Source organism: Polypterus senegalus, chromosome 2 (genome assembly GCF_016835505.1).
Source record: "Polypterus senegalus isolate Bchr_013 chromosome 2, ASM1683550v1, whole genome shotgun sequence".
In the NCBI taxonomy this organism is placed as follows: Eukaryota; Metazoa; Chordata; class Cladistia; order Polypteriformes; family Polypteridae; genus Polypterus; species Polypterus senegalus.
Genome location: NC_053155.1, coordinates 298689387 through 298757203, shown reverse-complemented (window position 1 = coordinate 298757203; position 67817 = coordinate 298689387). Strand labels below are relative to the sequence as shown.

At 37.1% G+C, this 67817-nt stretch overlaps 1 protein-coding gene across 4 annotated transcripts; it reads left to right on the top strand.

The window, feature by feature from the left end:
* The first annotated feature begins 7833 nt into the window (after positions 1 to 7833).
* proser1 (proline and serine rich 1) lies at positions 7834 to 66383 on the top strand. 4 transcript variants are annotated; one of them, XM_039745826.1, is made up of 13 exons: positions 7834 to 8337; positions 17841 to 17906; positions 19935 to 20003; positions 24008 to 24102; positions 28155 to 28248; positions 28511 to 28621; positions 29945 to 30028; positions 40935 to 41013; positions 41438 to 41530; positions 49426 to 49467; positions 51110 to 52709; positions 62146 to 62290; positions 62422 to 66383. In XM_039745826.1, the coding sequence occupies exons 1-13, from the start codon at positions 8293 to 8295 to the stop codon at positions 62536 to 62538; spliced, it is 2640 nt and encodes an 879-aa protein (XP_039601760.1). In that variant the 5' UTR covers positions 7834 to 8292; the 3' UTR covers positions 62539 to 66383. The 4 variants fall into 4 exon arrangements, with proteins under 4 accessions (XP_039601760.1, XP_039601762.1, XP_039601761.1 ...); XM_039745828.1 differs by lacking the exon at positions 41438 to 41530; XM_039745827.1 differs by lacking the exon at positions 49426 to 49467.
* The last annotated feature ends 1434 nt before the right edge of the window (positions 66384 to 67817 follow it).

Genomic DNA, 67817 nt, shown 5'->3' with positions numbered 1-67817 from the left:
CCATCATATCGTGTCATACATCAAACTAAACAATACAGATCGTTTCTGTGAAATACACTTAACATTTACGTTGTGTTCGGGTCTATGGGAACCATTTAACGTCGACAAAATTAAAATCATCAAGATCTGTGTTAATTGAAAATAGTTTTTTCTTTTTCATTCATAAAAAAATATACAAAATAATTACAATGTTTTCACCATGTTAGAGTTTAGTAAAACGTTAATAATAAAAGTGATCACGTTTTTTTAAATGTACTATGCATGTGTGCAATATTGTTCTAACCCAATTTAGAATTAAAATTTAAGCCAATCTAATATTTTTAAACATATATGTATAAAACGGCAATACATATTCTACACTGTCTTATGCTATACATTAATTGCCTTATATAGAACTGTTCTAGTTTGTATCACTCATTATTATAAACGATGGGGCATCCAAAGAACAAAAAATACTAATAAGAACACAATTTATTTATGTAGTATCCTTCCTATGCCCAAAATTCAGAAAGAACAACAGGACCTATATAACATTGGCTACAAATAATGTCTTCACTAAATATAGATAAATACAGGATATACAAAACATTCCAATAGAATAAAATACAATAATGCAGACTAAAATACAATAATACTACAAAACAAAATATTGAACAAATAACAAATTGTGATAAAAATGTAAACACTGAGTACCTGGACAAATATAGGGTATAAACTGAAAGAAGGGGCAGAATGTCAGGTCTGTTTAATGTCTTCCTAAAGAAATAAGATAAAAAAAATGAATGGAGTCAGCTGATGTCACTCCACAGTTTAGGTGCTTTATACAGCTGAAGGCCCTGCTGTCACCCACAGAGTGCAGGTTAGTGTGGGGCACAGAATCAGATATTCAATCCTGTAAGACACAAGGAGCAGTGAAGGTGCAGCAGGATGGCTGTAATGTGCTCGCTGTTGTTGGTTCAACAACAACATTTATTTCTATAGCAAATTTTCATACAAACAATGTACCTCAAAATGCTTTACATGATAAAGAAAGAGAAAAAAAGACAAAATTAATAAGAATTAAAATTAGGGAACCTTAATTAACATAGAATAAAAGTAAGGTCCAATGGCCAAGAAAGACAGAAAAAACAAAAAAAAATTCCAGATGGCTGAAAAAAAAAAAAATCTGCAGGGGTTCCAGGCCACGTGACCACCCTGCCCCCTCTAGGCATTCTACCTAACATAAATGACCTCAATCAGTCCTCATTGTATTCAGGGTTCTCATGGAAGAATTTGATGATGACGGTCATGTGGACTTCTGGCCTTTAATCCATCATGTTCGTGTCAGGACTCTTGCAGTTGAATTTTGAATAAGCTGGAGCTGTGATATAAGATTATATTATTATAAAATTAAGATAACTTAATATTATATTATAAATAAAGGCATGAGGTTTGCCCTGTACATGACATAAGCTACATAGTGTCTGACAATGGGTCCAAGGATTTCATCTCGATACCTAATGGCAGTCAAGGTGCTGTTGTCTAGCCTGTAGAGGTCTGCACGTCCCTCCATGGATATGCCTCCCCAGACTATCACTTACCCACCACCAAACCTGTCATGCTGAATGATGTTACAGGCAGTATAACGTTCTCCACAGTTTCTCCAGACCCTTTCACATCTGTCACATATGCTCAGGATAAACCTGCTCTAATCTGTAAAAAGCACAGGGTGCCAGTGGTGGATCTGATAATTCTGGTATTCCATTGGCAAATGCCAATCAAGCTTCACGAGGCCCACTAGAGAAGTCGGGCCCTCAGGCCATCCTCATGAAGTCTGTTTCTTTTTGTCAGAGGTCAGAGACATTCACACCAGTGACCTGCCTGCTGAAGGTCATGTTGTAGGGCTCTGGAAGTGCTCATCCTGTTCGTTTGGTCCTGCTGATGGGTTAAGGACATTCTCTGGTCCTGTCCATCTCTCTTAGAGTAGCTGCCTGTCTCTTGGAATCTCCTCCATGCCCTTGAGACTGTGCTGGGAGACACAGCAAACCTTCTGGCAATGGCGCGGATTGATGCGGCATCCTGGAGAAGTTGGACTACCTGTGCTAGTTCTGTAGGGTCCAGGTATCACCTCATGCTACCAGTAATGACACTGACTGTAGCCAAATGCAAAACAAGTGACAAAACAGATGAGGAGGGACAAATGTCAGTGGCCTCCACCTGTTAAACCATTCATTCCTGTTTTGGGGGTCATCTCATTGTTGCCCCTCTAGTGCACCTGTTGTTAATTTCATGAACACCAAAGCAGCTGAAACTGATTAACAACCCCCCTCTGCTACTTAACTGACCAGATCAATAGCCCACAAGTTTCATTGACTGGATTCTATACTCGGATTAAAAAGTGTTCCTTTAATTTTTTTGAGCAGTATGTTTTAATGTAATATTGTGGTTTTATAAGTCACTACACACATTTCTGAAATACACTCAATGATAGCTTTGGATAGCCCCACACTTCAGTCCTTCACAAATGCAGTAGTTTACAAACATCACATTTTAATTTCTCTTTGAGAAGCATGAAAAATAATTGTGTTGAATATCAAGTTACGATTACATTTTTGCTATGCATGTACTATTGAGGGACTTATTTTTAAAATCAGATTGTCACTTTATTTTAACAAGCAATGTAAATAACCTGTTTATCCTTTACCTTCAGATCACATTCTATTTGTTTATCAAGCAGAACTGAATATTTTCATTTTCTGCACAATACTGTAATAACTGTAAAGTTCAGTAGGCTAAAATAACAAAGTGAGACACACAAACACATTCACTATGCACACATACTACAGGTGTCGTCATTGGTTCCCCTGTGGATTGGACTGTTGAATCGACACAATGGCTGTACATGACGGGGTCTTTGGCACATGTTGTCTCAGAAGAATGCGAGGGGTCACCAATGGTTTACCCTGCTCCTCAAGAAGGATCTGTCTCCTTCTCCCTGTTCCAGTCTTGGTTCAAGGTTGTCGAGATGACAAAAGTATTTTTTTTTTAGATGTTCAATATGTTGAAAAAATTGCCTGTGGCCAGCATAATGTTTTGTCTAAATTCTCCACTCCTCTTTTTTTAGCATTATAGTCCATTATCATTTCTAGCCATGGAATCTCCTATCCCTGTGCAGATTACATTACGCACCAAGGATGTGCCATTTGTTTAGACAAACTTTAATGTTTTCACTGGCCTATTCTGTGTGGCCAGCAGTTGAGATGGGAGCTCTGGCTTATTTTTCCTTAGTGTGCTAAGCATTGCTACCTTCCTGTTGAGGAGCTACTGTCCCAGTTTGTGTAAAAGTAAAAATTATTGCATATGGCATTGTGGCCATGCAGCTAATGCCATGTCCAGGGCAACTCTCATGTCTTAATTTCTCATAGGAGTTCCTCTATCTGATTTCCCCTTGTTAATGACAGGACATCCTCTGCTCTTTGGTATCTCTATGCTTCCCCTTGAGCATGTTATTAATAGTTTTAGACTGGGTTATCATTTTTATGCAGATGATGCTTAGATTTATTTCAGTGTTAAAAGTGACATTTCATCACAGCTTTCTCAGCTCACAACTTGCCTCGGTGAAGTTAAATTAAAATTGAAACCTGAACAGAGCAAAACTCTTTGAAATTAAATTGCAACAAAACTGAACTCCTGCAAAGTGGCAGTTTCAGCGACAGACTGCTGTCACTGTCCTGCTCCACTGACAGACTGAGGAGATCGTTCCTCCCCCACACTATGCGACTCTTCAATTCCACCCGGGGGAGTAAATGCTAACATTATTCAAAGTCATTGTCTGCTTTTGCATGCATTTTTATTACTCTTTAATTTAATATTGTTTTTTGTATCAGTATACTGCTGCTGGATTATGTGAATTTCCCCTTGGGATTAATAAAGTATCTATCTATCTAAAGTGCAACTTAACTCTTTCAGGGCTGATGTTGATTTTTGTCAAAAGGAGGAGTTGATGATGGTAATCAACTGTACACTGTGAAAAACCAACCGTTATGTTTTAGTTGGACTTGTTGCTAGATGGAAAGTTAGCTTCATTGGGTTGACCAAGATTTCCTACGCTCGTGTGAGTAGCAAGGTGCAAACAACAGCAAAAATGGCACTGACATCTGGCAAGTGATCAAAATGATTGCATAATGCAAACTAGTGCATAGACGACATTTTGCCTATTATCTCTGAACTGGACTATGACTATGACTTTCGATACAAGTGATCAAAAATGAATGTGAGGTTCCAGCTTCAGTTGACTGGCCCCCAGCTAATCATGGTGCTGAACGGGTTCATGTAGCTGATGTACCTATGGCAATGTTCGCCATGGAGAAGTGCCACTTAACAATGATAAGAGGTAGAAACTACATTGCAATGCACTGTGACCATGATCATTGCTGCTGCTGCCCCAGCCACGTGAAGACAGCCTGCTGCACATTCTTGTCAAACTGGCTGCCACAGCATGCGGCAACAGATGTTTTATCTTGATTTCGGTGTGGAACCATTGCTTTTCAGAAACTGTTTTTTGAAAAAATATTCAGCCCTCAAAGAGTTAAGAAAACATGCTCCTCTTCAACCATTCTGGGTGATGATCTCATCAGACTTTCTTTTACTGCAAAGAATCTCAGTGTCACTGATTCCTCTTTTTCTTATTTCACCCATTTAAGGCATATTAAGAAACTTCCACCTGTGTCACATTTCTTATGTTTGCTCATTCATCTCCTTTTCTAATGCTGAGAATCTTGTCCCTGCTTTTATCACATCCTGCATTGATTATTGTAATTCACTACTCAGGTGATTCAAAACTCAACTGCAAGAGTCCTGACATAAACCAATAACAGCAAGCACATCACAGCCATCCCTGCTGCACCTTTACTGCTCCCTGTGTCTTACAGGATTGAATATCAAATTCTGTTATTAACCTATTATACCTGACATTCTGCCCCTTCTTTCAGCTTACCCCCACTATCTGTCCAGGTACTCGGAGTTTGCATTTTTAATCATAATTTATGTTATTTGTTCAAGATTTTGTATTTATCTTTATTTAGTGAAGGTATTATTTGTAGCCAATGTTATATAGGTCCTGTTGTTCTTTCTGAATTTTGGGCATAGGAAGGGTGCTACATAAGTAAATTGTTTTCTTATTAGTATTTTTCTTTTTTTTTCTTTTGATGGCCCATCGTTTATTATAATAAGTGACAAAAATTAGAGCAGTTCTATATAAGGCAATTAACATATAGCATAATTCAATGTAGAATATGTATTGCCATTTTCTTCACATATGTTTAAAAATTTTAGATTGACTTAATTGTTAATTCTAAATTGGTTTAGAACTATATTGCACACATGCATAGCACATTTTAAAAAACGTAATAACTTTTATTACTAAATTCTAACATGGTGGAAACATTGTAATTATATTGTATATTTTGTTCCAATAAATGTAAACGAAAAACAATTTTCAATTAACACAGATCTTGATGATTTCAATTTTGTCGACATGTTAAATGGTTCCCACAGACTCGAACACAACGTAAATGTTAATAGTGTATTTCACAGAAACGATCCGTATTGTTTAGATTGATGTATGACATGATGTGATGGCACAAACCCTCTGAATTTTACAATGATACGTATTATTTGGTTTGATGTACTGTTTTACTTCTCATTTTTATGTCTTAATTTCTGAACGGGTTCTTGACCTGATGTTACTTTCTGGTCTTTGCCAAGACCTGCCGAAACCTTCCAAAAGTAATTTTACGAAGTCAGTCCTGAAACGACGATGATGTCACTTCCAGCTCTGTAACTGCGGGTTTACAACTGCGGTGACGTATGGTGCTGTGCATAGCATAAACATATATACAGTAGGTAGACGCCACATTTACTGTGTTGCCCAGTCGATACGATACGATACTTCAGTGCATCCGCCATATTGCGAGTGGCAAAAGTGCCATTTAAACTAATACAGGGAGACGTGGAAACGTTTAAAACAGTATCGTTTACATACAACATATTTTGGGAAATCGTTTAAATGCAATTATTTTATATCAATCAAAATATTATTATTATTATTATTATTATTATTAAATAATTCCTCCCATCTAAGTAACATCTGTCAGACTGCCTTCTTCCATCTCAGAAAAATTTCTAGACTTCGCCCTGTTCTTACGCAACACAGTACTGAAGTATTGGTTAATACCCGAGTCACCTCATGTATAGATTACTGTAATGCTATTGTAACTGGCATCCCACAAATATGTATTCATCGCTTACAACTTCTTCAAAATTCTGCTGCCAGAATAATAACCTGCTGTTCTAAATCCACTGAACAGATTACATCTATTCTCTCTCAACTTCACTGGCTCCCTGTTCACTACTGAATACAATACAAAATACTGCTCTTAACATTTAAAGCTCTCCACAGTCTTGCTCCCCCCTAACTCATTGATCTCCTACAGACTTACACTCCCTCTCGCTCACTCAGATCCTGTAATTTGAGTGTATTCAGTCTGGCAATATGGTGCAGCCTTAGTTTGTGGAAGACAGACACAACTAAAGACATGAGCATGAAATGATGGTTGTCAATTTCAAACTGTGTTTCCTCAATGTTCTCCTTGAGAAAAAACACATCATCTGAACCAATCTCAGCCCGAACAAACTGATTTATCAAAGATACACTGACAGCTTGCCCTAATGTCGACTGTCTGATAACACGCTCAGCTACTTTGACCACCTTGACTGTACCCTCAGAAGGAATCATCAAACCTCCTTTGATTTTAAATGTAAGTAAGTGGTAGCTTTGATCATATGATGCCGGTACAGCATCCGTTACCAAACTAGCATGGCACACATCACAGGACAGCTTTCTCAGGGCTACTTCCCACTGCTTCTTGAGGTGGATTTCTTTGGGAAACCCTCAAAGTTCTTTGGGAAATCTTCAAAGTTTGAGAAATGTTAACAGCTAACAACAATCTACATAGTGACTAAATACGTTTAGCCAAAACATTGTTTGGAGACTCACTTGAGCACATAAATGCATAGCTTTGCTATCTTAGCCTGGCGTAGCTAAAATTAAGATTATAAAATGGGATTTTCTAACGGCCAAATATAACCAAAAAATTGTTCAGCCTTACCTATAAAATGTAATCCCCCGGGATCTGGTTCGGAGCGTACAGCGGTTTGTACAATCCGAAGCAGCAAAGGCTTCAGGCATTTATCCATTACTTCACGCCACAGCAGTGCCACTCGCAATATGGCGGCGACGTTGACGTACGATGCTGCTTTTTATGCGGCGTCTAGTAATATGTCTCTGGTGCTGTGGCTCGGCAAGTGGATATTACTTGCAGCACTTTGGTTATTGTGGCGCGGGTGGCCGAGATAGCGCCTGTACATAATTAAGTAGAGTCAATGTATTATCTTCCAGAATAAGAATTATAAATTAACATAACATTTTTCAAATGATTCAATGAATTAGTCTGCGTAAAACCATTTCAGAAACTGCATTTTACAGGTGTGACTGTTGTGTCCTGACAGGCAATACAGAAGAGCCCTCAAGAGCGTCACTTCGGAACTACAGGACTGGAACAGCGTGCGGGGGTTGTCAAGTATTGTGTGAAAGGACAACTCAAAGTAAACGTTCTCTTTTATTGTCTTATCATAAGCCTAAACTCCACAACGAATTTTTTTAATCACATTAAACCACTTTCGACGAAATGCCGAATGTTGTATTTTATTTTGTTGTAATATTTAATCTTACACTTTCTCCCCCGATACCCCCCCTACGCCTTGGATGTTGCGTCGGGTCCTAATAACAAAGGAAGTCGTGGTTCAATAATATGATCTGATCTCTTCATAATGAAATCATGCTAAAATAACCATTTATAATATTTTTTTATATTTCGTTGAAAGATAGTTTAGCAATGTTAATACAACTGGCGGTTGAAATCCCTTTAGCGCACGTTTATCGATTGTATAATAATGCATGTGGGCTTTGCTTTTGACAGTAACCGCAATCCAGACTCTGCATAGAACGAATGGCTAGTGACTCGGGGCTTCCCATCTGTTGATTAATATTTTAAATTTTTTTGAATTGGTTTAAATAGAACAACTATTTTACAGTTTCATGAACTATAGTTTCACAGACCACGACGTTGCAGTGTTTTTGCTAAATTTAAAAATACATGTTTAAAAGTAAGACGCATATTGTGTACAAAAAGTAAGATCAAAGGGGTATTATTTGGTATGGTGAAATAACAAAGGGAGCAGCTAACGACAAAGATGGATAAAAAAGCTTTTGAAATTGTGCTTGATGAAATCAGAAAGGTAAGGTTTGTCATACTTTAATATTTTGTTTAGCTTCTATGCTTGATATAAACGCAAGCAATGTAACCATTTCAGAAGTTGCCATTGAGCAATTATTATATTTTACATAAGCTACACTGAGGCTGTTCTTTCTTTATTCTGCTGCTGTTTAAAGTACAGTATATTGAAGCTGTGAACTAACTTGGCATACTTTTGTAATGTGAACCTGTTTTTAAGTATTGTGCTCCTAACTGGAATTAGCCTTTTGTTTACTGGGAAAGTTTAAAAAAAAAATCCTGAAAATTTTCAGATTGTGCACCATCCTATGGTGGTTTATGTAGCAAACAGGATTATTGTGTATCATAAAATTGAAAAACCTCTGTGCAGAAAAAAAAGAACTAAAGCTAGTGCAGAAGAAAATGTGCAGAATCAAGAAGGAGCAACGGTGCATTATGGAATAGTTTTGTTGGAGAGCTAGCTGTTTTTCTTTTTTGATAGCAAATGATCAGTCTTCTAGTAACATTTTGTGGTTTGGTGACATTCTGGTCAAGAGTTTTGTCACACCACAATCTGTTACCGCATTCTTGTCTTTCATTTAATCTAATTATAATACCAATTTACTCTAGTGTCGTTACATAATTTAAGATTTCATTTTTGTGCGTCTTATAAAATGCCTGTTTTTAAAATTACCATTTGGATCTTTACTGTAACATCTACAGTGCATCCGGAAAGAATTCACAGCTCATCACTTTTTCCACATTTTGTTATGTTACAGCCTTATTCCAAAATGGATTAAATTCATTTTTTCCTCAGAATTCTACACACATCATCCTATAATGACAACGTGAAAAAAGTTTACTTGAGGTTTTTGCAAATTTATTAAAAATAAAAAAAACTGAGAAATCACATGTACATAAGTATTCACAGCCTTTGCTCAATACTTTGTCGATGCACCTTTGGGAGCAACAGCCTCAAGTCTTTTTTGAATATGATGCCACAAGCTTGGCACACCTATCCTTGGCCAGTTTCGCCCATTCCTCTTTGCAGCACCTCTCAAGTTCCATCAGGTTGGATGGTAAGCGTCGGTGCACAGCCATTTTAAGATCTCTCCAGAGATGTTCAATCGGATTCAAGTCTGGGCTCTGGCTGGAGAGATGAACCGTCGCCCCAGTCTGAGGTCAAGAGCGCTCTGGAGCAGGTTTTCATCCAGGGTGTCTCTGTACATTGCCTCTGTCATCTCTCTGTCATCTTTCCCTTTATCCTGACTAGTCTCCCAGTTCCTGCCGCTGAAAAACATCCCCATAGCATGATGCTGCCACCACCATGCTTCACCGTAGAGATGGTATTGCCTGGTGATGAGTGGTGCCTGGTTTCCTCCAAATGTGACGCCTGGCATTCACACCAAAGAGTTCAATCTTTGTCTCATCAGACCAGAGAATTTTGTTTCTCATGGTCTGAGAGTCCTTCAGGTGCCTTTTGGCAAACTCCAGGCGGGCTGCCATGGGCCTTTTACTAAGGAGTGGCTTCCGTCTGGCCACTCTACCATACAGGCCTGATTGGTGGATTGCTGCAGAGATGGTTGTCCTACTGGAAGGTTCTCCTCTCTCCACAGAGGACCTCTGGAGCTCTGACAGAGTGGCCATCGGGTTCTTGGTCACCTCCCTGACTAAGGCCCTTCTCCCCCGATCGCTCAGTTTAGATGGCCGGCCAGCTCTAGGAAGAGTCCTGGTGGTTTTGAACTTCTTCCACTTACAAATGATGGAGGCCACTGTGCTCATTGGGACCTTCAAAGCAGCAGAAATTTTTCTGTAAGCTTCCTTAGATTTGTGCCTCGAGACAATTCCTTTGACTTCATGCTTGGTTTGTGCTCTGACATGAACTGTCAACTGTGGGACCTTATATAGACAGGTGTGTGCCTTTCCAAATCATGTCCAATCAACTGAATTTACCACAGGTGGACTCCAATTAAGCTGCAGAAACATCTCAAGGATGATCAGGGGAAACAGGATGCACTTGAGGTCAATTTTGAGCTTCATGGCAAAGGATGTGAATACTTATGTACATGTGCTTTCTCATTTTTTTTATTTTTAATAAATTTGCAAAAATCTCAAGTAAACTTTTTTCAGGTTGTCATTATGGGGTGTTGTGTGTAGAATTCTATCCATTTTGGAATAAGGCTGTAACATAACAAAATGTGGAAAAAGTGATGCGCTGTGAATACTTTCTGGATGCACTTTATGTATTGCATGCTTAATTGGCAAAAATACATGTTATCTCTGTTTGCCCGATTTAGCTACACTATATTGGAGGTGATGTGTAAAATACAATGCAAGCTCAAGGCAGCTCATCTTCTTTTTAGTGCTTGAATATTTTTTTATTGCTTAGAAGCCTAATGTTGAGTTGTCTTCCCAAATATGTTGTTTGTTTATGGAGTGCCAGGGTGGTGACATGGCTAGGCGTGCTGTCTTACAGCTCTTGATTACTGTTTACAAATCCCACACCCAGTCATTTGTAGGGAGTCTACACATTCTTTCTGTGTCTGTGTGGGTTTTCACCAGGCAATTCAGCTTTCCTCCTACATCTGAAAAAAATGTCCAGTTTAGGATAGCTAATGATGTTAAATTGGCACAATATTTCAGTGTCACTATATCTTCTTTATGATTACCTAAAATAAGGTAATAAATAAGTAACACTACAGCAGAACCCCAATTACCCAAAGTAATGTGGGGTGTGTGTATGGGACAAATTATCAATGCATTTGGTAGTCTGCTGGGTGGCCACACCACCTGCACTTCAAGTCATCCACCTGAAGCTAAGCATATTCAGGTCCAGCCAGTACTTGGATGGAAGACCATCAAGGAAAACCTTGGTTTGCTGCTGGGAGAGGTATTGGTGAGATCAGCAACGGGTGTTTTACCTGAGTCTGTGTGTGGATCCCAATGCCCCAGTGCAGCGATGGGGACACCGTGCTGTAAATATGGTCCCATTCTTTGGATGAGACGTAAAACCAAGGTCCCGACTCTCAATGGTCATTAAAGATCCCCGGACATCTTTTGAAAAAGAGTACGGCATATTCAAATGTCCTTGCTAAATTGCTCATCACAACTTCATCCTTTCTGGCTCCCTAATCATCCCCTGTTTCTAATTTGCTATCTCTCTCAGACCATTCACCACCTAATAGGTAATGTGTGGTGAGCGTACTGGTGCAATAATGGCTACCGTTGCATCATACAGGTGGATGGTAAACATTGGTGCTGGTTGAAGTGGTTCCCCTCAGTCTAAGTACTTTGTGTACTGAGAAAAACACTGTGTAAATCTAATTACTGTAATTATCTACTGGGCTCTCACATTTACAAACCTGGTAGTCCCGGTACACTTTCTGGTAGCCCAGCTTTATATATGATGTGGCGGATTACCTGTAGCTTTTTATAGCAACGTTTATTTGTAAAGTTTTGTTCTACATGTGTGCATAGCAATCTTCTACTACAATATAAACGCTATTGGCATCTTGGAAGACAATATTTTAACAAATAGATGATTTTTAAAGGATTATGTTAATGTGTGGTGTTTTTGCAATTTACACAAAAATATTTTTTATCAAAAATAAACTGAACTGCTGCATTAATATTGTATTCTCAAGTTTAGTTTCAGGCTTAATTTGGACCCCACCAATAAGTTTCTCTGTCAAAAACCTTATCAGCTTGACTAGTACAGTAAACAGTCTAATGTAACTGTGCTTTCTTACTTTTATAATCCTAAAATTAGTTTTTCCTGAAAACAAAAGACTGATTTTATAAAGTCTTCCTTGCACTTTGATGACCTGTTGTCATAATTGTCTTTTGAAACTCGCCTTTTTCGACTGGAAAACATGCTCCCAACTCGGAATTAGTACTTGCAAACTCAGGCCCCGTATGTTAGGTCTAGGTTTGTTCAGCTTCATTTTATGATGTCAATCCACAATGATGGCATACATTCCAGACAGTAAGTATAATACCACTTTAAAGATTTAATTTGTTTATTAGAAGAGTTTCCTTTAAATGAACCCCCTTAATCCATTATACTGAATATTGAGAAGGTAAACATTAACATTATCAAAATGAACAGTAATGGACTAAAACTCCGGCAATCAACGTGTCTTATACAAAACACTAAATGCTGTCCTCTCTCCAGCCGTAACTGTTTTCTCTTCTGCCTCCACTGCTCTTTGTAATCAGATCCTCACGTTTTTTCTGGATAAGGTCACGAACATTAGATCCCAGATCTCCATTTCTTCTTCTGGCTCTGTTGATTTAGCCGCTCCTGCGCACGGTTCCCTCACCAGCTTTGAACCCATTTCGCTCCCCCATCTGGAAAAAATCGTCGCCTCAATGAAGCCTTCGGGCTCTCCGGACGATGTGGTGCCGTCCAGACTGCTGAAAGATGTGTTTCCTGTGATTCGATATGATGTCCTAAAGATCATAACTAGTAGTCTACCCTCGGCTATAGTTCCTCGTGCTTTCAAACACGCAGTTGTACATCCAATTGTGAAAAAACCTGATCTCTACCCTGCCGTTCTTTCCAATCTTCGTCCAATCTCCAAACTACCTTTCTTGTCAAAAATACTAGAAAAAGTAGTTTATGAGCAATTAACTCATCACCTACAGGACCATCAGGTAATGGATCTTTTTCAGTCAGGCTTTAGGCCCCAACACAGCACAGAAACCACGCATTTACGTGTCCTAAATGACGTCCTTTTGGCATTGGACTCAGGACTCCACGTGGTTATGGTTCTTCTCGACTTATCTGCTGCTTTCGACACAATCGACCACGACATCATGATCTCCTGACTCGAATCCTGGGCTGGTGTATTTGGCTTAGCCCTCGACTGGTTCAGGTCATATTTCTGCAACAGGACTCTCAGAGTCATGCTAGACGATTTTTCATCTGAGTCAGTCCCACTCCCATGTGGGGTCCCCCAGGATTCCATTTTAGGGCCACTACTTTTTTCAATCTACATCCTGCCTTTAGGTGCAATTTTTAGAAAACATGCAATTTCATATCACCTATATGCTGACGACTGCCAAATTTATTTCTCCCTCAAGCCAACTGACTCCACCAAACCTCTCCTCGACTGCCTATCTGACATTAAGGACTGGCTGGCTGTAAACTTCCTTCACCTGAACGATTCAAAACCAAGGTCATTGTTTTTAGTCCCGACTGCAAACAGGCTCCACCCCTTGGCCTCGTTTCTCTTCCCATTCCAGTAACTTCGTCTGTCTCCAATCTTGGAATCAAATTGGATACTTTCCTGAAAATGGATGCTCAAGTCAACAGCACAGTAAAATCCTGCTTTTTCCATCTAAGGCGAATCGCCAAACTCAAGCCTATTCTGTCTAACCGCCTCCTGGAATCAGTAATCCATGCATTCATTTCATCCCAGCTTGACTACTCTAATTCCTGCCTTTTTGGTATCAGTAAAGCCACTCTTTCTAGACTCCAACTGGCTCAGAATGCGGCTGCAAGGGTTCTAACGAAGTAGCAGAATCCAACACATTTCTCCGATTTTAAAAACCCTACACTGGCTGCCGGTTAGATTCAGAATCGATTTTAAGATTCTCCTCCTAACCTATAAGGCATTAAACGGTCTAGCCCCCGCCTATTTGAGTGTCTTGCTCCATTGTCACAATCCCCCTCGTGTTCTTAGATCCGCAGATCAGCTGCTCCTAACCGTTCCCAAGGCACGTTTTAAAGCTCGTGGTGAAAGGGCTTTCTCCGTCTGTGCACCCAGGCTCTGGAACTCCCTGCCCTTAGTGGTTAGGCAAGCCGCTTCAGTCGCCACATTCAAATCTCGCCTAAAAATGCACTTCTTCACTTTGGCTTTTAATTCTTAACCTGTTTCATTTTCCACTTGCCTTTTGCTATTTTCTCTATTTTATTTGGCCCCCTGACCTGTTTTTAGTATCTCTGTTTTAATTCTCTCTTAATGTTTGTTTTTAATATTTTGCTTTTAGTCCTGCTTGTTGTAACTGTACAGCGCTTCGGTCAGTTGTAATGCTGTGTTTTTAAGCGCTCAACAAATAAATATGGTATGGTATGGTAATCTATTTTAGCTTGATACGTGCTGCAGTTCATATATTGTGCTCATTGGTTGCTTTGTACAGTTTTTGTAATCACAGAAATAGTACTGTTTATTGTTGTCAAGAGTATAAAATGTTTTTTAGACATAACAGTGTACTTTTTGTACCTGTCTTGCTCTTCGGTTTCTTCTTCAATCTGGACTTTAGAACTAATAGTTGCCATTTGTTGCTTGAGCACTTCTTTCATGGGGACATCTGTGGTTACATTCCCACTTGGGTAGTGCAAACATGTGAAGGTCACAAGTGATGCAGTTTATGACTTCCGACTATTTGGCTCCACCATAAGACAATTGCAGCACTAGAATGGCATGCTATAACCAGTTGTTTTTAAAAGTGACACCAAAGTTTCGATCATACATGAAAAATTTGATCTTTTGATTTTAGCAAATTGTTTTTGATTAGAAAAATAATGCATGAACCAAAGACGTGAAACATCTGGAAGTCCACTGTGCGTTGCAAGTGTGTAGTTTGGTTGCCCAAAATTAAAAACTGGTAGACCTGGGAATACCGGATTAGTCTGATTAGATCCCCTCGTAATAGACCTGTAATATGGACCAATGCTACCTTAGATAAATCAGATGGCTGCAGCCATTTCAAATTAAAAATTAATGTGTAAGGATACCACAGCAAGCTTCCTTTTCATGCTCCTTGTGATACTTAAGGTGAAGACCTAATGAACTAAAGAAATGTATAAATTCAAAAATCCTAAATGAACAAAACAGTAGAGCATGTGTCCACAGTTGGCGCTGACAGTAGCCGAGGGGTGCAGTTGGAAAAAGGTGAGTGAGACACACTCACATTCTCATAGTCACCAGCATCTTGGCCACTCGCTTGGTACAGTCGAGGTTAAAAGTTTAATATTTATGCACTTGGTGCAGTATTCATGGCAAAGCTTTTATGAATTATAAGAAAAGTAATATATTTCCAGGTTTGCTTTGGATATTACATAACTTTGATTAATAGGTGCATGGATAGTTGGGGTTCTGCTGTAATTTAAATTGATGAATGTAATATCCACATCTGTTTAGATTAAGATAGAGAGACAGGTAGATGCATGGAATTTAAAATTTTTCAAGGGGCAAATTTGGCTTTGTATGGAAGCTCAATAAATAAATAAATAAAACTCCTCTTAAATATGCACCAGACTGACTTAAAAGAAAGAAATTGTCAGACTTGGCAGATATAGTGACAGTGAGTGGTTTTGCAGGCATTTTGCTGTCAATGGAGCTCCAGTAGCAGTACTTGAATAATTTGTTGGCTGAAAGTCCTCTGTATTAGTGAGCCAGTGCTACACTGTTCATAATGGCACAGTTTTTTAAATTTTTCTGTTTTGCTACGACCTCCAGGAGATCAAAGGTTTGTCCCAAAACTGAGTCTGTCTTTTTGATTAGTAATAAAAAATATTAATTTTAAAGCAAGACAACAACTTTCATGATTGTTGTAATCCTGTACTAAACATCCTTATAAAATCTGCAAATTTGGTACAAAATTAAATTTATAGTCTTCTTCATGAAAAGTAATAGTCTACTTTTTTGGCTTGCTATCATTCAGAATTTACATTTCTGACTCACATTTTTAATCCTCATTGTGTTTACCATTATTTAGAAACACTAATTGTGACATGCTTAGGGAATGCTCTTGATCAGACTGTGATTTGCAAGTGAAACTGCATCTGTTTAACATCATGCAAAATAAAAAGTCATAACTGCACCTCATCCTGTACAGAGAGGAGAAACCAAGTGCAATGCAGGCCTGTAGAGCATGCATGAATCGGATTGACTAAAGGAAATGACATTCTTAGCTCAAGAATACAGAGATTCAAGTAGTGACAAATCCAGCCCAGAAAATGCCCAAGGGCATCAGTAATGCTTATTTGGCATGGTTCTTTTAGTCAAATCATATATCATATTGTTGAGGGAATCTTTATAAAGTTTTAAGATGAAATCTACTAAACACTGTAATGTGTGTGTTTTTTTTTTGTTTTTATTTTTTTCTGTGTTTGTGTCATCTCTTCACAAGCTGTGTTGTTGGCCAAGTGCAATGGATGTTCTTTGTACTCCCCACATTTCAAGGGTTGGTGTCATTGTCGGTGTCATGGAAACTAATGTTGTTAGGACCCTGGATGGGTAACTACCTTTTAGTCGGCATATCATTGGTCACTATGAGCCTGATGATAAGTATGTTGATAGCAAGAGTGAAAAAGAATTAAAGAGGACCATGTACACAATTTTGTCTGCCATTTAGGATAAAATAAAAAATAAAATAGAAAGCAACACGAGTAAAAGTCCTGTAAGGACATTGAATATAAAGTTAACATAAACATGCCAAATAATTAATAATATGTTCTCTTTGTTGTATATTTTAAAATTAACATAAAAAAGAAGTTGTATATAGATGGTATACTTGGTTACCACTGCTTCTTTGCAGATTTAGTGGCACGTACTTGAATCCTATATCCGTTCATTACCCATGTGGACTTTGCACATTTTCCCAAGTCCATGTATGTTTTCCTTCTGTTACTTTGATTGCCCTCAGACATTCCCAAAGGCATGCAGGTTAGGTTAATTGTTAACTCTAAATTTGCCCAGTGTGAATGCATATGTGTTTGAATGCAGTGGATTGGTACTGTTTTCGTGACTGCTTTCTACCCTTTGTCATTAGCACCACCATAATCCTGAACTGGATTAAGAGTGGTTGATAATGTTATTTTAAGAAGTTGCATTTTGAAGCTCCTGTGTATGTATTAATATTGTATATTACAAAATTAAATAGTGGTGTACAAACACTGGCAGGTAAAAACTGAACCACCCTATTGCTTTGTACTTAGCATTAAACAATGGAAAGGAATGTAGATTATAGCACTTGGTTAACGTTTGTTAGAATTGCTTGTAACTTCATAGTGGCTAAATGTCAAATATTCATTTGTATAAATACACATTTTACGTATTCAGATTACAGTAAACTACACTTAAGCAGTTTATAGTTTTCCAAATTTGTGGCTGCATGTTGGGTAAAAACAATTTTTTTTTCCTGGTGGAAATAACACAGTTAAAATATAAGGTGGCACTTTTAGTCTGAAAAATTTAGTTGGTAGTTCCGTAGCGGGTAGCATTTTAACATATTCTTAGTATGGTTTTGTCTTAAAGGAATTACACCTGCTTTAATTCTAGAGATCAGTCTTGTTAAAGATGTTTCATTTTACCCATTAGAAAATTTCAGTGGTTTCACAGATTAGACAAGACTTTTCCATTTCATTTTAAACTTTTAAAAATGTATTAATTATGTATCAAGTACTGTAAATGATTTTATTTAATTCATGTATTTTTTTACATTACCTAATTTGTAGTTACTGATTAATGCATTCTTAAAGCCGTAATCCTTATTCATATATGTCTGATATCTTTTCAGTGTGTGCTGACAGAACAAAGAATAAAAGCAATCGATCATGTGCATGGATATTTTTCCAGTGAACAGGTATTGTAAGAACTGGGATTGAGGGGTTATCAGGGTTTAATGGAACAAATGTACTAAGAAGGATCAGGCAGCAGTGTAAATATTTTTTTTTCTTCTTTTTTGTTCCATTTTTGGTTATATAATTGTGTCTTTTTGTAACAATGTTTTGTAACCTTTTTTAAATTAATTATATAGTAGGGATACAATAGAATAATTCATTAAGATAATTTTTTTATATATATTTATCTGTTTATACAATGGATTCACACAAAGTATTCAGACTCCTTTAATTTCTGTACACTTTATTGTGTTGTAGATTTAATGTTAAATGCATAAATTTACCATTTTTGCCTATCAGTCTACACTTGGTAACCCATAATGATAAAGTGAAAATATGATTTCAGGAAAATTTGCAAGTTTATTAAAAAATAAAAACCTGAAATCTCTCTTTCACATAAGTGTTCATATCCTTAATATAGTACTTTGTAGAAGCCCCATTGACAGCAATTCCAACTTTGAGTCGTCTTGTCTAAGTTTCCACAAGTTTTGCACACATGGATTTGGCCAGTTTATTCCATTCTTCCTGTGTGATCCTCTCTAGCCCTGTTAGATTGGATGAGAGCCATCTGTAAAACTGCCATTTTCAGGTCTCTCAGCATATGGTCTATGGGGTTTAAGTCTGGGATTTGGCTGGGCCACTCAAGGACCCAGGATGTTACAGACTCGTATCAAAGCCCTAAATGCAGAGACAACGCAGGATTCAAACCAATTACCTCGTGGTTGCTAAGCAGTAGCTTCCCCACTGTACCATCTGCTTAGATTTGAGTTGGAATAGCATTAACACTGTGACAACTAGTTGAAAGTGAAACGCTCAAACACACACGTATGCGAACATCCTGTACTTTGTACCAACTGGTAGCTGGGCTTCAGCAACATGGCAGTTGAGCAGTTTCTTTATATTTGGTTTTATTCTTGAATAAAAGCATACTTGTTTTGTTACACCTTTTGTGATAGTCTTTTTGGATATTTGAGCTTCAGTCTTCACATATCCTACACTTCAAGTCAAAATTATGCTGTTATTACTAAAACATATATAAACATCTTCTGTTATAGCATTTCTTGCCTTGCATTTCCTCTGTCATTCTATATTTACACAGATCATTGTAGACACAGAGCACACATGAAATGTATGTATTTCAAATCATGGTATTTCATTACCTGTATAATTCCTTACAAACTCATTGCCAGAAAGCAAGCTATTAACGTAGTTATAAGCAGCTACAAGCTTCTTGACATATGTCAGGAAAGTTTAGGGTGGTCAGGGACAACAAAAAAAATAGCAAGCTTCAGGGATTCCATTGTTAAAGCAAACAGGATGGACCTGACCACAATTAGAGTGCCACAGCAAAGAGTTTGAATACTTTAAGAAATGAGAGATTTCAGTTTTTAGTTTTTAATAAATTTGAAAATGTTTCTGAAAACATGTTTTCACTTTGTCATTCTGGGTTACTGAGTGTAGATTGACAAGAAAATAGCAAATTTATCTGTTTAAAGTTAATTATACAACCCAGTAAAGTGTAGAAAGGGAAGGTGTCTGAATAGTTCCTGAATCCATTGTATATATTTCTGCTAAAATATATTACCAGTATGTTGGATAGATCTAAATAATAATTGGCTGCTTGGATGGAGACCGTTTGTTCCTAAGAGGTGTGTGTGTATGTTTAGGCCATTATAACTTTTCCATGGTAGTGCCTTTATTCCATGTCTAGCCAGGTATGCAGTATAAAGAAACTGTGTAACTGAATTTTTTTTTACTTGCTCAAGAATTAAAATTTTACTGTAATATGTTTCTGTAATGAAATTGGTACTACTTGATAAATAATTCATTAGTTTCTTTATAAAGATATAAGAACATATTTTTAAAGCTGTGTAATCTGATTTGTAAAAAAGCATGACTGCATTTTTTTTTTATTGTTAGTACTAGGAACTTTTTGCCAGTTGCTACAGTATGTTGAGTGATTACGGTGTTAATAATGCCTTATCTTACAGGTGACGGAACTGCTGAAGTATTTTTCATGGGCTGAACCTCAGATAAGAGCTATAAAAGCATTACAACGTGTGAGTTTTGATTATATTTGAAAATATTGTACTTATAGTTAATTGAAGCACACTGCATTCATAAGCATTTTAATGTATCCTTTATTTTGCATAACATTATAATAATTACAGATTATTTGTTAGGTTGCTTCTGAAGTGAAGTGTTTAATTTAACAATGTTTTAAATGTAACATTGAATAAAGAAATCAAACTTTAAAGTTCCCAATCATTTTCATTATCTGGAGGCTAAGATTTCAGTGAGACTTAAATATAGGAATGCCTGCAGTTTTTTGTTTTTTTTAGGTACCCTGGTTTATACTTTCGTGGGGGTTGACCTGTATATCTCCTTAAGTTACATAATGTTAATTTGTCTATCACTGTGGTAATAGTGCTAGTGCTAATGCATTTATTTTTATTTTGCCTAATGTAAATAGTCAGTGTACATAGCTCATTATCAGATGTAAAAGAAAAGAGCTAAGGGCTTTGAGCAACAGCAATTATTCTAACAACCTCCACCATACCCGTTGCCTGGGAAAGTAAAAAAGCCAAGGGTGCACAGACAGGCTGATTGTTCAGGGCACAGTGATGCAAGGAATAAATTGGTATACAATGGTCCATATTGTACTTTTATATAAATTACACTTTAGTGATACTGGAAAAAATTACTCGTGGGAAGATTTTGAAGAAGATAGAGACACCTTGTAAACAGCAATAATTCTATTGGGGTTATTCTTTTAAGAATTGTTTTGGATCATAGCTAATTATGTATGCAAATTAGTGGTGCTACTCATCACACAGGGATCAGTGTTAAATATCTAATGACAGTACTTCTTGCATTCTTATTATGGCCAGCTAATGTACCCCTCAAATGAAAATATTGCACTTTTTTTTTCATTTCTATAAATACATGCAGGGTGGAAGGCTAATGTACTGATGTAGTTTAGGCGTCATGCTTACACAAAACAGCTCAGCAGCAATCTTATAGTATGCATGCATAAAAGCTCTGTGAATGGCTGCTACAGCTCTGTGATATCTTGCTGGCCTTGCAAAGGACCATGGCATGCTGGGGGAACAAAAATTCGAAATAACAAGATCACCAGTGAACATAGCTTATTCACTACAAAAAATGCTTTCGTGAATTTTGGCCAATCAGCATTATCTTGAAGTATCTGCAAAACCAAGGACTGTTTGTTCCTTATTAAGAAGGGCCTAAGAAATGTTTATCATAGATTTATGCAGCAAAAGAATGAAAACAAAGAGAAGCAATGAATAAGATAAAAAGATACATGAGCACTGTCACATAGTAATAATAATGATTAACAAGATTTTAAAAAAAGTCCTATATATTGTATATGAAGAAATTGTATTTTATAAGCAGGATATTGCTTCACAGTCGAATGCAGTGATAGTTTAAACTGCCAGTTGAATTTAATTATATACTAGGGGGCTCTGCCCCCTCCTCACTTTGCTCGCCCACCCCTGGGTTTGGTTTACCGGATATACAATTTAACGAAATTGTTATTTTCATGGGAATTGTTACATTGTCCTTTATTTCTGGCCCCAGGCGTGGTTACATCTCTTTCTCGCACGATGTATAACGCTGCTCGCGTTGTGAAGGGGGGTGTCTGAACGCACGCTAAGGAGTAGAGATTGGATCATCTGTTGGCTAGTTGCTGTTGCTGCTGGCGCGCTGCATATTCTACTTGTCAATCATTTAATAGCCTGTATTGCAGCTGTCCTTTTGCCACTTCGCGTCTCTGCCGCTCACGTTGCGAAGGGGGGTTGGAGGGGGTTGGCTGAACGCATGCTAAGGAGTAGCAGTCGGATCATCTGCTGGCTTGCTTCTGCTGGTGAGCTGCGTTTTCTGCATGTTGCTTGTCGTTGTTTTAAGAGCTGGGAGCACATGACGTGTTTCTGCCAGAAGCATTCCAACAACTGCTAGGTTAGATGTCCGTGAACTTGTTTTAAATGTTGTCTCACTGCCTTGTTTCTCGCAGGACGTCAAATTGTCATGCGAGAATTTCTGAAAAGATCACGTCTTGTCTCTCCCTAGACTCCCTTTCAAGATTTTTTTTTTTTTAAATAATAGAGAGACATATTTCAGTTCCATGCATTTGAATTGATTGTTGACTAGAACAAGTGGAGGGCAAACCATAAAATGGCATTGCTGTTGTAGACGAAAAAAAGTAGACCTTGGCTAGTTGCCGTAAATGCTCACCAATGTGAAAGACAGAAGTAAATTCAGAACGAAAGAAAAATCTAAAGCATCATTATCAAAGAATAACAAAATACCACTCACATATAAGAAGTTGAGAGTTATTAAAATAAAATGCATTAAGTAACAGGTATGAAGGTGCATGCCGCCACCACTACTCAAGGTTCTGATCATAATTTGAAAAGAAGAGGTGTCTTAACAACAAAACAGTAATATTGTTAAAAGTAGCAGTGATTTTTTTTCTCCATTATACAATAAGTTAACATTTTATTAGCAATTTAAATCAATCTGCCTATTTTGTACTTCTAAAAACATAGCATTCTGAAAAGTACTTAATCTAGTATCTGGTGTTCAACTGCTATGTCAGAACATTATTTGTGTGGTGTTTGCACATATTTGCATGAGTTTTCCTCCTATATCACGAAAGGACAAATTGGTTAGGTTAGTTGGTGATTCCATTTGTAGTGGAAATAAAGAAGCTTCAGCCTATTTCTGTATAGCCGAAGTTGGAAATCATGTTCAGGTCTAGGCTTTTTTCTGTAGTTGTTTCAGTTTTTCCCCCATGTACTAACATGCAAATGTTTATTGAACAATCTGAACTAGTCAATTGTGAATGACTGAGTGTGTATATATGTTTTGATGTATTAGTTTAGATGTGCTCTGTAGGGGACCTGGAACCTTTTTCAAAGTTGAACCCTTTGTTGCTGAAATTGTCCCCATAACCTTGCATGAAATGGGTTTGCAGATAGTAAAATAGTTATAAGTAAAGAATATTCCAGTATGCACAATATTAGAAATATATTTTATTTTAACAGAAAATAATTTTTCTTTTACCCAGCCAAAAGGTCAAAGTACCATAGCTACTATAATGCATCATTATAGGTGTACAAAATAACAACATTTATTTATATAGCATGTTTTCATACAAATTATGTAGCTCAAAGTGCTTTACAAGATGAAGAAAGAAAATATACAAATAATGAGACAGGCCAGTACTGCTCTGTGATGGGTTTCACTTTATAAACTGATTGCCTGTCAGTGTTTTCTGTATAACAATAAAATACAGTGGTAGACCATTCAGGCTGCCTCATACTTAAGTGACTAATTAAAACCAATAAATCTAAATGATTATTTACCTGTATCATTTCTTTCAGATTTGTGATTCTAAACTTTGTTTTTGGGGGAAAAAAATATTTAATCAAATTTAATGAAGCAGGAAAAAAAATTGCTTCTAGGTTTAATTTTTTTCAGACTATATGCCTATACATTTTAATGACAGCTCATGATGTTTTTCCTTCAATGAACTACTTGAGTTTTGATCCTTGAATTGCCAAAAGTAAGACTTTTTTAATTGTCACCCCTTGCAAAGCTTTTTTGCTCGTTTCCACTGTAACCAGTAGCCTATTCTTGTTTGTCTGCTTGAAAAAAAGGACAAAGTATAAAGGGGATACAGGAACACCAAGAGATGGGCTTAGGTCTTTAAATAAACATTGTCATAAGTAAACTTTTTTGAGGCATTTCATTGCTGTCCTAGGAGGCTACTTTGCCAGTGTGCTATTTATTTTGTGAATTTTATGCTGCTGTTTAATATTTGATTTGAAAATTTCAATTGGTTTTGTTTATTGTTATGCTATAGATGTTCAGGTTTACCATAGTCATTATTTTGATGTCTACAAGAACTTCACCAGAAGACTGAGAGTTCATGTGGCTTGTTTTAACCTATAAAAAAAGTAGATGGATAATTAATTGGCACATGACTGTTATAAGACTGTTCAAATCTGATCATCTTGCTTTTTTTCTTTTTCTTTAGAAAATGGTGGCTATTCCTACAACCAAAGTGGTCAACATTCTTAATTGTTTTACATTTTCAAAAGACAAACTTCTTGCTCTGGAACACATTGCTTTGTAAGTTTTCTCCTATTAAAAAGTCTTATTGTTAGCTGGCAGATTAACTTTTATTGCTTGTCCATTGTATTTCATAGTGGTTGTAAATGCATGCTTAGACATTCTTTGGCAACAACAGTGTGGTGATCTGCTATTCTGGAAACTGGCTTTTTTGATTAAAAAACTATCCACACTTTTAAATCTTTCATTTTATTCAGTGCCTTTCTAAACAAATGTAACTTTGTTCCATTTTTTACATCAATTTTTATATGTAGATTAATTAGGGATTCAAATTATGATTGAATTTCATATTCAATATAAAATCAATCATTTCAACTCCCCTTTGATCAGTAAAACTGTTTATTGACTTATTATGCATGTAAGAATTAAGTGAAAAGCAACTCAGAAACTGACACATTACTGGAAAGGGTTTTGTACCTCTTTTGTTTAGGCAAAGGAATCTGTCGACATACAGGGGTCCTTAGGTTACGACACAGTTCCATTCCTACGATAGTGATGTAAACCAAACAACCTCCCCCATACCTGTTGCCTTGGAGAGTGATGTGTCGAAACACACCCTAGCCTAAGTCACTTACCCATCCTAACAAAGTTGTAAAATCATAATCTAGTACATAAAACACAACTAAGCCACAGGATAAGGACATAAATATACTGTACTCTAGTAAAAGAACAAATGACAAAAAATGCATGTAAAAGAAAAAATCCTTACTTTTATTCCTGTGGTTGGCTTGCACACTGCAAGGGGCATTGCAAGGTTGGAAAGAGTCGCCTATTTGGGAGGAGGAAGCTGGAGAGGCAAGAGAACCTGCAGAAGGTGCTGGAGATACTGGATCAGGTGAATCGGGATTGTCTAATGAACATGCAGGAGACACTGGAGATGATTCTACCTGTACTACAGGTGTTTCATCTCAAGAAGCAGATGATGTAGAGGGTATAATATCTGTTGAAGGCCTCTCTACCTTCTTAAAGAATTGTTCCAGGCTAGTCTGGAAGGTTGATGACTTCTCTTCCAAAATCTGCCTATAGCATTGCAAGGTATACATAACAGCTGGGTCCTCGGCCTGAAATTTTGCCAAACTGTCCTCTACCATAGAAAAACCTTCTGCCAAACCATTGGTGGTAATTCTCTTGGGTTATGGGGTTTCTATCTCTTCCTCTGCAATCAGCTGTTTCTCTAGCTAAATGAGGCCCTCAGCAGACAGCTCCTCTCCATGTAATGCCAGTAGCTCTGTGATATCCTCGGCCTCCACCTCCAAATTAAGCTGTTTACCCATGGCAACAACCTTCTCTGTTATAGCTTCCACTGAGTCCTCGAAGCCATGGAAGTCATACACAAACTGGGGACACAGTTTTTTCCACAGACCATTTAAGTTTGTTCGCCTCACTTCATCCCAGGCAAGAGCAATGTTTTGTACAGCATTGTAAATGTTATAAGACTTTCAAAAGTCTTTTGAGTGTCAGGTTGTTGTCCTTCTCAGTTGCATTAACGGCCATAGCAAATGTCCTCCAGAGATAGTAGACCTTGAAAGAGGCAATGACACCTTGTCCATGGGCTGTAAAAGGGCAGTGGTATTAGGTGGAACGTAAACCATCTTGACATTAGGGTTAAAGTCCCTCAAGCGGGCAGGGTGACCAAGAGCATTGTCCAGCTCTATCAACACCTTAAAAGGTAGTCCCTTGCTAACACATTAGTCCTTCGCTACTGGCACAAAATGGCTGAAAAACCACTCCTCAAAAATCTGAAGCGTCATCTATGCCTTCTTGTTAGACCTCCAGACGACAGGCAGTTGACTCTTCCAAATGCCTTTCAGTGACCTTGGATTCTTTGCCTGAAACACAATCAGAGGCTTGAGTTTGAAGTGATCTGCAGCATTCCCTCCAAGAAGCAAAGTCCATCCTTGTAATTCTAGTTCTTGTGTTGAATTTAGTAATCCACTTTAGATGTTCTGAGTTTGTATTTCAGCTGGGCAACCACTTCATCCTCTGTATGCTCACAAACCAAGCTACATTTTGCATGCCTAATTTTTGCTGGAAGGTTCTTTTCTGCATTTGGATGCAAAGTGGTTCAGTGATTAGCTTAAATGCAGCCTATAAGACATGAACATCATGTCTTATATCGTTGAGCTGCAACACTTGGTTTATTTAAATTTACCAATGAAATTAGTACACATGGTAAGATTATACATTTTAATCTCTTAATATACATTAAGTTAATTGAACAATGGTCAATTGATGTCATCATTAAATTTTATATTTTAGGTTTAGATTTACAATGTCTTTTGACCAATGCTTTGGCAAAAATACCAATCAAAAACCTTTAATCATGTTTAGTAAGGTTTTAGTATATAATTTGAACTTGGACCCATTCCTTTATGACACACTTTTATTTCTTCTTCAGTTCATTTAGCTGGATTTTAGTTCGATTTAACTTTGTTAGTGAAGTTACTTTTTGGCAAATATATAGTATACAGGTATTTGGATCATAGCAAGATCCCTAGAGTCAGTAGCACACGATAGATAGTTCCACCATACTGTATTTAAAGTAGAGCATAGATTTAATGATTTTCAATTTATAATTAATAACCTAACATTCATTGTGTTATATTAATGTTTGTGCATATTGCACAGTATTTGCAAACATAAAACAATAAGACTTTTCATTTGTGAGTTCTTCGCCTTGTTAATTGCCACTGTCTTTTATGATGGTGAACGTATTCTTCCATTTTGAATGGAGGTCTTAAAGATATTGTGTTATCTACTTAATTCTCTGTAAAAATAGATTCAACAATTGGTTGAATAGTTTCTTAAACCCTTTTTTTTTCTAAACTCTTCAAAAATATAAAATATCAATGTGTGTAATTTTTTCCTTTTCAGGCATGATATAACTAGTTATCTGTTCTTTTTTATATGGCTTTTAAACTGACTTTTGTTCATCAAGGGTACAGGTAATTATTAATTCCACTGTAAGTGGGAAGTGACAACTGGATCCATCCAATCCCTTAAGAACTAAGGTTCCCTACCTTTGCAGCTGGAAGACTACACAACGTATGAGAGTTACCCATTACTTGTGTAAACCTGCATATCTGTGTCACTACTATCACATCTTTCATTTAATTGTAGCATGGTTTAAAGTGACACACTGGGGTCCTACAATGCTGTCTATCTTAAAAGAAGTTTTGAAAGTCACCACCACCTTCACTTAGTGCTCAAAATGATTTGACACCTCTGACTATGGGGTTGATTCCACTGGTCATTGCACACCTCTTACTGTTGGATACAATTACATGGTGACTAGTCTATTTTTGCTTGTGTTAACGGAATTCTCCTCCTACGGTTCCACTCTTTGGTGCACGCTATTTTGTGTAGTAACACAGATTAAGGCTCCTGGTTTAAATGGAATTTCTTGCAAATGTGATCTTCCACTAAAGAATCTGTGATTTCAAACATTCGTTTTGTATTAGCCATATTTCTACCGTTTTCTGGATAGGCATGTTCAGTTACTCATTCTTCCTCCCAATGTAGATGCTCTTTGTGTCTGTAAATTGGAATAATTTCATTTTAATGCACTACAGTATTTGCACTTCCACATCAAGATCCTTAGTTTGGTTGACAACAGAGAGTGAATTGATTAACTTAGTAGTTAGCATCCCGTTCTCGCATTATGTTTTTTCCTTGCTTATCGTAAGGTAGATTTACTGTTCACTGCACACATACTACAAGAAGAAATAAAATTAGATTTTTTAATTTAATGGCTGTGGAAATATTTTCCTGATTGATTGATTGCTGAAGAATACTACTGAACTCATTCATACAAATAAGATATTATTTAAATTAGTATAATTATATACATTTGGAGAATATAATTATGTTAAGATTGTTCTACTTAAATGTGTGAATTAGCATGAAATATAATTTGCATGTTTATATTGGTTCCCTGTTTGTAAGCCTTGCAGCAGATATTAGTGGGATTGACTCCAGCTCATATGACTTTGAATTGGATCAAGCACGCTTCAGAATGCTGTTTTACATGCTATACACTCATATTTTTACAGAAATATTTCTGATGCACATAATTATCGACCCATTGAAGACCTTTTTCGTATCCATCTACATGAAAAAAAACGATGTAGAAAAATCTTAGAACAAGTAAGTGTTCTTCTTTTACCTACCTACATCTTTCTAAATCTTCATTCAGTACTCTTTTAAGGTGTGCAGTGAATCACAATTGATCTGTAAAGTTATCTCTTTAATCAATCTCTTTTCTTACTAAAATAATATAAGTGTTGTCCAAATGCAAACAATTCCAGCGTACCTTTGGAGTGTATTTTTTGTTTAATACATCATATTTTTCATATAAAATTTTGCTGAGGCAAGCTTCCGTTTTTTTGTTCTTCCATGTTTTTTGTAGGCAGCCAAAGTTGGTTGTCAAGCTCCGGATGCTATGATCTCTTCCTGTGGAATTACACCTGGAAATCCATATCCACAAGGAAAACCAAGTGTGATAAATGGAATATTTCCTGTAAGTCCTTTTGGTAACTTTCATACAGTTTAAATCTCTACACTTAAGTTTTTAATGCAACTGTTATCCAAAAGTAATTTTAATTCCTTTAAGTTAGCAATGCAACCTGCTTTTGGGAGGGTTCAATTTTGGGTCTCAATTAAATTTTTTGTTTTTGTTTTTATTTGATCTTTTCTTTAATTTTAACATTCTTCCTGACATCTTTAAATTAGTGGTTCTCGTCCTTGTTCACCTATTTTTTAGCTTTTTGTTTTGTAGTATCTTTACAGTAATCTATTTATGACAAAATTTGTTAATATTGAATCTTAGTTCAAAAACTGCAGTGGCACATTAAAATTATGAAAGTGTTATGCATGTATGTTAATCTATAGCCATTTGTATTACCTGCAGAAAAAGCAAAAATTAGCTCTCTTGTTATTGTTCTTTTTTCTATCCCTAATATCCTATCCCTTTGTGCTTTCAAGTGCACGTATCAACAAATGCTCCTTCAAATGTGAGCAACTCAGTCAGCAGCCGATCATTTTGACATCTGGCATAAACCGCTGTTTATAATTCTCGGTTCCCAAAGTATGAGTCCCAGCCATACCCTTTCAAGGAGTATAGCAGCTGGGAGGAGGAGGAGGAGGAGGAGGGCAACATTTAATGATCACTCAGCAAAGACGGGTCATTTCTGCCCTTGGGTCAATTATTAGTTAGTGGTGGATTTTAATAATATCAGTTTTCCAAATCCACAAGATCCTCTGCCATTATGAAAAACTGTAGGATATTTGAGCATAAGGTCAACATTCTTGTACATACCTGTTGTTCATTTGAGTTTTTAAATTTGTTTTTGTGGAAGTTAAAGTGCAGTAATATTGTTTCACTATCATTGTATTAAGAAAGTTAAAATATTTTTCTGTTCAACAGTTAATAATATACATTTTGACAGATTTTTTCAATAATCTTTATTATTATTTCTGATTTGCATGCAAAACTGAGTCATGAACATCTATGGGAATGTAACTCATTCATAACCTGAGGTCCATCTATACTATTAAAACCCTTGATGTATCATCATGCTTTCTCTTGATGAAGAAGAAATTTTTGATAGAGTTATAGAGTATAGGAATATTTATTTGCTGTATGACGTAAATTTGGGTTTGAAGTGATCAGTTATGCGTAGATTAAACTATTTGTGTATTTTTTAAATTTGTCCTAAATACTTGTAATTTCTCTTATGGAAATAGATTGCTACATTTTGCTACATTTTTTGCATACATTGTTAATGAAAAAGTGAGTTTAGTTAATAGTAGGTATCTGGTTATGTGTCATTACAATTTGAAGGGGACTCCAGCCAAAAGGGATGGTGATGACAGTTCCATTGAAGGGAGAGGAATTGCTGCCAGGATTCTTGGACCATATAAACCTGTAAGTATCTCCCTGTTATTTACATGTTAAACCAGTGATACATTTTATGTCCAGTAAGTAATCTTTATATAGTTATGTTTTAATTTGGAAGATGTTTGTTTTTCTAACACATTTTATTAAAATATCTGCTAGCTAATTTGGTTTTTCAAGCAAAATATTTGATTTGACTAATTTTTGTGAGAGAAAGCTAAAATAGTAAGTATTTACTAATCAGCTTCTTGACCACTTTCCTAAGCAGTACATTTTTCACTGAAATTTACATTGAATTCTTTTATTTTAAATACATTAAGGTTGTGTGTTTGTCTTGATTATTTAAAGGAAATATGGCTATATTTCATGACATTTGATTTAGGGACACGACATCTTATTGTCATTTATAATGTTCAATGTTGAAAACAGTTGCTAACAAATTTTGTTTTGGTCAGTTTTCTTGTTATGTCAGGGATCACATTTAAGCACAAGATTACTTTTATTGTAGTTACTTATTTTAAAAAAGTCTTCATGGTTTATCTTACCAAGCGTGAAAATACCACTGTGCTTTCAAGTCAATAAAGCCTTTCATTAGCACTGCTTTTATCATCATTGTCCTTCAAGAGCATGATGAAGTGACCATTTGACTGTAAGTTGCAATTGTTTTATCATGTAGTGTTGTGCATTTTAGTGAGCTGAAATGATGAAGAATTCATTAGTTCTTTAATAAAGCACCATACATAGCCCAGATAAAGAAATAAGGCTACAGTTGTCCAGCCAACCCTCCATCCATTTTTTTAATCTGGTTTATCTAGTATAGGGTTGCTGGGTGCTGGTACCTATCTTTGCTTCACTTGTGACAAAACCAAGTTAAACCACTGGATGGGATGCCAACTTTGCAAAGATCTTGCTATCAGTGAAAATCCTTTCAATGATACAACATGTAATGCATATAAATTTCTAGAACTAAATGTTAGACTATGAAATAGTATGGTTTATTGTAGTCAAAGAGGAGATCCCCAAAAACTACTGTTCAACAATTAGTTGTATGTAAAAATCAAGGTTAAGAAAAATGTTTTGCTCTGCAAATAAACAGGAAAATACTACTGTTTATTTCTCTAAGGATTTTTTTTTCTTTTCAAATTTTGTGTAACTGGCTCAGAAATAAAGTTGTCTTAGGAAAACTACACCTTCAATATTAATTGTGCACAGTAACACATACAGGAGTACTACTGTAACTCAAGAAGGGTTGACTTTTCATACTAAATTTTAATTTATTGACTCTTGTCTAAAATATAAGTATAGAGTGAGCCAAAAAGAAGTACCACATTTCAAATTTTCATTCTACAAAAATGCTACAATATAAAATACATTTTACTACAACACAAGAAAGGGAATATAAAATAGATTTTTTCAACTGTGTTTTAAAAATGATATCTTCAAGGTGGTGGCCATTATTAGCGATACTCTTAGAGAGGATTTCTTAATGCTCGCATGAGTCGTTCGGCCATTTCAAGGGGAATAGCGATGATTTTGTGGTGAATAGCATCCTTGAGGGTTTTCAGGTCGGTGTGTGTATAACCTTCAACTTGAGATAGCCCCACAAGAAGAAATCGAATGGAGTGAGATCATGTGAATGTGAAGGCCACCCGACATCTCTGCACAAGGAGATTAGCTTCCCCGGCAACATCTCCCGCAAAACTTGCATGGATCTCCACATCGTATGAGCTGTTGCTCCATCCCATTCAAACCAGTCATCCATCACATCCATTTCTTCCAGTTGGGGCCACAAAAATTTCTCTAGCAGTTCAGTGCAACAATCTGAAGTGACGGTGACCGTTGCCTCCCCCATCCTCATAAAAGTAAGGGCCTACAATGCCAAATTCTGCAACGGTGCACCAAACTGTAACACATTCACTGTGCGGGGGTCTCTGATGAAAATCACAAGGGTTGGTTTCAGCCCAAAAGCAAAAGTTTTGCTTTTTTATGCAACCATTCAAATGGAAATGTGCCTCGTTGCTGCACATGACGATGGCATCTTAAAGAACGGTTTGCAGAGTGTTCGTGAACAACTCTCTACGGCTCTCCCAGTCTCTCTCTTTGAGTTTCTGCACTACCATTATTTGTATGGATGGAAATTAAGGTCCTCATGGAAAATCCTCCACAAAGATGTGATGGAAATGCCTAAGGCAGATGCATGTTTACTCCCTGAACGACTAGGAGACTGCAAAACTGATGTCCTTATAGCTTGGATGCTTTCAGGCATTCATATAATCTGAGGATGGCCTGGAGATTTTCTGTTCAATGTTGTAACAACAACAACATTTATTTATATAGCACATTTTCATATAAACAGTAGCTCAAAGTGCTTGTACCTCTCTGTCTAAATTTAGCCACCCACTGAAGAATTGTTTTCCAGTTTGGGAATGCTGAAGTGCATTCAGAAGGTGCATTGCATAGTGATGATGGATTTGTTTTTGAAGAATGCTTTGACAGCTAAAGCACAGTGTGCACCAGACCAAAGTATGTTGCCGACTGAAAGCTACAATGGATCGCCTATCAAAGGACACCCAGCCCAAGCCACTTGGTCGCATCTACCTTGCGCAATGACATGGAGAAATGTGGTACAGTAATCCCTCGGTATATCGTGCTTCGACTTTCGTGGCTTCACTCTATCGCGGATTTTATTTGTAAGCATATCCAAATAATATAACGTTGATTTTTTGCTGGTTCGCAGATTTCTGCTGACACTGGGTTTTTTTTATTTCTGGTACATGCTTCCTCAGTTGGCTTGCCCAGTTGATTTCATACAAGGGACGCTATTGCCAGATGTCTGAGAAGCTACCCAATCAGAGCACGCGGTTAAGTTTTTGTGTGCTGATTGGCTCAGTGACAGAGTGCCGAATTCGATTCTGCTGCATTAACCAGGAAATCTCGTCTCGCTCATTCAGCATCAATGTGTTTCGCTGTGTAAAGAGTTAACTTTTGTGCTCTTTTGTGTTTATCTTTGTGCATAGTCAAGCTCTTTGTTATGGCTCCAAAACGATCTGCTCCTGCTACTGCTTCAGGGGCCATGTCCAAGCGCCAATGGAAGATGCTAATGATTCCTGAAAAGGTAAAAGTTTTGGGTATGTTGAAGGAAGGAAACAGCTACACCGCTGTAGGACGCCATTACGGCATCAATGAGTCCACAGTTCTTTTTATTTTAAAAGAAGGAAAAGAATATAAGATCTATGGTCGCAGTGTCCTTTAACCAGGGCGCAAAATGAGTTGTAAGGGGATGTGATAAGGCGGTAGTCCGGATGGAAACTGCTTTAGGGATTTGGATTGAAGACTGCCGGAAGAAGAACAGCAGCGGTGTTACACAGTCGCCTGAAGAGACTCCTTTAGAAGAGCTGTAACGCTCTCCTTTGTTGTGCAGTAAAATTAAACTCATTTTTATCGGACAAGTTGTCGTGTCATTGTTGGTGATTAACCATAATTAATTTTCTACGTACAGTACTTAGTACATGTACGTATGTTTAGTGTCACTGTACACACATTTTTGTATACAATTTTTCTTGCATTGTACGTATTTATTGCTGGTGGCCTGTCTATCGTAATGGCTGTAACATATGTGATATCGGAGACGCTCGATATCTTTAAAATAATATTTAGGTTTTACTGTATATAAGCAGTGTATTTACATACATAATTCCAACGAATCTTACCTAATATCTAAGAGAATACAAAGGGTTTATGCTGTATAACTGTGCGGGAAATGTTTATAAGAGTGTGGGAGAGTTTATAAGGGCTTAAAATATATAAAAATAAGCATATGTTTTTTTACTTCACGGATTTTCACCTTTCACGGGGCGTTCTGGAACGCAACACCCGAGATCGAGGAGGGATCACTGTACTTCATTTTGGCTCACTCTGTACTTAAGCACAGGTTTCAAGTGACTCCATTACTTGCAGAGTAATCTTTATGTTTGACGCTTAATATGGGTATAGTATAAATAGTATAGAACAGAAAAACAGTACCAAAATAAAAATTTTGCAGAGCTACAAATAGTTTAAGCTCAAAAAAACTTGCCATGGATCTTTCATAATTGATGGAGGGATTTGCTGAGATACAGTGCATCTGGAAAGTATTCACAGCGCATCACTTTTTCCACATTTTTTTACAGCCTTCTTCCAAAATGGATTAAATTCATTTTTTTCCTCAGAATTCTACACACAACACCCCAAAATGATAATGTGAAAAAAGTTTACATGAGATTTTTTCAAATTTAAAATTGAGAAAGCACATGTATATAAGTATTCACAGCCTTTGCCATGAAGCTCAAAATTGAGCTCAGGTGCATCCTGTTTCCCCTGATCATCCTTGAAATGTTTCTGCAGCTTAATTAAGAGTCCACCTGTGGTAAATTCAGTTGATTGGACATGATTTGGAAAGGCACAAACCTGTCTGTATAAGGTCCCACAGTTGACAGTTCATGTCAGAGCACAAACCAAGCATGAAGTCAAAGGAATTGTCTGTCAACCTCCAAGACAGGATTGTCTCGAGGCCCAAATCTGGGGAAAGTTACAGAAAAATTTCTGCTGCTTTGAAGGTCCCAATGAGCACAGTGGCCTCCATCATCCGTAAGTGGAAGAAGTTCAAAACCACCAGGACTCTTCCTAGAGCTGGCCGGCCATCTAAACTGGGTGATCGGGGGAGAAGGGCCTTAGTCAGGGAGGTGACCAAGAACCCGATGGTCACTCTGTCAGAGCTCCAGAGGACCTCTGTGGAGAGAGGAGAACTTTCCAGAAGGACAACCATCTCTGCAGCAATCCACCAATCAGGCCTGTATGGTAGAGTGGCCAGACGGAAGCCACTCCTTAGTAAAAGGCACATGGCAGCCCGCCTGGAGTTTACCAAAAGGCACCTGAAGGACCCTCGGACCATGAGAAACAAAATTCTCTGGTCTGATGAGACAAAGATTGAACTCTTTGGTGTGAATGCCAGGCGTCACGATTGGAGGAAACCAGACACCGTTCATCACCAGGCCAATACCATCCCTACAGTGAAGCATGGTGGTGGTAGCATCATGTTTTTTAGCGGCAGGAACTGGGAGACTAGTCAGGATAAAGGGAAAGATGATTGCAGCAATGTACAGAGACTTCCTGGATGAAAACCTGCTCCAGAGCGCTCTTGACCTCAGACTGGGGCAACTGTTCATCTTTCAGCAGGATAACGACCCTAAGCACACGGCCAAGATATCAAAGGAGTGGCTTCAGGACAACTCTGTGAATGTCCTTGAGTGGCCCAGCCAGAGCCCAGACTTGAATCCGATTGAACATCTCTGGAGAGATCTTAAAATGGCTGTGCACCGACGCTTCCCATCCAACCTGATGGAGCTTGAGAGGTGCTGCAAAGAGGAATGGGCGAAACTGGCCAAGGATAGGTGTGCCAAGCTTGTGGCATCATATTCAAAAAGACTTGAGGCTGTAATTGCTGCCAAAGGTGCATCGACAAAGTATTGAGCAAAGGCTGTGAATACTTATGTACATGTGATTTCTCAGTTTTTTCATTTTTAATAAATTTGCAAAAACCTCAAGTAAACCTTTTAAACGTTGTCATTATGGGGTGTTGTGTGTAAAATTCTGAGGAAAAAAATGAATTTAATCCATTTTGGAATTAGGCTGTAACATTACAAAATGTGGAAAAAGTGATGCGCTGTATGCGTTGTAGTGTCTACCAGGTGCACTTTCCTATTAGTGCAGCATGCTTGTAGTGAATGGCAATCTCAGAATCAAGTATAAAGTCAGAAACCAAAAATGTAATTGGATAGTAAGAAATGAATAGTGAGTTACATCCTCTTAGAAGTGTTTATTAACAAACTTCAAAAATCTAATTCGCAGAAGACTTGATGTATTGGTAAATCAGACTGATCATGCTCAAACACTGAGTGGCAAAATAAAAAGGACATCAGCATCAAGAACTATAGAATAGTTTTCAAAAGCTTATAAGAAGTACTGGAAGGAATAATTACAAACTCGCTTTTAAAATGTTGTTCATTAAATATGGAAGATGGATCTTAAAATTACATCCTATGGGGTAATGGTGAAAAAAATGATGAAGCTGTATTGATTTCAAATTATGAGAATTAGCATCAGATAACATCCTTGGAACTTTTAAAATAAAGCTAGTTGGACAAAACTGTACAGTGTTTATTTCCTTCTTATTTTATGCTGATGAATTATTTTATTTACCAGTATACTATATGTTAAATGTGTTTACATTTTTGCTCAGTAATCATTTTTAAAATATATTTGCTTGTAATTCTTGTACAGTTAGGTCCTTAAGTATTTGGACATTGATGCCATTATTGTAATTTTCTCTCTGTATGCCACCACAATGGATTTAAAATTAAGCAATTGAGATGTGATGGAAGTAGTGACTTTCAGCTTTAATGTATGGGGCTTACCAAAGGTATTACATTAAGCTTTCAGAAATTGTAGCCATTTTTCACAGAGTCCCGTTATTTTCAAAGGCTCAAAAGTAATTGGAAATGTGACTGACAAGCAGTTTTATTGCCAGGCATGGCTTATTCCCTTATTATTCCATGATCGATTAAATGGGTAAAGAATCTGTAGTTTATTTAAAGCACTGAGACTGCATTTGGTAGCTGTTCATTGAAACTCAACATGAGGTCCAAAGTGCTTTCAATGCAAGTGAAGAATGCCATCATTAGGCTGAAAAAACAAAATAAACCTATCGAAGAGATAGCTAACACTTAAAAAGAAGGAATGCACTGGTGAGCTCTGTAACACCAAAATGCCTGGGAGACCACAGAAGACAACGAAAGTGGATGATTGCCGAATTCTTCCCTTGGTATAAAAATAAACCTTCACAATATCTAGCCAGGTCAAGAGCACTCTTGAGGAGGTAGGCATATCACTGTCAAAGTCTACAATAAAGAGATGCCTTCATGAATGTAACTACAGATGGTTTACAACAACAACAACATTTATTTATATAGCACATTTTCATACAAAAAAATGTAGCTCAAAGTGCTTTACATAATGAAATGAATTTACAGTACCTCTAGATGCTGGTAACACTGAAGAACGGGAAGGCCAGATTAGACTTTGTCAGAAAACATCCTAAAAAGCCTGCCCAGCTCTGGAATATATTTCTTTGGACAGAAACCAAGATCACCTTCTACCAGAATGAAAGTATGAAGAAAGAAAGGGACAGCTGCATATAACATCATCTGTCAAACATGGTGGGAGCAGTGTTATGGCATGGGCAGGTATGGCTGCCGATGGAAGTGGATCACTGGTGTTTATTAGAACAATTTGGACAAGAACGAACCATTTAGCCAAACAAAGCTCACCAGTCCTATCCATTCAATTCTTCTAAAAAAACATTGTCTTGTTTTGAAAGTCCCTAATGCCCTGCTGACTAGCACAGTAATTGGTTGCTTATTCCAATTGTTTATGGTTCTCTGTGTAAAGAAAAACTTCATAATGTTTGTGCGAAATTTATCCTGATAAAGTTCCCAACTGTATCCCCAATTTTAACATCACAGTCTTGATCCACTGTACTAATTCCTTCATAATTGTAAACACATCAATCATGTCTTCTCTTAATCTTCTTTTGCTTAAACTGAAAAGTCTCAGCTGCTTTCATCTTTCTTCATAATTCATCCACTGTAGCCCTGGAATCAGCCTTGTTGCTCTCTTCTGGACTTTTTATAGCAATGCTGTGTCCTCTTTGTAGCCTTGAGACCAAAACTGTACACAGTACTCCAGAGGAGACCTCACCAATGCATTATAAAACTTGAGCATAACCTCCATGGACTTGTACTCTACACATTGTGCCATGTAACCTAACATTTGCCCTTTTAATGACTTCTGAAAACTGTAGGAGGTTGATAGTGTAGAGTCCACTATGACTCCTAAATCCTTCTCACGAGGTGAACTTTATATTTTCAGACCTCCTATTGTGTATTCAAACCTAACTTTTTTTACTTCCTACATGTAATACTTTACATATACAGACATTAAATTTAATCTGCTACAAATCTGCCCAAGCCTGCATGCTGCCCAAATCCCTCTGTAATGATTCAACAGATTCCTGATTATCTGCCAATCCACCTATCTTGTTATCATCTGCAAACTTAACCAGCTTGTTATCAGCTCATATTCCTAGCTAAATTTTTTATATATATTGAAAACAGCAGCAGCCCTAGCACTTTCCCCTGCTGGACACCAGTATTAATGTTGGCAAATTCTGATAAGGTTCCTTGCACCATAACCCTCTGCTTCTTGTGTCAGAGCCAATTTTGTAGTTATATACAAACATACCCTGAACTCCCACTTCTTTTAGTTTGGTTCCTAGTCTCTCATGTGGCACCTTATCAAATGCTTTCTGAAAGTCCAGATAAATAATATCATATGCTCCGTTTTGATCGTACCCGTTTGTTGCGTCCTCATAAAATTCAAACATGTTAGTAAAACGTGATTTTCCTCTTCTGAACCCATGCTGACCGTTCAGTAAAACTCCTGTTCTTGCCATGTGTTACTCTTATTATAATCTTATTATGTTTCAATTGATTTTTCCTGTAATTCATGTTAATCTTATTGCCCTATAGTTGCTTGGACCTGCCCGATCACTCTTTTTATATAAGAGGATAATATTTGCCATTTTACAGTCCTTGGGGAATTTCCCCAGTGTGCAGTAACTTGCTAGAAATATGTGGCAAGGGTTTATATATGTACTTACTGTACTAACCTCTAAGAACTTGTGGGTAAATATTTTCAGATCTTGGAGATTTTTTTTTATTTCAGCCTATTTAATATAAGCAGTACTTCTCCCTCTACAATTTCTAAATCACTCAGTACCTTCTTAATAGTCCCTTTTACCAGTGGGAGGTTATATACTTTCTCACTTGTGAAGACCTTGGAAAAATGAGAGTTTAGAGCATCCACTCTTTCACTGCCTGTATTTTTTAATTCATCTTTACTGTTCTTGATGCACTTCACCTCCTCACCTCCTCTTTGACTGTTCTTTTACAATACAAATATGGAAAGAAACTCTTTGGGTAATCTTTCACCTTATCTGCTATATTACTCTGTTCTTCCCTATCCTTTAGCCTCCCTAATATCTTTCTCATTGGTTGCCCTCATGTTCTCATACTCCTTATGATTCACATTGGAGTTATTAGTCTTATACAACTTATACAGCTGTTTTTCCTTTGCAGCTTCTTTAACTCTTTATTAGCCCACTGCAGTTTTTTTTAAATTTCTTACTAATTCCAAATTCAGGTATGCACCTGTGCTGCATTACATGTAAAATGCTTTTAAACCTGTTCCACTACTCGTCGACTGCCTCCACACTTGAAAGCTTATCCTAATCTGTCCCGCTTAGACTTTGCCATATCTGCTGAAAATTTTCTCCATTGAAGTTAAACTTAACAGTTTTAGTCTTAACATCTGCACTCTTCCACAACACTGAGAATTGTATTATATTTTGGTCACTTGACCCTAGTGGTTCAACCCTCAATTCTATCCTGATTATTACAAAATGCTAAATTCAGACAGACTTCACCCCATGTTGGTGCTTTAACATACTGAGTTAAAAAACAGTCACTGATCACTTCTAAAAGCTACTCCTCTTGTTCTCTGCTGTTTGCAAGGTTATACCAGTAAACATCCGCGTAAAGTCCCCCATGACTAATATCCCCCTGTAAACTTGTCTTTTTAGTATTACTAAAAAGATGGGTCTTTCCAGGAAAAGCCATATATCCTCACTAAGATGGGGCTAATCATCCAACTGAAGATGACTTGCATTTAAATTATGTTTGAAATAAACAAGCAACCCCACCAGCTTTTCTGTTCCATCTGTCCTTCCTAAAAAATTGTATCCCTCTATGTTCTATTCATCCCCGTTTTTGTAATTTAGCCAGGTTTCTTTTATTGTTATAATTTCAGAACTATGCTTTTCCACATACAACTCCAACTCGCTTGTTTTATTTTTGATGGTTCTAGCTTTAAGGCAAGCTATTGTTAATGTGGTACTCATTTTACTTTTACACTTAAACCATGGGCAAGAATATACATTACTATGCATTTTTATTTTTACATTATTGTTCTTCCATCTACATTTCTAAACCTGTCCTAAACTCCCTGCCTCCCCCCTACCCTATTGATGATGAGAATGCTGGATGAATTCTGACATGTGTAGAGCTACACTCTCTTGTTTAGATTCAGCCAAATGCTGTAAAACTGATTGGAAGGTGTTTTATAGTGCTAATGGGTAATGACCAAAAACATACTGTAAAAGCAACTCAAGAGTTTCTTAAGGTAAAGAAATGGGATATTCTTCAATAGCTAAGTCATTCACCTGATCTCAACCCAATAGAGCATGCTTTTCAGTTATTGCTGACAAAACTGAAGGCAGAAAGACCAACAAACAAGCAGCAACAGAAACCAACAGCAGTTAAAAGCCTGGCAAAGCATCTCATGGGAGGAATCTCGGCATTTAGTGAAGTCCATGTGTTCCAGACTTCAGGCAGTCATTGAGTGCAAAGGATTTTCGTCCAAGTATTAAAACAATATATATTACTTTTGAGCCTTTAAAAATGAAGGGACTATGAAAAATAGCTGTAATTTCAGAAAGCTTAATGTAATACCTTTGTTAAACCTGTTAAAGCTGAAAGTGTATACTTCTGTCACATCTTGATTGCTTAATTTCAAATCCATTGCGATGGTGTACAGAGAGAAAATTACAAAAATTGCATCAATGTCCAAATACTTACAGACTTAACTGTATATACACTGGTCCTTTTTTTTTTTTCTTTGAATATGTTTTTTAAAGGATGTACATCTTAAATTGGAAGCAATACGGTATTTTCAGTAATCATATTAAAGATCATTTTTGCTGTCTGTTTTTGTTTTCTTTCAGGCACCTTCAACCTATAATCCTCACAAGCCTGTTCCTTACCCAATACCACCTTGCAGACCACATGCAACCATTGCGCCAAGTAAGATGGAAAGATTGTAGCTTTTTACAGCAATGAACTCTAAGCAACAGCAAAAAGTGCTGGAAATGCAGATATAGAGTATAATAAAGCTCTTCTGTCTGTCAAAATCAATACTGTGACATTTTATGAGAATATTGTAGTATTTGCTGCAGTATTTGATTATTGGAGGTTTGCCCTGTGAACACTTTCTGACTTTAATTGTACTATGAGCTTATACAATAGAACTTTACTTTATAAACACTGTGATGTAATGTACTTCACATTTTCAGAAATTATTTCCCTGAGTTTTTGTATAGGAAGTCAGTTGTTACGTCTTTCTTTGTCTTGTTGTCGTAATTAATATGTTAGTTTAGTCTTAATGATGCCTTGAGCACACAGTATTTTATATATATATATATATAAAATTAAATGTTTTCCTCCCCAGGTGCATATAATAATGCAGGTTTGGTAACCGGGGGTGGTGTAATTGCCTCAACTGTGCAACCTCCTCCTTATGGAGCTAATCAGTCTGGAGCAGGTAAAAATATGCAGCTGCTGTTTTCCTTGTGATGCTTTATTCACTTGTAGGAAGCAATGCTGTATTTTTATGAATGTTTAAATGATATTGCAGTAAACTCCAGATTAGCAACTACCAATTAGTTTTCAATTACAATAGAATACCACAGACTTCCCAATTTCAAAAGTGTCAGTTTATCCAGTTTCTGATTAGAATAACTTTTTAATCTCTTAATCATCTTCACCTCATAATTCATTATTGACATAAAATTGTGAGCCAGAACATTTCTGTAGCTCGAATTTAACAAATACCTAATAGTAACATCTACTTTAAATAATTAGAAATCTGTGATGATAGCTTTTCAAACTCATAAACTGTAATTTTAGATTTTTATACTTGAATAATTAAAGTTGTTTTTAGTGTTCTTATCTTTGTGCTATTTGATGTTTTTTTTTTCTTTGCCTGTAAGCAGCATCCTCCTTCAGTTTTATGTTCATATAAGTTAGGAATGTTTATTGTTGCAAGCTTTGTGGGTTTTATGTCTTTTAAAACTGCCAATAGTATCTTTTTTAACTCTTGCATGGCTGCTTTGCTTAACTAAAGCTGCTGGAAACTTTTTCTAACAATGCATTGTTCAATAAAGTTTACTTTCTGAGCCATTTTGATCTGACATTTTTTATCTTTTAGAAAAATAAGGCTTTATTGCTGTAGGCCTCAACGATTATTTACCAAAAGACTTTGTTTATACCATGCAGCTGTGCATTGTAGTAGTCAGGGTTTGGTTTGCACCACTGTGCCTCAGCTTTTCATTAATTTTTCCATTGAGCTTTACAATTTCTAACCTACTTTTTCCATTTCAAGCAGCTAACTAGAACCTATCAGCAATACTGGGTGGAAGGTAGGAGCTAAATCTGAATGGGTTTCAAGTCTGTCAAAGGGAGCAAGAACAGAGACCACCTATACTTAAGCCAATGTCACATTGTGTTACTGCTAGTAGTTGGGTATGTCAAACTTGCTAACTGCAGTTGCTGATCTCGTTACCAGACCAATGTCAATTTACAAAACTGAAAATCACTGGCAATGTGACAGCCAATAGTGTGTTGCCTGACGGAGCCAGTGTCTATGCAAAGGATTAACAGGTGTGCCGAATTTAGCTGCAATCTTTGCCCTTTTTTCTTTTTTCTATTCTGTTGTGATATGTAAAGCATACCACATCAGACAGGTGAGCTTCTCTTCTGCATTCCTTATTCCTCGTAGCTGAATTATATGCATAGTACTACCATATGAGCATTACTTGGTTCTCATAGACACAAGCCTGCCCCTTTGACTAAAGACAAAATCAAACATGTTTAAATTTTGTCTGAGCAAGTTATGTACTAGATGGAGTGAGTTGCTGGGCATTTCACATCACACAACTGAATTCATTGGTGCATGCCACCAAGTGCCCCCGACTCAATCAGATTATATATATGAAAGTGTGAACTAAAAGTCACTGGAAGATGTGCGTAGTATGACATTGTCTTTAATAATAGTGGCTCAATTTAAAGCTCTTCAGATGTGGTATGTGCAGTCTCCATATATACATTGCTCAAAAAAATTAAGGGAGTACTCAATCATCACAGTCTAACACTAAGTCAGATATCAGTCTGTCCAGTTAGGAAGAACTTCACCTGCTTTGGTTCAAGTGAAAGAGACAAAAGGTGCACTAAAAATGCAACAGTAAGACACATCTCAAAAATGAAATGGTTTTACAGGTGGTAGCCTGTAAAAACACACAATTGCGCAGACAGATTGCTCTCTCATTATCCTTCCTGACTGATTCTTCTCTAGTTTTGCATTTTCCTAGTGTCCTTGTCACTACTGGTAGTATAAGGAAGTACCTGTAGCCAATTTAGGTTGCACAGGTAGTCCAGCTCCTCCAGGATGGCAGATCCATGCCTGCCATTACAAGAAGGTTTGCTGTGTCTCTCAGCACGGTCTCAAGAGTGTGGAGGAGATACCAGGAGATGGGCCGTTACACAAGGAGAGCTGGACAGGGACATAGAAGAACATTAACAACAACATTTATTTATATAGCACATTTTCATACAAAAAGTAGCTCAAAGTGCTTTACATAATGAAGAAAAGAAAAATAAAAGACAAAATAAGAAATTAAAATAAGACAACATTAGTTAACATAGAAAAGGAGTAAGGTCCGATGGCCAGGGTGGACAGAAAAAACAGAAAAGAAAAAAAAACTCCAGATGGCTGGAGGAAAAAAAAAAAAAAATCTGCAGGGGTTCCAGGCAACGGGAGCGCCCAGTCCTCTCTGGGCATTCTACCTAACATAAATGAAATAGTCCTCTTTGTAGTTAGGGTTCTCACGGAGTCACTTGATGTTGATGGTCATACAGACTTCTGGCTTTTAATCCATCCATCATTGCTGGAACATCACGGTTCTTTGAGTAGACCCACCAAAAGGATACCGGAAAAGGAAACAGAGAGAGTTGGGGTTAGTACAGATTTTAGAGCCACTATGAATAGTTATAATAAGTTAGATCTACAGAGTATCAGGATTTTAATTCCAGTGAAGTTATAAGAAGGCCATGTTAAAGTAATGTGTTTTCAGCAGTGTTTTTTAAATTGCTCTACTGTATTAGCCTGGCGAATTCCTATTGGCAGGCTATTCCAGATTTTAGGTGCATAACAGCAGATGGCCGCATCACCACTTAAGTTTTGTTCTTGGAATTCTAAGGAGATACTCATTTGAGGATCTGAGGTTACGATTTGGAATATAAGGTGTCAGACATTCTGATATATATGATGGGGCGAGATTATTTAAGGCTTTATAAACCATAAGCAGAATTTTAAAGTCAACCCAGTAGCAAGACCAGTATCTGCTCCTTTGTGCGAGGAGAAACAGCATGAGCACTGCCAGAGCCATAAAAAATTACTCCCAGCTGCTTACTGGTGTGCATGTTTCTGAACTCCATGAGAGTGGCATTAGGTGGACATGTGCTCACAGCCCATCACAGTGCAGCCTGATTAATTCACCAGAGAATACCACAATTGGCAGCTCCAACATTAGTGCCCTGTTATCTTCACAGATGAAAGCAGGTTCACGTTGAGCATATGTGACAGATGTGAAAGTGTCTGGAGGTGCTGTGGTCAGCGTTATGCAGCCTGCAGCATCGTCCAGCATGACCGGTTTGTTGATGGGTCAGTAATGGTCTGGAGGATCACACAGACCCCCATGCGCTAGGCAATGGTACCCAGACTGCTGTAAGGTACCTCAGAGCCATTGTCAGACCTCATGCTGGTACAGTAGGTGCTGGGTTCTTCCTGGTACAGGACAATACCAGGCCTCATATGGCTAGAGTGTGCAGGCAGTTCCTGGATGACAAAGGCATTGATGCTATTTCCTGGCCCACTCATTCCCCAGACCTGAATCCAATTGAGAACCTCTGGGGTGTTATTTGTCAGTGCATCTGACAACACCAAGTAGCACCACAGACTGTCTAGGAGCTCACTGATGCCCTGGTCCAGTTATGGGAGGAGATTCATCAGGAAAACATCTGTCGTCATCTCAGTTGCATGCCCAGACATTGTCGGGAGTCCCTATAGGCTCGTAGGGACCATAGACACTACTTAGGCACAGTTTTGGGTTGCTATGATGAAATTCACATAAGTTAGATCAGCCTGTGATTTCAGTTTTTGACTTTGATTTTTGGTGTAATGTTGAATCCAGCCCCCAGTAGGTTGGTGATTTTGGTTTCCATTGACTGTTGTTTCATCATTTTATTCTCAATGAATTACACAGTATTACTCAGTAAAGGTTTTCCACTTCAATATTTTGTTCATCAAAATCCAATGTGTAATTTAAGTGTTCCCTTAATTTTTTTGAGCAGTGTATACTTTGATCAGGCCAGAAATGCATTCATTACAGTTGACTGGAGCTGCTGGAGCGGACTTCGTGCCGCTGTGTTAACCATATTCCACTGCTGTGTCCTTAAGTGCTTTGTTATGTTTATATAAACTAGTAACTAGTGGAAGTTCCTGGTGTTGCTCATGAAATTTCAATATTATAAGCAAATACCTTATAAAATGTCTGCGAATGTCTGCAATGAATAACTAACTTTGGGTCACCCTAGATGCATGTAAAATATTAACAACTGACAAGACATTGTAGAGGAAGCAATTTTTAAGAGTTTCACTTTAAATAAAGTATGTTGTTTGTACCTCATTAATTCTAGGATATTAATGCAACACATTCTCCCCAATCTTAACCCACTACATTCTAATTTGTTCAGTTTGCTCGTGATAATTTTGCAAATTAATGATTCTGTAGACATTTTAAAGAACACTGTGCCACATTTGCAAAATTACTTAAGATCCTTTAAGATGTGCAGAATATAGGGAAATAAGTTGCTTATAAATGTATTTATTGCCAAATTAGTCTGTAAGGGGGCTTGAACTAAGGAGATGGCCTACAGACTGATCAATATGCAGCTATATTTGCATGTTGTTTGTGTGAGTTTGCATTCATTGCAAAACCATGTCTCTCACTTTCTTGACTTCTGTTTCTTTGTCTTCCACATTAAGTGACAATCCTTTCCTTCATACTCTAAATGGATCATAAAGTAAATTTTCTGCTCACATTTCACCAATGCAGACTTCTTTGTTTCAGTAGCATTATATAGTATCACAGAGAAATAGCAATAAAATAAAATGAAAAAGGAAAACTAATCATAACCATGTTTCTTTCACATTTTTTATGAATACTGTATTCTTATTTGGTTACATTAGCAGGAACAATGCATTTGTGTTTGGTGCGTCACAAAATTCTTCTTTCCTTATTCGTGTAACTTACAACTACAGGGGCATGCAAAAGTTTGGGCACCCTTGATTAAATAGTTAAGTGAGCAGAAGATAAACTGATCAGCAATAGGCATTAAGTTAAAGATGACACATTTCTTTTCAGCATTATATGCTGGATTAATGTATTGTTTTTGTTTTGTACAATTGTACAGTGTCAAAAGGAAAGGGGCACCAAGAAAAGGTTTGGGGCCCCAAGATATCTGAGGTCTCAGATAACTTTTCCCAAAGTGATCTCAGACCTTCATAAGCTCATTAGGGCTATGGCTTGTTCACAGTCATTGTTAGGAAATCCCTGGTGATGCAAATTGCAAAGCTGTATAAATTCTCTTGTCTCAACAATCAGCAGTCATGGGCTCCTCTAAGCAGCTGCCAAGCACTCTGAAAAATAAAATAATTGATGCTCACAAAGCAGGAGAAGACTATAAGAAGATGGCAAAGCGTTTTCAGGTAGCTGTTTCCTCAGTTCCTCAGTGTAATGTTGTTAGAAAATGACAGTTAACAGGAACAGTAGGAGTCAAGTTGATGTCCGGAAGACCACGAAAACTTTCTGAAAGATCTGCTCAATGGATTGCTAGAAAGCAAATAAAAACCCTTGTTTGACTGCAAAAGACCTTCAGGAAGATTTAGCAGACTCTGGAGTGGTGGTGCTCTGTTCTACCATGCTGTAACACCTGAACAAATTCACCTTCATGGTAGAGCCAGCAGAAGAATAACGTTTCTGCATCCTAGCCACAAAATCATAAGTCCTGTGAACTGATTAAATCAAAATAAATAGACCTTTTTATCTACAATGTGCAAAGGTATGTTGGAGAGAAACTGGTGCTGAATTCCAGGAAAAGAACACATCTCCAACTATTAAGCATGAAGGTGAATCGATCAGGCTTTGGGCTTGTGTTGTAGCCAATGGCACAGGGAACATGTCGAAGAATGGATTCAAATAAATTCCAGCCAATTCTGTAGGCAAACATCAAACAATCTGTAATATAGTTGAACATGATAATCATCCTCAAGTTGACAGTTTTGCCATGTACCTTGTCCTAAACATCATTTAAAATCTGTAGATGCATCTCAAAAGAGCTGTGTATGCAAGATGGCCCAAGAATCTTGCAGAAATGGAAGCCTTTTACAAGATGAAATGGGCAAAAGTATCCCAAGTAAGAACTGAAAGACTCTTCACTGGCCACAAAAAGCCTTTACAAGCTGTGGTATTGCCAAAGGGGGTGTTACAAAGTAATGATCATTTCGGGTTACCAAACTTTTGCTTCAGGTCATTTTTCTTTTCTTTTTTTTTTTTTGGTATTTTGTACCTGTGAATGAAGGAAATCAAAATGTAACCCTCCTTAAAATATTAATGAAATGTGTAATGATTAATGTCATGCCTTTTGGTAATCAGTTCATCTTCTGCTCACTGAACGTTTCACAGTAACAGGAGTTTTAAGCAAGGGTGCCCAGACATTTGCATGCCATAGTAACTGTATTGGATTATATTACAGTTCTTTCAGTTTTACATGCCTTAGTCTATGTAGTTGTTTTTTTCACAACTACGTAAGCAACAATGTTGGATATTCTTATAACATGTATTTATAAGAAATTGCACTAGTTGTAGTTTGCTCTAGATCTAATTTGAGCCCCTGTGGTGTTGGTTTGTTCTGCCACCTTTAAGTTAGGTTAGAGTGCTGTATTTTAAAAGGATATTTAGTTTGATGCTTTTTTTTTGTTTGAATTCATTTAAGGATATTTTTTATATAAATGTAATAAAATTGCTTTTTTGGTCTTACCCTTATAGATAGTGGGGATTTGGAAGGTTAAAGATGATTTTTTTTTTTTTAAACAATGTAACCTCTTTTTTACTGTATCTTAGTTAAATAACAATATTTTACACATTTAGGAAGCTAGTAATTCGTAAATCATCATTCCAACATTGTTTGTACTGCCTTTAAAGTATTGGTTTGTATTTGAATAATTATATTTACACAATTTTTAATTTGTTGTTGTTGCACAATGTCTCAACTGCATTTGCAATATCTGTTTGTCCTTTTCTATATCACTTGCAACAAGGAAGCTCAAAGAACTGACAGGTCTGAATGCCTACTGTAGCAAATTGTTTATACTGCCTACATATTCAATAACATCAACACAATATCCCTTTAAAATAAACAGCAAGTATGTTGATTTAGTTACAGTGCCTTACATAATGTTTGGGACAAAGACACTTTTTTCCCCTTGATTTCCCCCTCTGCTTCACAGTTTAAAGTTACAAATTAATCAATTCAGACATTGTGGTTAAAGTGCAAATTGCTGACTTTCATTTAAGGGTTTTTGCATGCATTTCAGTCACACCATGTAGAAATGACAACACTTTTTCTTCAAGGTCTATCCATTTCATGGGCACCATAATGTTTAGGACAATTGGCACCACTGTTGTTTGTGATTACTCAATGTTTAATTGCTTTATTAGTGCAGCTATAAGATACCTGGGCTGCTTCTACCCTTTGCAGTCTGTAGTTGCAATTGTTCAAAATGAGGACAAGTGCTGTGTCAGTGAAAGTCAATGAAGCCATTATGAGGCTGAAAAACAAGAATCAAACTATTAGAAGCACTTGTACATCACGTCCTTCTCCCATCCCCAATCACTTATTATGATTAAAATGTCTTAAAGAAGTTGTTGTAGGCACTGTACTCTTCTAGTTTATGCCCTGGAGTCAAAATGCAAAGCACATGGTTGCTAGTGTATTCCCTAACACTGACTAGCTGGTTGTAAAAAGCAAGTGACTTAACATTCTTGAACTCCAGTTAAAAAATAATGTGTGTAAACCATTATGCTAAAGCTTTTGTACATGTATAATGCCTTGGATGAGGCATTCACTATACAGATTAGCTACTATGTATAACGTAATGCATGTGTTTTAATTTGCTGTAAGGTACTCCAAAAATTGCATACTAATTTTAGTTTATTTGTTTATTACTTTGTCACACTTTTCATCGAATGAGATTTCACTTACAAGAAAATAAGTCTCTTATTTGGGAAGTTTTACTGTTATCATTTTCTTTTTAAACAGAAAAGGAAGAGAATTCCAATCCAAAATCCACTCAGTCTCAGTGTAAGTGCCCTCAGTAAAGCAAGGTATTTGGATATGAAAGTTATAGTAATTACAGTTTTACACCAAGGTTTAAGAACAGGAAACATAAATACTAAGGTCATTTCATATATAATATATATATGTAGTTATTAATTTAAAATATATTAAATCTTTATTTTCTCAGTGTTTTATTCAAAGCAGTGCTGCCAAGAAGGTCAGAATGGTACAGTGCTCAGTTAATTTACATGCACTTGCATTTGCATGGCACATTTGTTGGAATAAGCATCCTACTAACTAATGCTTTATGGATTGTTTGATAGCATCTTGATAGTACAAAAAATGCTCTGCACATTGCTAACTGTTGACATTTTTTTATGCCGCTGTTCCAATCCTTTTCTGTAATGTTGCTCTTGCTGCTTCTTATACAAATCTAATACAGAAAATAATGCTGCCGACGTAACTTTCATTGTAATCTTTTTATATTTGTGTCTGTTATGTTTATGTTAAGGTTGTGTTAAGCAGAAAATGAAAAAATCCATGATTTCATAAAAGAGTACAGTAATCCCTTGCAATTCGCAGGGTTTAGGGGTGCATAAACCTTCGAAATGCGATAATCTGTGAATATGTTTTATCTCCATGATTACAGGATATTCAAAGTTTATTGCATTAAATAAGATGCACAAATTTGAGGAAACACAAGAAAGAATGATCACATGTGTAAGACTGCCTGCCAAGGCAAAGATGTGTAGTGCCCGCCTGAGTGCATAGTTGAGCAGTTTTTAGTGAAGTGTAACTTTTTATAAAAATTATAATTAATGTGTGTGTATATTTATGGTAGTATATGACAAAAATGATTAATATTACAGATACAAAAAAAAAATCTAGGAAAACACTAATCCCAAAATGATAAACACTCATGACACAGACTAATTTCATAGATGCAGATGATGATGATGCTGGAGGTATGAAGTGAAATCCCCAGTGAACAGCTTCCTGAAAGTTATGTAAGATTTTGTCCCACCATGATGCTGATGAATGTAAAGATTTGCAGAAGTTGGGAGCACTCCCAGACAAAGATGTTTATAACCCAGAAAAAATCACACAAATAAGCGAGCAAAGGACAAGAACATGAATCTAGTGAAAACTGTAATCCAATGCAGTTGTAATCCGATTATGCAGTGAAGTGTTGAAAGAAAAAGACACCACTGATTGTCATCCTGTCAACTTTTTATGGCTCACTTTTAAAGCTTGCTCCCTTAACTTTCACCTAGTAGTCCTCATAGCAACTGCCAAAGCTGCACAATTCTCAGTACTCCCAGAGTTTCAGGAATTTGTAGTCCATTTAAGTAACAGGGCTACAGCGTTGTCTGCCGTTTTCCGCAATAGACGCAATAAATAATGATGACAGACCTGCAAATAGTCGAATTTGCAAATCATAAACCTGTGAATCACAAAGACAGACCTGTAATATTGAACATCACAGCATCAATACACTTAAATGACCATGGTAAAGGTTATAGTCATTTGACTTAAAGATTTTATATTGTTTGTAACATGTATGTCTAAAAGTGATAATTTCAAATGTAAAACTCATCATATTAATAAGTTTAGCTGAGCTGATTTGATTCATTCTTCCTCCTCATGATTTTTTTTTTCTGTTCAGCTTTTTCCAGACCATCTAGCCAACAGAACCACAGTTCTACAGTTCAAGGAGCTACAGTTTCTTCCCATCCATCAAATCTTTCTACTTCTACTACTCCTGGGCCTTCTCCCTCACCTTCTAAAACTACATGCCTTCCAGCATCAACTGTTCCTATTTCCCCAGTTTTCCCAGGTTATGTTCCTACCGCTGCTCAGTCTCCAAGTTCCGCAACACTTGTTTCTTCTGTCATTAAAGGACCTCTTTTGCCTGGTTCTCCACTTGCCACTGCCAACGTTGCTGGACGTTCTACACCAGCAACACAAAGTTTGACTGGAGTTTCCCCATCTGTTCCACCTAGTCCTTCTGTTATAAAATCATACACACCCAATGTAACACCTTGTCCTACCCCAGTGCCTAATGGTTCCTTTACTCCTGTTTCATCAGCCCACTCTGGGATGTCCAGATCAGGGACTCCTTCAGGCATGCCTGCTCCTAAAAGTTCTTCTACTCCAATTCCTGCTGTTTTTAGTCCACAGAGTCACCTGCCTCCTTCAACGCAAGGTTTAGCTCGTGAATCTCCTGTTAACACTCCTAGCCATCATGGAATGTCAAACCCCAACTTTAAAGTCTTCTCTCCTGAGATACAATCTCATCATGGCTCAATACAAACTTCCTTTACTGGACATACTACTTCTGCCAATTCTGCAACAGGTTCCTCCACCCCTACTCCGTCTGTAATCAGAAGTTTTACTCCTTCCATTCCTACTCCTCAAGACTCTTCTCCTAATCAGTCTGTTTTCTCTGGCCTACCTGTGGCAAACTCTGTTAAGCATTCTTCTGCCAATGGACAGTCTATAACTGGCAACAGTGCTTCACCATATTTAGGAACCATGGCCTCTGAGCAGTATGTTAATGTGTCTCCAAATCTGTCTAATTTATCCCGCCACAGTAATAGCCCTGTAGCTTCTGCTTTCAAGGGGCCTTCCAGATCATCAACACCATCTCTTAGTTCATTAGTGATACCAAACTCTTCTGCATTATCTTTAAATCGTTCTTTGAACCTCAGCCATTCTGCAGCAACAGCGCAGGCTACCTTGTCCAACACTGGTGGTTTGCAAGGTCTCCCTACTCTCCCTACTTTAAACTCCCAGGGCACAGTTACCACAGTTTCCCATACAGCAGCTGGTGTAGCATTTTCAGCATTGCCAGGTTTTTCTAACCTCACTTCTGCCTCTGGTTATCTTGGAGCATCAAATCTCCCTACAGGAAACAACCCAAATGCTGCAAACTCTTCTTCATCACCTTCGTCTGTTACCTCCTCTCCCTTTGGCCTTGGCATGTCCACTCCCATTTCTTCCATTTTCCCGGGTCTACCATCTGGACCTCTGGGGTCTGGAAACACTGGGTTTTCAGGCTTTGCTGGTTCAAACACTCCTGCTGGTAGCCCAGTACTGTCCTCCTTTGTTGGTCTTCAGGGTCCCTCCAGCTCTGTAGCAGCTGTAGCACCTCTACAAGCAGCAGTGGCTGCAGCTGCAGCAGCCCCGCCTTCTGCACCTGTCCTTCCAGGATTTGCTTCTGCCTTCAGTTCCAGTTTCAATCCTGCTCTCGTTGCACAAGCTGGGTAAGTTTTTTTTTTTTTTGTTTGTTTTTTTTTTTTTTGTTTATAACAAAAAAAAAGTCATTTATATTTTTAACAGATAGATTAAGGGAAAAATTTAGGGCGGAGTGGTGGCTCTGAGGCTAAGGATCTGCACTGGTATCCCGAAGGCTGGCAGTTCGAATCCCCGTCACTGCTAAAAGAGATCCTACTCTGCTGGGCCTTTGAGTAAGGCCCTTAACCTGCAATTGCTCCAGGGGTGCTGTACAATAGCTGACCCTGCGTTCTGACCCCAAGGGGTATGCGAAAACTAACAAATTCCTAATATAAGAAATTGTGTAAGGCGAAATAAAGAATAAAAAAAGAGTATAATTACATCATCGTGTAAGTAAATTTGAATAGTTTCCATTAGTTGTATTACGGAGATGTTAAGTAGTGAAGTTTAGGCCCATTTTGAGTAGAACATTCCATGTTTCCTTAGTTATTTTTATTGTGATTTTACTGTTTTGTTCCTTCTGTTTTTTTTATCTGTCTTTTGCACATTAAAGTAACTATACACGATAAACACCAGTCGACTTTACTATAGTCTGACACTGTAATTAAAGATTTATCTAACCTTACACATCTGTGCCAAGGGAAAATGTTGTGGTTCTCCTCAAGTATTAAAGTGAATGTTAATGGCATGAAACAAACAAATGAGGGATTAGCCTATTACAAAACATATTTTTCCTAATTTACATTAGATTTTTTTTAAATATTTGACTACTTTGTCTCAGAAAATGTTCTGTGTTATCCCTACATTACAAATATTTAGAGGGTCATGTGGTATTGTAATTTCATGTTTTGCGACATTCGTCTTTAATTCCTGTCTGGAGGTTAGTCTGATTAGACAGTGAGCAATTTGCAGTTTCCTTATTTATTAGCTGAGTCAGCTGTATTGATTTCTAAGAACTCCTTGACCCTGTCAATGTCAAAATATTTTAACATAAAGGGACCATTGCAATGAATTGTAGTTAAACCTATCTTAAAATGTTCTAAATAGCAACACACCTAAAGCAACAGTTACTGCTCTCTAGTGATTAATGTAGTGGAGTAACTTACTCCTTCTCTTTCTGTGACATAATCAACTTCATACTATACCATACCATAGAAGATAGCAAATATAGTGGAAACAATGTCAGCACCACATACTTAATGCATACATCTGTCATAATTACAGTAATATTTAAATTAAAATTGCTTAACAGTCATGCCACTTTTATTAATAATGAGGTTTAATCTCTGTCAATAGCTAAGAATTTTATGGTCCCTGTGACACCCGGTCGCCTGCAGCTGGCATCTCTCATTTGAAGGGTATCTAGTATCAGTGAGGTCTCAGTCCTGTAAGAGTAGATGCATAAGTGTTTAGTGCTTTTGTTCAAACAATCAAACCAAATAGTGTCCAAATCAATAAAAGTACCGTCTTCTTCCTTAAATAATTAATCCAAAAAACAAAAGTGAATGTAAATGTTAAAATCCAAATGAATAAATAAATCCAAAAATTGATTAAAAGCAGGTCTAAAACACAGTCCTAGTTTCTATATTTGCACCCAGGCCCTGTCTCTATAGCTCACTTTACAAGGTCTAATCAGCTACAGGAGCCGCCCTCTGGCAAACTCTGTAAACTCTTTACAACCAGCTCTTGCTCCACCGCAATCCCTCCGCATCCAAGGGCAGCTCACGAGCCTGGCTACCTTCTACCTCCACCATCCCTCAATGCACCATAAGGGTGGTTGCCCCTGCTTTACTTTGATGTGATACCAATGCCATAATACATTATATGGTTCTCAGAATCAAAGCAGGTCTTCTTAAGGTTGGTGATGCTTTGTTCCTTTCCTGGTTGTTTATTTCCTGCACATTGAAAGGGTTCTGCGCAGTTTCCTTTTCTTTTTTCAGGAACTCTTCTGCTTCAACACCTTGATTGTACCTGGTTTCAAGCAGAACTACAATTTTCTCTTTGAGGTTTTTACATTCAATGTCCTCAGTTGCTAGCAAAGTTGTGCCTACTGGGCAGCTGGTGATCAGTTGGCTCCCGTCATTAGTAAGATAATGTGGTTTTTACATATGGTCTCTTTCATGCTTGTGCACTTGCTTTTCTTAACAAGGTTTGGATTGATGGCACTCTCATCCAACTGCAGCATAGACAAGTCTTCTACCTTTACAGTCCAGCATGGTTGCTCTTCGGAGTAAAAGGAATAACTCCAGGCTTTGCTCTGGCCACACCCTAGGCCATGGGTGTCAAACTCCGGTCCTGGAGGGCCGCAGTGGCTGCAGGTTTTCATTCTAACCATCTTCTTCATTAGTGACCAGTTTTTGCTGCTAATTAACTTGTTTTGCCTTAGTTTTAATTAGCTTGACTCAGGCCCCTTATTTGTCTCTTCTGCCTTAATTGGCAGCCAAACAATAATGAGACACAAAACAAGCCGCCACATGACCAGCTCAGATGTGCCCAACACACAATATCTAAAAATAAAGAAAGGTGAAGGTCTCAGTAAGGTTGATCTCTCAGGTCACCAAAACATTTTGACGATGTTCTTAGAAAAAACAGAAAAATCAACAGTTTTGGAAATGTCTGCTATGGCAGAATGAGAGCAGAAAACAAGCTCTGGAATTAAATAACAGCAAGAATCAGCTTCTCATTAAGAGATTGGTTGGAGTGAAATTGGTTTGAAAGTTTGAAATCCCAGTTTATGTGGTCATCTGTCGGCTCGTTTCATGTCTCATTTCTGTTTGGCTGTCATTTAATGAAGAAAATAATAAATTCAGAGGACTGAATCCTTAAAAACAGGGCTATTAAAATGAAGGGAAAAGAAGTTAATTAGCAGTGAATACTGGTCACTGATTAGGAAAAGGGTTAGACTGAAAACCAGCAGTCCTTCAAGCCCACAGTTTGACAACCCTGCCCTAGGCTCTGGGGTCACTGCTCTAAAGAGCAGAAGTTACTGCCAAGCCAAGCAGTGAGCTTGATAGAGAGGACATAGGTTTGGGGTGTGCAAGGTTTTTGAAGGAAGGAGTAGATGTTCTTGCTGTTGGTTCCTTGGGTTCACATCAGCCCATTCATTTTGGTTGAAAGCTTCACACTCCTGGTTCCTGTCTTTGTACAGATGTATTTTAATGGCTAAGGGTGTTGCCATTTTTAATATATATAAATGAAGTGGATAGGATTATAAACAACAAGCTGGTTATGGTTGCAGATGATATCAAGCTAGGAGGATTGGCAGATAATCTTGAATCTATTGAATCATTACAGAGGAACTTTGACAGTATACAGGCTTGGGAAGATTTGTGGCAGATGGTAATTTATTTATTGTAAGTAAATGTAAAAGTATAAATTAAAAATGTTACACAGGTGGAGGTCTGAAAATTTAAAGTACATCTTATGAGAAAAATGTAGGAGTCTTAGTGAACTTGACACTGTCAACTGCTAGATAGTGGAAAAGCCATTAACAAGTCTAACAGAATGTTAGGATATATAACAGTAATGTGTGGAGTATAAATCCAAGGAAGTTATGCTAAAGTTTATAACACACTGGTGAAGCCTCATCTGGGGTACTGGGTGCAGTTTTGGTCTCCAGGCTACAAAAAGGACACAGCAGCGCTGGAAAATGTCCAGAGAAGAATGACTAGGCTGCTTCCAGGGCTACAGGAGATGAAATATGAAGAAAGATTGAAAGAGCTGACGCCTTTACAGTTGAAGCAAAATAAGATTAAGAGGAGACATGATTGAAGTTTTTCAGATTATGAAAGGAATTATTCCAATGGATTAAGACTGTGATTTTAAAATGTGTTCATCAAGAACAATAAACGATATTAAACGATGTTAACGATAAATTTTGCACAAACAATTATGATGTTTTTCCTCACACAGAGAACCATAGACACATGGAATATGCTACCAAGTAGTGTGGAAGAAAGAAGTATAAGTACCTTCAAAATTCATCTTGATGTTCTTACAGTTTTCTTAGTTTCACAAATAAAGTGCACTGAATCATTGCATTGTAATTATAAATTTGTTCATATATAGAAACATCACTACTTGTGATGCATTGTCAGGCCTGCACAAGGTGATAGCACAAAAACTGTGAACACTTTACACAGTCCCTCTGCATTCCTTTGTCAAAAAATTCCTCACTCCACAAGCCAGTCCTTAGGCCCACTTATGTTGAGTGGAAATGTTTAAAGTTCACAGTATGTGACAGTCCTTTTGGAATGAATCTGCATTCTCAGGGGGGAAGAAAAAAAAAAACGAGCAATGTAAAAATCTCGTGAGAATGTCAAACTAGCATACAAACACAGTATGTGTAACTAATCATTTTTCAAGACTGGCATCCTGGTCATTCTCACTCTGGACCTGGACACAAACTTGTCTTTGGCTCTCAATACAGACAGCAAAAAAATACTCTTTTGCAGTGGTCAGTATCTTTTCACCAATTTTTAAAATTTATTTTTAAAGACTTAATTTTCACTCCGCTACCTTGTAATGCTGCCATGCTATATACAGTATTTTTATATCAGCCCTCTTTCATATTTTTCTGCATCCACTTTGGGAGAGAATGCTTGATTAGGTCTCAGAGACAGCCCTATTAATTGAAGCATGCATGTTTGAGATTGTTACTAGGTTATGTTTACTTTTGTATATACCCTTTATGGCCTTTTTATGGGATGTATTCAAGGTGGAGGTGAGTTTACATCAGGGATCGGCTTAAGCCCTTTCTTATTTGCAGTAGTCATAGATGGCTTGACAGATGAGATTAGATAGGAGTCCCCTTGGACTGTGATGTTTGCAGATGACATTGCGATCAGTAGCAAGAGTAGGGAGCAGGTTGAGGAGACCCTGGAGAAGTGGAGATATGCTCTAGAGAGGAACAAGACAGAATATATGTGTTTAAATGAGAGGAAAGTTAGTGGAATAGCGAGGATGCATTGAATAGAGTTGATGCAGATGACAGGAAGATGTGGAAAAAGATGATCTGCTGTGGCAGCAGCCCTTACAGGAGCAGCCAAAAAATAAAGAATTAGCATTTTTGACAGACTACTCAAAGGTTCATAAAAGAATCATTTATCTAGCATATTTCCAGCCTCATTAAATATGACTAGCATGATAGGTTTGGTTAACATAAATTGTTTATGATGCAAATGTAGGTTGAGGGTCATACCCTAATATTTGCACTATTGTGCAGTTTGAGAAACAGTTTTTTGGCATTCTCTCAAAACATGTTTGGTGTGCTTCCCAAACAGTGGTACATTATTCAAATGAATGAATGAAATTCCTCTTTAGAAGTCTAAAAACAGTATAGCAGTGACACACAGCATTATCTACCTTTTAAAAAAATAGCACCTGAGTTATATTTTCCTGTGTGACTTATGCCCTTAAAAGCTTATATGCTTAAAATGTATGTGATAAAGCAGACTTATTTAATTCCTGAAGTGAAAAAATAGTAATCAGTTGGATCATACATTTGTTATTTTGCAAAACAAACAAGTAAATTATTAATTCAGAGCGAAGAAGCAGGGTTTAAAGGTATTCCCAGACACTATTTTGAATAGATGGTAGTATACTGCACAAACGAGGGCTATCAATCCTAGATATTATTAGTGTCCTTCTTAGGCTGCTTCATTTACTGCCTAGCATGTATATTCTGTATTGGTTTTAGTACAATATCTGTATAGAATAAGAGTCAATATAGTCTTTTTGAACAATTGCTATTTAAAATTCTTTATCCACTGTCTACAGTGAGTGCAGACACCTTTCTATCAGAGTACACGTGTTTTGATGTGAATGCGGTTAACATTAGCCTGCAGTCCAACACACCTACAGCAGGAGAACCGCTCAGTGTGGGAATAGCATTCCCTTTGTCAAAAAACAATGTAAGGAGAGATCTCAGGAAAGTGAACACCAGGAGCCTCATTTATAAAATTTTGTGTAGATTTGAACATGAAAATATGTGTACAGCAGAAAAAACAGGAAAATGTGTATGCGTAAAAATTAGATTTGTAAAACCTGGAATATGCACATTTATACTCGGTTTACAAACTATAAATCGCAATTACCTTGTAAATGTGTGTACGTGAACTTGCCTCGAGCGCCGCCCTGAAACATACCTTATGGATGCACTTCAGAAGTTTACATACACTTAGGGTGAATTCTTTAAAGCTCAATTTATAACCCCTTCACAGATTTTATACTAACAAATTTCGACTGACTAACTGAAATTGATCAATTTGGCATATACAGGGTGGTCCTGGTCTAATTATGCAGATCCAGATTGTCTGGATGACTTAGATTTATGCGGGGACGATTCCAGTTCGGTGCGAAGACAATTCTTCATGTTGTCCGTTCGCGCACTTCTCAATGGTCCGGGATTTTTCGGGTGATTTTCTATGTAATAAACTTAACTTAATAAGTTATAGCGTAATGAAAATTGCATAATTAAATCTGGACCACCCTATAGTTTAAGACATACACAACATCATTTTTTTTTTTCAACAATATTCAAAGACTATTTCACTTTTTATTGACTATATCACAATTGCAGTGTGTCACACATTTATAAAACTTTGTTAACTATGCCTTTAAACACATTGGAAAATTCCAGAAAATGATATCAACCCTTTAGGCAATCAGACAATTAGCTTCTGATAACTATTTAGTCAAATTCACACATGCTCTTCTTTGCCAGTAGAACTGGATCCATTACAGTTTACATATTGCTTCAGTAGATCTACAGAGGTTGCCATCACCTTGATACTTCATACAGTACTAGCTCAACTGGACATGAGATGGAACTATGTGCGAATGCTATTTATAGACTGTAACGCTGCATTTAACACAATAATCTTCTCTAAGATCATCACTAAGCTCATGGACCAGCTTCTGAGCACTTCACTGTGCAGCTGGATTTTTAACTTCCTAATGGGCAGACACCAGGTGATTTGAGTTGATGGCCCCACTTCTTCATCTCTCGCTCTCAATGCAGGGGATTCTTGGGGCTATGTTCTGAGTCCACTGCCATACTCCCTCTACAGCCCATGTATGACTACGTGGCTACACATGACCCTAACATGATTTTCAGCACGCCTGCTGATGATACAGCTGAGGTAGGCCTAATATCTAATGACAATGATCAGGCTTTACCTGTATGAAGTGGAGAGTCAGTCATACTGATGGCAGGACGACAGTCTACTCCAGAATGTCAGCAACAAAAAGGAGCCGATTCTGGACTTTAGGAGAAAACAGCAGAGGCACTACCACCTTCTGACATTGTTACTATTATGTATCACAGGTTTTTAATTCTATTAATGATTTTGAATATTCATATAGTAATGCATTTTTATTATCCTTTTATAACCCTAATTCCAATGAAGTTAGGGCATTGTGTAAAACGTAAATAAAAACAGAATACAATGATTTGCAAATCCTTTTCAACCTATATTCAATTGAATACACTACAAAGACGATATCGAATGTTCAAACTGAGAAACTTTATTGTTGTTTTGCAAATCTTCACTCATTTTGAATTTGATGCCTGCAACACGTTCCAAAAAAGCTGGGACAGGGGCATGTTTACCACTGTGTTATATCACCTTTCCTTTTAACAACACTCAATAAGCGTTTGGGAACTGAGGACACTAATTGTTGAAGCTGTGTAGGTGGAATTCTTTCCCATTCTTGCTTGATGTATAACTTAAGTTGCTCAACAGTCCGGGGTTTCCGTTGTCCTATTTTGCGCTTCATAATGCGCCACACATTTTCAATGGGAGACGGGTCTGGACTGCAGGCAGGCCAGTCTAGTAACCGCACTCTTTTACTACGAAGCCACGCTGTTGTAACACATGCCAAATGTGGCTTCACATTGTCCTGCTGAAATAAGTAGGGACAACCCTGAAAAACACGTCGCTTGGATGGCAGCATGTGTTGCTCCAAAACCTGTATGTACCTTTCAGCGTTAATGGTGCCTTCACAGATGTGCAAGTTACCCATGCCATGGGCACTAACACACCCTCATACCATCACAGATGCTGGCTTTTGAACTTTGCGCTGATAACAATCTGGATGGTCCTTTTTCTTTTTGGCCCAGAGGACACGACATCCATGATTTCCAAAAACAGTTTGAAATATGGACTCGTCAGACCACAGCACACTTTTCCACTTTGCGTCAGTCCATCTCAGATGAGCTCGGGCCCAGAGAAGCCGGCGGCGTTTCTGGGTGTTGTTGATATATGGCTGTCGCTTTGCATGGTCGAGTTTTAACTTGCACTTGTAGATGTAGTGACGAACTGTGTTGACTGACAATGGTTTTCCTTTGTATTCCTGAGCCCACGTGGTAATATCCATTACAGAATGATGTCGAGTTTTAATGCACTGCCGCCTGAGGGATCGAAGGTCACGGGCATCCAGTGTTGGTATTCGGCCTTGCCGCGTACGTGCAGAGATTTCTCCAGATTCTCTGAATCTTTTGATGATATTATGGACAGTAGATGATGAACTCCCTAGATTACTTGCGTTCACCAGACATCAACACAATTTCTATCCGCTCATCACGTGTTAACCTCTGCGACATGTCAATGGCTGTAAACAAAGAGAAACTTGTAAATAACTCATGAAAGAATAAAGTTACGTTAAAACCAAGCACACCATTGTTTTTCTTGTGAAATTCACAATAAGTTTGATGTGTCACATGACCCTCTTCCTATTGAAAAAACAAAAGTTGGATCCAAAATGGCCGACTTCAAAATGGCCACCATGGTCACCACCCATCTTGAAAAGTTTTCCCCCTCACATATACTAATGTGCCACAAACAGAAAGTTAATATCACCAACCATTCCCATTTTATTAAGGTGTATCCATATAAATGGCCCACCCTGTACATTAAGCTACGAGTGTCTAGCATTTTAATGAGCTTTATGCACAAGGTCTAAGCAGCGGTCTGTGCATAAATGCCGTATCATGAACATGCAGTTACCAGTAACTGAGACTTTTCAAGAGTCATTACCTTTGTTTTGAGAGTGACTGGTAATTAAATGTACATCCACATAGTTGTGTAAACACGTGACTGTTTATGAGCCCTTAAAGCAGGGGAGTATTTGGTGGTTCACTTAAACTTTATGATTTGAAGTAACATAACATAATAAAAGTGGTGAGTTTCGAAAGCCATTCTTACATTCTGATGTGTGGATGAATACTACAGTACATCTTTCAAAGTGTAATTCCTTTCTACGTTAATAGTTAATGGTAAGCAGCCTACCCTACCTTGAGTGAGGGGTGCTTTCAAACATTAATGCACATGAGTAGGGATTTTAATTCATTTATGATGGTATTTCAATTTCCATATTGCTTATGCAATCCTGTGAAATATAATTTAGATTCACTATATCCTATATAAAGGATTTTACATTTCCTTTAAATTGATACTTTTGCAGCTTGTCTGGTGGTCTTCAGCCTACAGGAAATGCTGCATTCCCAGGACTCTTGTCATTCCCTGGAATTCCTGGTTTTTCGCAAAGTCCATCTCCAGCTTCACTCTCTGGACTTCAGCACACAGCGGTTCAGTCTGCACTGTTACAGGTAAATGTGGTCAAATTTACATTCCCTGTCCCTGCTTACTTTTTTGAAAATTTGCCATACCTTTTTTGAAAAAACTACTTGTGTTTCTTCCTTCCCTTACTTGAATATTTTTTTTTTCATCTACATCATAGGCTTCGGCATTAGAAAACTATCCAGCACAACCCAACAGCTTCCCCAATTACGCATCCAGCCCAGGAACTCCATTTGGACTGCAACCTGGCCTCCACCCTCAGCGTGGATGGCAATAGATCTTCAGCAGCCTCATATTCAACATTGACAGGTTCTGGAGAAGAGTGAAAGAGAAGAAGTGGATTTTTGGCAGCATTTCTACAAAGTTACATTTATTAGAATTGTGAGAATGGGTAATTAGAAAGAAAGATGTCTCTACATTTTTCATTAAGCAGCATTGGAAAAGCAATATAAAAATACCCATTGCAGACCCCCGTTTCCAAGGATTACACTTTTTTGTCACCATGAAGGGTTTTGGTTTTTATAGTTGAAGGAATGTTTGATTCTAGGCATCACTGAAAATAGGGCTTGTTTGAAATGTAACCAGCAATGTGCATATTAACTCAATCAAAAAAGACTCTTATGTCCATTCTATATATTTTAATTAGAAATGTCTTGGTTTTCTGTCTTTATATGAACTGTTTTGCACACAGTTGAGCCAGTAGGTTCTGAGATAAATATCTAGGAGTTAAATGTGGTGTTTATTAACATTTGTTTTAATAATGATCATTATTTGCCTTTTTGTACCAGTATCTTTAACATTTTGTATCCTGTGTTTCTTTGCACAATCATCCTATTATGTTTACTCAAATAAGGCTGACTTTATTTTTTGATGGTAACAAATTAACACTGCCAACCAAATCATCATAATTGTTAAACCACCATTTGATGCTGTCCTTGAACAAGAGCATATAGCCCATTATCCCTGTAGCAACACCGTACTTTAAAATTTAGGCATTTTATCATATTTCTCCACTTGCATATTTCTGAGAGGTTTCAATATTTTTGAAATCTGTAGTTTTTCGGTTGGACAGATCTTAAAATTTTATTTTTTTATCATGTAGTTTTTAATTTTTTTTTGCACTGCTTACAACATCAAGTCTCAAAGATTTGTAGGGGGAAGTTGAGCCAAGCTACATCTCTTTGTAGTATAGGATCACATTAAAAGATACACACACGTCTAGTTAGTGGGGTCATTTAAAAGTCCAAGTGTGTGATTTGATCCTTAAACTTTGCCTGTTCAAGTCTGGCTCAGTGAACCCATTTACTCACCTTACATAAATATGTAGAAGCAGTTTATGACTGCACTTGGCACACTGTTTGTGACAATAAACTTCCTCTTGTTCTTCACAGGATGCCGCCTGACAAATCATGAACTTAACTTCAAATCATAGATTTCTTTGATCGGACCCCTTTAGATTTTTTTAAATTGAGGTTTAGATTGAGTATCTGTGCCAATAAACTTTATAATTATGCTAATTTGATTATTAAGATATATCTAGTTTGATGCAGGAAATTGAATGTAATATGTTAAGCTCACATAGAAAAAAAACTAAGTAGGAAAGACATAAATTATAATTTACAGAAAGTTGTTTTTTTGTTTTTTTTGGGTTTTTTTTTTGCTTTTAGCTAACAAAAAATACCAGTGCACAATATAATAATTAACAAAGGCCTCCTCCTAAGGTTATTTTAATTCATGCAACCCCATTTTTTTTTTTTTTTACAGTTTTCTTTTCATTCCAGATACTTTATTTTCTTCCTCAGATCCTGTATTCTAAATTGAGTTTTGATATTAAACTCAATATTTAATAGCCAAACACTTCATAATGACAAAGTAACTATAGCTGTGAAAAAAAGAAAACATGGATAATTTAAGACGCAATGCCTTTGTCACTTTTAGCCTGAGCTGCAAATGTTTTGTGGTCACAGATATGTATGTCATCATTGTCAGTTTGTTTACTTGTGTTTTTTTTTTGTTTTCTTTTATAATTATGATGTTTTTCCTAATTGACATATTGTTGGAGTTGACAATCACGGTAACTGCTTTTACCGTCTGAGTGCTTTTTCAGTTCTGTGTGATTATTCTGGTTCCTTATTAACACTCCGTAAAATACATTCCCACGTAAGAAGTGGTGAAACACAATGTAGGTTTGAAAAGGCCTAACTGTTATATGAGCAGTGAATCTGGAACTTTCTGGAAAAGTGTAGTGTGTACTGGGCAAATGCAATTCATAGTATTTTGTGGTTGGTGCTTGCAAGTATTTGAATTTTGCACATACTCAACACACGCATGATGTCCTTGAAATCAGAGAGTCCAAAAAAGTGGTGTAAAGAGGTCAGAGTGAGACTGATTGCACAAAGTATAGTATTTCAACCCGGACTGGCGTTTACAAGATAAGATGGGAGTGGTGTGATTCAGTCTGTGCCAATCACCTTGCTTATCTGTGTTTTTTTTTTTTTTTATGGTAGAAGTACATTTTTCTGCTGTGTAAAAAAAGCAAAATGTTGCACAAATACTTTGCATATGGAAAGTGTTTTACTTTTTAATGCTGTTTTGTGTTGCATAGACTAAGAAAACTTGCTTAGGTTAGTTATGTCATCATATTTAATGTAAATCATAAAAGGCAATGTTTTCTCTGCAGGTAGAGTCGATTGTTTGAATTTCGATGAACAGGAACAAAAACTAATTCAGTTTGTACTTTGGACCATTCACTCTCTCCATTGACCGTAATAATGACAGTCTTCCTGAAAAAATTAAGTGTTCCATTTTGAAATATAATACAAAGCGATTTCCTGAAAATGTGCCTGAATAATTAAATCATAACCCTTACAACGCCTTAACGTCAGATTTGACCTGGCTTTGTGTTTGAAATCAATAAAAGCACCCTAAATTTCATCTGTTCAGGATGAAACTTAGTGACTTGTCGTACATTTCTCTCAATTGAGGAACAGGAAAAAGGGAAAAAAAAAACCTCCCATAATTTATATAGCTCATTTTTTACCCACCTTTAATTTTAATGGATTTTCCACTACATTTAAGGACACAACCTATAAAAACATCCTAATAGTCTTCCATTCACTTCAGAAATGTGAAGGCTTTTAGTAAAATAACCTAGCTTTACAAAAGGTAGAACAGTTTCCAAATATCCTATTTTTATAACACAGCTGCTTCACATTTGGAACCCTGCCATTTTCTTTGAACCCTCCATACAAAAAAGTATTTGTATAGCTTCTTCACTTTTTGAACACTACCATCATCTTCAGGTCATATTAATGCCACCAAACCCCATATTTTCAGCTCAGACATGTAAGGGACATTAGTTTAGTAACAAGACTTAACTTTACCAAAGCCTCACATTTTCATATAACTGCTACACCTTTTGAACATTGCCAGGTCCTTTGGGTCATTTATGACCCACTATTGGCTTTAATGGATTTTCCACAGCATTTCAGCTGCTTTGTTTGTTCACAACCCAAACGCATCCTAAATGTCATCCTTTAAGATCTGCAGTACTACAGATTAAGATGGCCAATCAGTTTTAACTACCTTTGGGGTGAACATGTTGATGTTTAGGGAACCTGAAAGGGGTGTCAGAATTGGGTCAAAAGAGACTCAGCATTAGATCAGCACTTGAAGACATTGTGAGAGTTAAGTAGGATTTGTCTGTTCAGATGTCGTCGGAGAATGTTTATTGTATTAATGTAGGCTGATGGAATTATGTGTATAATTAGCTGCTTGTATTTTTTTTTTATTGAAAGCTCTCTCCTTCACTTCTTTGAATCCAGACTATAACTAGATATTATCAGCAACCAATTTTTTTATTTCTATAAAGTTCTACAATTTATGTAAAAATCAATGGAAAAGTTTTTAAATGAGATCAAACTCTTCCCAGTTTATAAAAACATCAAGTTTGAAATTGTAAATTGAATTTGATATTTTATGTATGAAATACTGTACATTAAAATAACATTTAAAAAGAACCCATCTTAGCAATGAAATTCTAACTGGTAGCAAGGTATTTAAAGAAAAAGAAAACTAGATACAATTTTGATTTTAACCATTAAAGTTAACAGTAAAAAAGAACATATCTTTGCTTTGAAATTCTAAATCATTAAGTTTTTAGATGTCATCAATATTGTCCCCCTATTTTAAGCTTATTTAAACTATAAAATTTGACAATTTTATGTATTAAACACATTAAAAAATAACCTTAATAACCATCTTTGCAGTGAAATTCTGATAGTAGAATATATAAAGCAAAAATGGATAGGTGCTGATTTAATGTTGCTTTTTTTTTTGCTCTCCAATGACAAATTATGTTATTACGGAATTCTGTATCATTTGTCATATTATTTTTTTGTTTGTTTTATATGTCGCTCTGCCTGAAGCCAAAATACTTAGAGGTATGTCAGGGAAGCAGTTTCAAGTTGTCAGTGGGAATAAAAATGTGGAATCGCTTCTAATATTTACAAAGAGCTGCTTAAAGTTGGGTTTTCGATGGATTATCTGAAAGTATCATTCATTGTATTTACATCAGTTTCTTACAGATTTGCCATTTTAGACTTTGTAGAGCCCTGTACCAACTAGATAGTCTGCAATGCATCATTTGCCACCAAGATAGGTTTCAGATCTCTGCAACCTCAACTGCAATAATCAGGTGAGAAAATAGGTCATTTTATTAAATATTGTTAAAATAAAGGCTAATAGCATTTTAAAGTGTGAAGGGTGAAAAAGAGATCTGAACCAATGAGGTGCTATCTTAAAATTTATATTTAACATTTAATCCATGTATTTTTTATTATTATATATATATATATATATATATATATATATATATATATATATATATATAGTAGCAGTTTTAAAACCAGGTCTTTCAGTTCCACATAGCTTATGAGTTCCTAGCAGTGTAATAGCATAATAATGATTTGCCATTTTTTGACTTTTTATATCTGCAAAATGTACAGAGTGAAATGTAAAATGTTTTATACAGATTTATAATTCTTAAAACAAGAATGTGCAAGCAAAGAATTTTATTTGTAATAGTTTTATGAGTAAGTGACCTCCTTTTTTTGTGTTTTTTTTTTTTTTTGGAAGTGTATCTTATGACACACAGTAGCAGTAGAGACAGGTCAGGGTGATTCGGATGCATGTATGAATTTAACTTTAGGCAACTAAAGTAGCCATAGGTCTGAGCCGAGCCTCCACTACACACTGCTGTGCAGTTTATGCCTACACTGGAGCTGAATGTTCTTTGTATGTGCCATTTTAATGGCAGCCCCATTTATATTTTTAACTTTGTCAGAATCACCACTTACTGTATTTATAATTACTGTAGAATAGTTATGCCCCAGAAAGAACTGAAGAAAGTGGAGATCAAAGTATTTATTTAGCTGAATAAGCAATATTCAGATGATACTGATGTCAATGATAGTGGAATAAACTGAATGCAGCAAAGCGTCATAATTTAAATGTATTGTCCACAAAAATGACACATGTAACATTTTGAGCTAGCAG

Bases quoted from the DNA above. Each gene is read 5' to 3' on its own strand.
- proser1 (XM_039745826.1), top strand. From the start codon at position 8,293: ATGGATAAAAAAGCTTTTGAAATTGTGCTTGATGAAATCAGAAAG. The intron at 30,029-40,934 runs GTAAGTATCTCC...GTTTTCTTTCAG, and splicing joins TTCTTGGACCATATAAACCT to GCACCTTCAACCTATAATCC. The intron at 52,710-62,145 runs GTAAGTTTTTTT...ATACTTTTGCAG, and splicing joins GCTCTCGTTGCACAAGCTGG to CTTGTCTGGTGGTCTTCAGC.